Source organism: Chenopodium album, chromosome 23, assembly GCF_948465745.1.
Source record: "Chenopodium album chromosome 23, dcCheAlbu1.1, whole genome shotgun sequence".
Taxonomy (NCBI): domain Eukaryota; kingdom Viridiplantae; phylum Streptophyta; class Magnoliopsida; order Caryophyllales; family Amaranthaceae; genus Chenopodium; species Chenopodium album.
The window spans coordinates 25346485-25418573 of NC_137856.1; the positions used below are offsets into that span (position 1 = coordinate 25346485).

At 35.8% G+C, this 72089-nt stretch overlaps 3 protein-coding genes across 3 annotated transcripts in view; all 3 read right to left on the bottom strand.

Moving 5' to 3' along the window:
• Positions 1-1856, bottom strand: part of LOC145606837 (signal peptidase complex subunit 3B-like) — a 5395-nt gene extending 3539 nt beyond the window's left edge. The window contains exons 1-4 of the mRNA XM_081662680.1: positions 1502-1856; positions 1334-1381; positions 560-622; positions 171-224 (exon numbers count right to left, since the gene is read on the bottom strand). Of these exons, the coding sequence (XP_081518806.1) occupies positions 171-224; positions 560-622; positions 1334-1381; positions 1502-1627 (291 nt within the window). The 5' untranslated portion in view covers positions 1628-1856. The remainder of the gene's footprint in view (positions 1-170; positions 225-559; positions 623-1333; positions 1382-1501) is intronic.
• Positions 1857-11964: 10108 nt separating this feature from the next.
• LOC145606635 (putative aquaporin NIP7-1) lies at positions 11965-13725 on the bottom strand. Its single transcript, XM_081662443.1, has 5 exons — positions 13546-13725; positions 13207-13431; positions 12419-12616; positions 12275-12336; positions 11965-12163 (listed from the first exon to the last, which is right to left on the bottom strand). The coding sequence occupies exons 1-5, from the start codon at positions 13723-13725 to the stop codon at positions 11965-11967; spliced, it is 864 nt and encodes a 287-aa protein (XP_081518569.1).
• A 925-nt stretch (positions 13726-14650) lies between these two features.
• Positions 14651-55251, bottom strand: LOC145607192 (serine carboxypeptidase-like 10). The gene is made up of 16 exons (XM_081662929.1): positions 55230-55251; positions 55084-55170; positions 53102-53184; positions 52682-52804; positions 51293-51395; positions 47593-47630; positions 46845-46946; positions 46451-46537; positions 45746-45811; positions 38873-38944; positions 38639-38757; positions 15768-15881; positions 15597-15651; positions 15455-15516; positions 14816-14868; positions 14651-14727 (listed from the first exon to the last, which is right to left on the bottom strand). The coding sequence occupies exons 1-16, from the start codon at positions 55249-55251 to the stop codon at positions 14651-14653; spliced, it is 1263 nt and encodes a 420-aa protein (XP_081519055.1).
• Between the last annotated feature and the right edge of the window lie 16838 nt (positions 55252-72089).

Here is a 72089-nt window from a genome sequence, read left to right on the forward strand (position 1 = left end):
TCTATCCTAAGGTAAGCAGGTACAAAATGTTAGGCAAGTGATTTCAAATTAAATTTTTTTTAGACCGCAGCAGTTCGGTAGTTTTGCATTTGACGAACACCAGAAATAGGATATAAAACAGACACACAAACAAACACATGCAAGATAACAGTGTCCAATCACCCAATTACCTGATTCAGTACATGTTTTTTGGTTTCATACTCAGCAGCAACAAATGCAAACACCTGCAACAAAAATAACAGAAGAGCTTAGTCAATAACTATAATTTAGCCCTAAGAAAGAGGTTATGCTAGAGTAATTATGCAAGCAGGTTCTAACACAATAAAAGAGAACCAAGCACCTAGTTCAAGTTGACCTTTATCGACTTAATGCCAAAGAAAAGCAAGAATTACATAAAAACGGTAAATCCTACAATTAGCTGCCACAGTTTTTTTTAATGCTAATCTCTTATGAACGAGATTGGAGGAGACAGGTAGGAACACAAACAACGGAAAAACTCAACAAAAGCATGACAAGAGAAACATTAAAACTAGGATTGCATGAAAGTATCATGATGAACCTGCTTTGTATTCCATGTAAACAATGACTGGAGATCAGCTGAAATATTTAGCACCATGGCAACCTGGAAAAACAAAACATTAGAACAATTCCAATTCGAAAGGATAATAATATGTCTCAATTGGTAGAAGCTGCACCCGGTTGTTTACACCTTTACACACAACTGGTTAAATTAACAATGTACTGAGGTTTTATTACGCAATAATGTGCTTCTTTTCAAAATTTTATGTGCTTTTATAATGATTATTATGCATCATATACTATAATTCGTTGCCAATTGTTGTCTATGTCGTTTTATTTAATATCAATGTTCTTCTATAATAATGTGTGTGCTTTCATTTTGATGTTATGTGCTTTTGTTTAATACGTTTGTGCCTTTTTTACAAGAAAATACTAAGATTAACCCGGTTGCATGAAGAACTACATGTAACCGGGTGTATGTCTAATTTGCGCGTCTCAATTGTCTAGCTTCAAATTAAAAAGCTTAAAATTGACCCTCAAATAAAAGATAAAATTGGATTTGATTAAGAAAAAAAAAAAAACATGAATTGGTGCATTCTTATACATCACATTCTCAGACATTAATATATGTCTTCAGCTGGAAATAAACACACAAAAAATTATTAAATCCATCCTTTCCTGATTTTTCCCAGTTCAATTGCTAGTGTATACATATTTTTCAAAGTGGCATGCATTAATTAACAAATAAAAATTGATGAGACAAAAAAAATATAGAAACCCCATAAAAATTAAAAACCCAGAAATTGAAAATTACCTCATCATTGCCACTGGAGAGTTTCTGAAATCTATGAATGTTGACCACCTAAATTGAAACCAAAAAAACACCCAGATCAGAACAAATAGTAAAGAATAATTAAAAATAATTAGAAAAAAGGAAATTAGAAAAAATAAAAATTGAAAAGATGAAAATAAAGATTTGGACCTTAATGTCGGCAGTAGGAGAAGGGGAATTGAAATTGTCAGAAAAAGAAGCGACGCAGCACATAATTGCAAGAATTGTTACTGCTAGAGTTAGCAGTGCATTAGCTCTGTACCCAAAAGAATGCATCTTTGATGTTTGATTTTGAGTTTTTTCTCTCTTGGATCCCTAAATTGAACTGAAGTTGGGATCCAATTGAGAGAGAAGATTGTGAAAATTGACTTTTCAGAAAAAGAAATTGTGATTTCTGGGAAAGTTTAATACGTAGTAGATGAAATTTGGGATTTTTTGTTCTACAGAAATTGGAGTTTGGACTAATAATCGAACCGGGAAATTGAGGGAAACTGTTTATGACGTGTTTCCTGTATTTTCATTGGTTGTATATTTTTATACTTCACTTTCCTTTTGCGGCCTATTGTAATACTCGTAGCCAATGTCTTATATGTGGCTGGCCACTATAAGCCCAATTCGCGCGGCCCAGCTTAGAAAATATAACGGACCCCGTTTTCCTAACCCGTTTTCTAATAATCCCGTTATCGATTTAAATAATAAAAAAAAACCGCCTTAACTTCCCTCCTTCTCTGTTAACTTCTCTTTTTCTTTCATCATATTTTCTCTCTCTTCGTTACTCTCTTTCTCTCTCTTCAAATTTTCTCTGCAATTCGAATTTCGTCTCCAAATTGTTACTTTCTTCCGTTCTCATCAAATTTCTTCTGCTTAATCTCCTCCATTGTTGCAAAATGGTTAAACTTAAGGTCGTTCTTCGTGGTGGCAAAAAAGGATCGTCTACTTGCGAAGCTTTTGATCGTTCAGGTACTTTTGCAATTCTAATTTTCGTTTTCTTCTTTTAATTTTGTTGCGATTTCGTTTCTTTTACTACTTTATACTTCAATTTCATGATAGTACCCTAATTTTTACTGTTCGTTGAGTATTTTTATTGTTCAATTTTGATGATCTAACCCTAATTTTTACTTTTCCTGTTTTTCTTGCTCAATTATCTGCTTGATGATGTCTTTTGATCTCATGTGTACTATAATATTAAAGAGTTACTTATTGCATAATAGAGTTTAACTTAATAAAGAATAAGATTACTTATGTGAACAGGGATTACTTATTTCGTTTTAGGAATTACTTATTGGATATTAAATAGTTACTTATTGCCTAATAGGGTTTACCTTAATATAGAATAGAATTACTTGAATTTTGATAAGTATCTTATGATATTACAGGGATTACTTATTGCGTATTAAGGATTACTTAATTGAGATTAAGGAGTTACTTATTATCTAATAGGGTTACTTATTGCATTTTTAGGGTAAGGATTACTTATTTAAATTTAGTGATTACCTTTTCACAGTAATAGGGTTACTTATTATATTACAGGATTACTTATTATAATAGAGAATAGAATTACTTGATTTTTGATAAGTTACTTACAGGGATTACTTATTGCGTATTAAGGATTACTTAATTGAGATTAAGGAGTTACTTATTATCTAAAAGGGTTACTTATTGCATTTTTAGGGTAAGGATTACTTATTTAAATTTAGAGATTACCTTTTCACAGTAATAGGGTTACTTATTATATTACAGGGATTACTTATTATAATAGAGAATAGAATTACTTGATTTTTGATAAGTTACCTACAGGGATTACTTATTGCGTATTAAGGATTACTTAATTCAGATTAAGGAGTTACTTATTATCTAATAGGGTTACTTATTGCATTTTAGGGTGTTACTCGTTATATAACACGGATTACTTATTTTAATATAGTGATTACCTTTTCACAGTAATAGGTTTACTTAATGCGTTTTAGGGTTTGTACAATAATAGTGTTATTTATTGCGTAATATTTGTTACTTACTGTATAATAAGGATTACCAGTATTAGGGATTACCATTAATAAAATTTGAGTAAGTTTTATTTGTTACCTTGTATTTCATCATTTTCTGGATTTTTTTCGATCTCTTCAATCTCCAGATTAAAAAATGAATCACCTATTTCTTCGATTTCCATTGATCCTTGTGATTCTGCTAAGTTTTGTAATTCGTCACTCATTGTAGCTGGTAATTTTTTTCCCAGATTATGAGAAGAATTTGGTGAAATCGAGAAGTTAAAGTTGCGGCTCTAGGGATTTGTGTAAATGTCGGCGCTTTTAAGAAGAAAGGACGCTGAGATCAGCGTGTTTTTTGGATCCCGTTATTTTTGGCAATTTGATGACGCGCGCGTGGAAGCTCCGTTATTTGGCTGAGCTGGACGCTGGCCACACGGTGTGGCCAGCTGCACAGAAGAGGCGCCGTACTCCGTATATGTTGATGCTCCATTTCCTTATTTGGAAATCTTTTATAAGACCATCTTCATTGGAGAGACTCAATTTTGAGTATTTAAATACAAAATGAGTTGTTTTTTACTTTTAATGGTAAGATCATACCCACTTCTCAATTTAGCAACTCATGTTAAGTCTCATTTTCCAATAATGAGACATCCTAAAGTATACAAATGTCACTTTCAATTTATGAACCATCGATTATTGTAAGATTAAAAAATAATAATAAAAAAAAAGTTAAAACTTAAAAAAATTACAAAATATTTTAGAATATTCAGAGAGAGAAGGAGAGAGAGTGTTTAATTGGAGTAAAAAGGGTGTGAAATTAGGCAAAAAAAAGGTGTAATTAGGAATTAAGGGGTCATGTGCATGGCACATGGGGTGAAACACGTGGTCAACGCCGGAGAATGGACAGTCAACGACGGAAAGTGGGTGTTAGCTGTCCTCAACAAAAAAAAATTTTAAACTGGTTTGCCTTGGCAAAAAAAATTTTAAAAGGTTTTTCTGAACAAAAAGGTCACTTTAAAAGGTCTTTCCTGACGAATTTTCCTTTTTCCTAAAACTCCGCGCATGGAGAAATGGAGCAAGCATTTAAAACTGAAAAGAGTACTAGATTAAGTTTCATGGCATGCACGGTTTTACAAAATTTCATAACGAATTATATTGTTAATTTAAAATCTACCAAAAATAATTCTTATATTTTTTAAATGAAATTGAAAAGGTTTGAATAATCTTAATTTATATTTAGAATTGAACCCCAAATCAAAAAGTAAAAGATATAAAATACTTCCACCGTTTTTTTTTATTATTGCACCATACAAGTTGGGCACAATAATTTTGGTAGTTGAAAAGGAAGAGAGAGAAAGGTAAAAATACAAAAGTGTCCATATGTGATGTAAACATACTAAAGAATAAGTGTGAGAAATAAGGGTATGTTGGGTATTTGCAGTGTGGACATATACTTCCTCTGTTTTCTTTTAGATGCAACACACCCTTTAGCGCGGTAATTAAGAAAGGTGGGGTTTACATGATATAATAAACTTTAAAGTAGGATGAGTGGTTGTTAGGAGTATAATTTAGTGGGCATGTGCTTTAATAAGGGATATAGTATAGTTTTTCCCTAAAGTAACTTTCCTTTTATAGTGTGTTGCAAGTATTGTGATATTTCCTTTTTAGGGATGTGTGACAAGTAAAAGAAAAACGGAGGAAGTATATTTTAATCCTAAAATGGAAATGATGCAATATTTGTAAAACTTCTTTAAAAGGCAAGTGGTGCAATATTAAAAGAACGGAGTTAGTAATATTTTTACAATAAAAGATATGGAAAATATGTGGATATTTTTTTAGGAAGTGAATACTACAATTATATGATTTGGTGGATATTTTTTTAAGGAAGTGAATCACAATTATATAAAAAAGTAAACTTTTTTTTTTTTAAGAAAGTGAATTTAAAAAAAATGGTTTTGAAGGGAAAAAACAACACCAAGAAGTGCACAAAGTTTTAGGAGAGTAATAAAATATTGTGAGTGAGTGAATACTTATTATAGTAAAAGTAAGATGCTGACCATGAAAAAGAAGATATGTGAGAGAAGATAGATAATTTAATTATTTAAGTGGGGACCATGAAAGAAAGAGAAATGATAAAATAATTTGAGTGGGGTTTAAAGTAAGAAAGAAAAATGATAAAATATATTATAAAGTTACCAAATATAGAAATGATGTATTTTTAAAAAAAAAAACACCCATAAAAGGAAAGTGATGCAAATTTTTTTTAAAAAAAAAAACGGAGGGAGTAGTAGATTAGATCCCGTGACAACAAAAAAAATAAATAAATTAGAGAGAATCATAACATTTATAATACACATAAAATAACATGATTTTTTTTTTTTTTTTTTTTTTTTTTTTTTTTTTTTTTTTTTTTTTTACCAAAGTTATACCTTAGAACAAAGTCATCTAGGTTACTGATACAACACTCTCCCTTTACTAATTTAATTAGTTGACAAACTTTGATCGACACATGGTCTGGGCAATAATAATGAATTACCTTATATAAAAGGTATAAAGATATGAATTTAAAAATATGGAATAATGTTAGATAAATATTGAAAAAAATATCTTTGTAGGTATAGTAAAAGATTATTTAAGAAGATTTGACAAAAAAAAATATCCAAAAAAAACATTTTGGAGGAAAAATACAGCACCAAGAAATGACACGTGTCATTCCTTATGTCTGTTTTAGTATTATGTTATTGAATTGATTATTGATTTGTTGTTGTTGTTGATAATGATGTGTAGAGGGCCCATTACAAGGGGTGGGTGATAGAGAATCAATCTCATGATATCATATAAATCGGGAGAGAAATTCTAATCACATGAGACATCCCTCAATTGATGTTTATAAAAACGGTAAAAATATGCATGGTTCATGGTAGAACGACTAAAACCGTTAATTTAGTAGCAGTTCTTTCATGAACAATGCATAATTTTTGCCATTTATTTCCAAGTTTGTCATTTGATTAAATTTTTATCAAAATGATCAACTAGGGTACCCTCATAAACCTATAGGTCACCAACTAAATGTTGTCATTAAAATTAAGGCGTATAAAATGTTGCCTACATTTTTATCATTAACTTAAGTTGTCTTTTTAAACAAATTTTCTTTTCTTGAAAGTGTGGGTGTTGTTTATCCTCGCGCAACGAACCCATTTCGTGACAAGGCTTGTACATTGCCCATAATTTAATTTAGGAAAAAGTTGTAAAAAACCAACTTTTATAACATCTTTTTTGTAAAAAAAAAAAAAAAACCTTAACCTAGTTTTTGGGGTTCGACTTTGGTTTTCAAGCATTGACTCGACCCTCACGTGGTCCGGTCAAAACCCCTCTTTCTTAATTTTCCCTCGGCCTTTTTCCTTACAATTGAGCTTTCTCTCTTCTCTATATATTCTTCCAATTAAGCCTTAATTAGACAATTACTCTCAATTGAAAAAGGAAACTCCATTGTTGACAGCAAATTGCTGCAATTAACCTAATTTCAAGGCTAGTAAGTTGTCTTGATTAATGAAAGGAAATTTTGATTTTTAACACCACAAAAAAGCGAAAAAATGGTTTTTAACACTACAAAAAAAAAAATATTTTAACCACAAAAGTTTTAAAAAATGAAAGGAATGGTGTCCTTCGAACAAGTGTATTACTCCGACAGAGGGTTCGAAACTATTAGAAAGCTAATTATTCAATGAGGTCAAGTGATCGGAATGCCTGGGTGAAGGTCGCTTCCGATCAGTCATATTGATGTATAATTAATATTACATCTTAATCTTGACTGAACCCTTCGGGTCACACCCAAGCAACTAACGAACCGAAGCGACAAATTAGTTCGGAAGTAATTAATGAGTCGCCAGAGAAATTAATATTTAGACGTCAGATATTCGAGCTTTGAGCGTCGAAACCAAGCGTCGGAAGTCCAGTCGAAAATGATAAAAGACGAGACGAGAAAAAAATACTAATAAATCAACATAATGACCAAAATACCCCTAGCATTGGAAAACTGAGTGCTAGGGGCATGGCCAAGCTAGCAGCCCGCACTAAGTGCGGGGCTTGCTAGCAAGCTGCGACTAGCAGCCAGCACCTACTGCATGGTGTGCTAGCAATCTAGCATGCTGCTGCAGCTAGCAGCCCGCACACTGTGCGCGGCATGCTAGCAACAACCCTTGGCAGCAGCAGCCCGCACGCAAGTGCTAGGCCTGCTGGCCGAGGGAGCTAGCAGCAGCCTCGCAAGCAGCCCGCACTCTTGGTGCGAGGCCTGCTGGGCCGAGACATAGGATAGCAGCGCTGCTAGCCCACCTTGGGTTCCTTGGTGCCCAAGTGTACGTGGGGCTGCCACGTGGCGCGAAGCGATTGGGCTTGGGGGTGTAGTGTTGGCCGGTTTTGGGAGAGGGAGTGGGGAGCAAGTCATGGTCCCCCCTTCTCCAAATGGTCCTCACCTACCCTCTCATTTGAGCTTGCTACTTGTTGATATATTAGTAGCTTGATTATTAATTTTATTTTAGATTTAAAATAAAATGAAAAAAAAAAAATCAAATTGTCCCACATTAATGGGAGAGCTTTTCTCACTCTTGATTTTCCTTATAATACCCAAGTTGGGGTATTGGGAAAAGCACTTGAGTAAGTGTTGAAAAAGGCATCACCATTGTGAAAACCTTTGAACACATTAATTACTAGGGTTTAGGTCGGGCTTAGCTAACTCCTAAGCATTGGACCGTTGTCGGTGCTCGAGTTGTGGGTGGACTTCGTTGGAGGTCTTCGTGTTAGCGAGACTTGAGATTTTGAAGTAAGAACTCCTCTTCATGGGCGAAGCACGCATCAAAGGTATAATTTCTTTATTAATCTTGTTCTTTAAGTTAATTATGCTTTATGGTTATAATTATTATAAGTGTGATCTTGGCTCGGGTTTTCATACGCGGTGAGTCGGACTCATCAAACCCTACAAAAAATTGGCTTTTACCACCACTTAACGGCTGCCATCCAAAATTCCGTTAAGTGGGGTCCAATTGTGCCATGTGTCGACATATTATTAGTTTATATAAAAAAAAGAAAATAAAAAAATAAAAAAACCAAAAGCCTTAAACTAACCCAGTCAACCCAGCCCCACCGCTGGAAGCACAACGCCACCTCTGCCTCACCATTAACCTCCCGTTCTCAGTCCAAAGCCACCGGGAAACCCCCTCCTTCCCTTTCCCCTACCCCAAAACCGACAATCACATCCCCAACGACCACAATCTAAGGTCGCTCGATTTTCAAACAACCAAAAAACGACCCTAACATGGCCACTTACGGGCGAAATCAGCCAATTTCGGCCCTTGATAAGCTAATTTCGACCCTTAACCGGCCATTTCGACCCTTGATCGGCCAAATTCGACCACTGGCGGCCGTTTTCGATCTCCGATTTCAAGGTGTTAGAAAATCAGCAGCAGTTTAAGGTGGTATTTGGGGAGGGCTGTCGATTTTGGGCCAGGGGAAAGGGAGGGAGGGGATTTAATGGTGTCTGGGGCTGGGTGAGTGAATTGAATTGCGGTGAGTGAATTGCGGCGGCAGCTTGCTGGAGGTGTGGCTAACGGTGGAGGTGGGGTGGCTGGGGTAGTTTAAGGGTTTTTTTTTTTTTTTTTTTAAAAAAAAATAAATTATTTTAGACCAATAATATGCTAACACGTAGGCATTGTGGCCCCACTAACGGTTTTCATCCCTAAATCAGTTAAGTAGTGGTAAAAGCCAATTTTTTAAATTTTTTGTGGTGTTTATTTTATTTTTATTTTTTTTAGTGTTAAAAACCATTTTTTCGTTTTTTTTGTAGTGTTTTAAAATCAAAATTTCCTTAATGAAATTGTTTATTAAATTTGTTGGGTTTTCAAAATTTCATAAATTAGGGTTTGTAATTGAAAATTTAGGTTAGAATTTTGGGTATGCCCACCAATGTGTTTAGGAAGAAATTAGCAGTAATTTCGAGGGGCCAATGTGTTTAGTATGCCCACCAATGTGTTCTTTGATTATTTTTTTTTATTTTTTTATAATTATGTGCTTGCAATATTGGGCTTCAATGGAGGAAGGGAGTGAGGAGGGTGGGGTTTTTGGGTGGATGGCCTGGGGATGAATTAACAGGCTGAAATTTTCATCGGAGTAGATTTATTAGGTGAGATGGTGTTGTTGAGGGTGGCAGTGAGGTGGTGCCGTGGTGGTGGTGGTGAGGTGGTGTTGGTGCGGGTGGCAGTGAGGTGGTGGTGGCAATGAGGTGGTGTTGGTGAGGGAAAGGGGAAAAATTATAAAGGAAGGTAGTTTTATGAGATCACGTGATCCACATGTGCAAAGTCAACAATGGAAAACCAAGTCAAACACCGAAAATTGGATTAAGGTGTTATTTCGCAAAAAAAAAAAAAAAAAAAAAGTTGGTTTTAAGTGTGCTTTCACAAGAAAATTTGTATAAGGTGTTTTTTCCACAAAAAAGGTGTTATAAAACGTGTTGTTTTGCAATTTTTCCTCTAATTTGATATTCACACACAATAATGCATATTGAAACTGATATCAACTATTGTGAGAGATGATTTTGGGACAGACATCTCTAAGCAATAAAGAGGAGTATTTTTGGGGAAATTTTGAGCATAGTGTCTTGACGAAAGTAGCTGAAGGGTGTCATCTCCAAGATGTGTACCTGCAAAAGAAAAAGGAGTTGATCCTCGGAAAGCCCTTCAATGCTTAGGTGCCAAGTTTGAAATGTAGTAATTTCCTGAGAGAAAAAATCGGGAGAGAGATAGAGATAAGAAAGTTACCTATACTGATCACTAGTTAAGTTTTTATAATCGTACTTAACTAAAAGTGATAAAATTATACTTCATGAACGAAAAGAAACAGGGATGAAACTATAATCGTGTAATTATGAGATGATTTAGAGATAATGAATTTGGTTGTAATAAGCTTGCTTGATCCTTAAGAAGAGTATTTTTGTCATTGGGGGTGTTTGGAAACCAGCTTTTCAGCTGGCTTTTGGTTTCTTCAAGTTGGTCAAACAGCCAAAAAAACATGTTTGGTTAGTGGCTTCTTCAACTAGCTGAAAAGCTGGCTTTTAAGCCAAAAGCCAAAAGCTAGTTGGAGCAGCTTTTGGCTTATGGCTTTTGGCTTGTTGACATAATTAACTTTTGATTAATAATAATTAATAATTAAAAATTAATAATTAATAAATTCATAATTAATAAATTCATAATTAATAAATTGATAATTAATAATTAATAATTAATAATTAATAATTAATAATTAATAATTAATAATTAATAATTAATAATTAATAATTAGTAATTAATAATAGTAATTAATAATTAATAATTAATAATAGTAATTAGTAATTAGGAATTAGTAATTAGTAATTAATAATTAGTAATTAGTAATTAGTAATTAGTAATTAGTAATTAGTAATTAATAATTAGTAATTAATAATTAATAATTAATAATTAATAATTAATAATTAATAATTAATAATTAATAATTAATAATTAATAATTAATAATTAATAATTAATAATTAATAATTAATAATTAATAATTAATAATTAATAATTAATAATTAATAATTAATAATTAATAATTAATAATTAATAATTAATAATTAATAATTAATAATTAATAATTAATAATTAATAATTAATAATTAATAATTAATAATTAATAATTAATATGTTTTTTGAAACATAAATTATTAGTATTTAATAATTAGTTTTTAATAATTACTATTTATTAATTATTATCATTGAATAATTAGTTTTTAATAATTAGTATTAAAATGGAGTAATATACAATTATTAGTAATTTCTAACCAATAATTAATTAATTTAAATTATAATTAATTATTATTAAATTATTGTAACCTTATTGTAAATAATTAATAATTAATTTACAATTATAATTACCAGTAATTTATTATTTTAATTAACATTAAAGTACTATATTAGTTCATTAGTGTTAATATAGTTTAACAACAGCTAGCACCCAATAGCCAATTTACCAAACACTACAACTCTAGTCAAACAGCCAACTCAAAAGCCAATCTAAACAGCCAGTCAAACCAGCCAACTAAAACAGCCGACAGCGAACAGCCAACAGCCAATTGCCAAACAGGGCCATTGTGTCGATAATTGGGCTTAAAACCTAAGTTAAGTCCATACATATGTAATCTAAGAAGGTGTCATTTGAACTAAACACGCATCAACGAAAGAATAGCTTGCTAATATCTTTATTAAGGCTTTAGGTAGATGATAATTATAATATTGATACAAATTTAACAAGTTACGAATTTGTGACTTTCACGCTCCAACTTAAGGGAGGGTGTTAGTAGGTTTATTGCACATTAGTTGTGGGCTGTAATATAACACTTACAACCTCAATTTTTCATTCATGTTTCTCTATTGTTAATACAATCCTGAGCTGCAATAAGTCAGCTTTGGAGGTGAATCATAGTCTTCTCCTGCTACTGATTTCACTAGCAACACCCTAACATGTCACTAACCCAACAACTTTTCCAGCAATTGTCTCTCACAACTAATCAAGAACATAAAAAGATGTAATAATATCCTCTAAAAAGAAAGGTAAACTTAAAAATCTATGGCAAAACACTCCTTGCACCAGATAAATTATGACTTTGAGGCTGATGATGAAGACACAAAGCATGAACCATTAAAACTCCAAGAATTGCACCAGCAACCGGGGCAATGAAATAAATCCATATTTGATCAAGTTTCCAAGCAAGAATTGCTGGTCCTATTGATCTTGCTGGGTTCAATGATCCTCCAGAAAGCGGCCTGCTCAAGGTCAATAAAAATTTGTCTTTGATCAAAATGAAATGTAGCGTGACAAATAATTTTGGACATAAATTAAGCGTGTAAGTTGGGTTAGACCGAGGAGACACGTACCCAGTAATTAAGACTGCAAGTGCAATGGCTATGCCCATTACAAAACCAGCTAGATTACCAACCTGTGAAATGACACATTGGCTCATTAAGCCATGAATTGTATGTTTAATAGGTTCAGAAAGGGCAGCTCTGGTCTTTACTTACAGATTTTGCATCTCTTGCTAGTGATGCAGCAAGGAATGTAACGATAAAGGTGGCAATGAATTCAGCTACGAAGGCTGCAAAAGCGTGATCTTTTAGAGGTACTGTCATAATAACTTCTGGATTAACTTTGAAGACAAGCTGCCCAACATACGTTGCCAATAAGGACCCCAACAATTGTGCGATCACATAAAAAGGTACCTATATGCATTACAAACTTTGTGTTATGAATTGTCGTACAATGACAGCTGAGATTCCATAAGATTATTTATAGGTTAAGGTCCAAGCACAAGACAAAATCAGAAATTAGCTTCAGACAGTAGAAGTCGATCAAAGAGAATATGAAAACTTCGCCTTGCACGAGTTTATTTGTTAGATTGTTACATGTAATGTGTTAGTTAGCATTCTGTTAAAATCAATTACATAGGGTTGCAACAAGCTCAATTTTTAGTAATATCAGATTGAAGAAAGACGGAATATCGAATATGTTAATAATATAAATATAAGTGCACTTCTAATTTTCGAAATCGTGTAGCTGATATATAGGACTATGCTTCAATCTTATTAACAAGGCAAAATTAAACCACTGGCCAAATTTCAACAGTTTATCAGTCTTAAGACTGTAGGAGTAGGATGATTTCTTGCTTTTATACATGGTAAAATTCAATGTCTCACAAGATTATATTAAGATTTCGAATGTCTGGATGGTGGCATAGACCAACCGAATGTTATACTTTCTGATGTCATTTCTGAATAACAAAGAAATGGAAGTAAAACACATTCACACGTACCTTTTTCCATGGAAAATGACCGAAAACAGCAAAGGCAATTGTGACAGCAGGATTGACATGAGCACCTGAGGTTTCCCCCAAAGTGAAAATAATTACAACTATGGCTGTACCAGCTGTAGTTGCATACTCCAAAAGACCCACTTGATTCCCTAACAATTGCATACTCCCCATTATCCCACTTATGCTGAACATCAATATGAATGTTCCGAGACCTTCTGCTAATGCCTGCAGCATACATGTAAGAAATGATCATGTATCATGCATACAGAAGAGGCACATTTTATGTCTGAAATTGTAGAATGAAATAAGACCATTAGACTCTACATAATGTAGACATACAATGCGAGCTGGGTTCAGATTTAATCCCCTAGGTAAGAAGCACAAGCTGGTAAACTTCCAATAATCAGTTCCAGTCATTGATTCAGTTGTAGCTCCCATCTGCTGATCATCCGGCAATTGCCCACTCGTTGATTCCCTTGTTCTTAAATGATCAATTGAAGATGGATTTTCTCTGAACATCTGCTTCTCTTTTTGATGTTCAAGAGGAGTTCAAAAGCTACAAGAATGTTAGTTAACGGGTTAGATGGACCTCTGTATCATAAAGGCCCTAATAAGGTATAAAGAAGGTTGAAGGAACATCATCAAAGCTCTGCAGAAATTATATGTGTTTAGCTTATATAGAAGTACATATACAGGTAATAAACTAAGTATTTTATTCTAATATATCTACAAGAATAGTTAGTTTGTCACACATATTTTGCTGTCCTCCAAGAATGCTACTATCAGAAATTCTGGTAGGTAATATGATGGTGTAAATATCATCAGAAGTTGTTTGCCCAAACGGCAATGCAAAGATAGCATGTATTACTATTATTCCAAAGTGCAAGGAGCCACTACACAAGTTTAGATCTACAACAATCTTTCTTATAGTTTGGTAAACCAATTTTCCTTTTGTATTCCTTTATAGTTTAGTTTATTCCCTCTTCTGTCGATCTTTCCATTATCTGTTGCGGTTTTCAGTTGTCGTATGCATCAACACCTATTTCATTTTTAGGTGACAAATTGTTGACAATGACATTAAATACGTGCAAGATTCTCATAGTATTCACGAAGACATTACTACTGAGCTGCCAAATTAGGTCAGTTTAGGAAGCTAAGGGTGCTCTTTGAACCCAGTGAACATGACTCATCTCCTCTACTTAGGCAGATATTGCTTACCAATTCAAGTCTTTTATCTGTATGAATGTATTTCTCTGTTCCTCAAGGCATTGTCGAGTAAGGTCCAACACCGTACCATGTAAGGTGTTGGGAATTGGATAGGAGAGTCGGAATTTATGTTTGTGAGATGTTAATTGTGAGTAGCATTGGTGGTCTCAGGAGCTGATGAGTAATAGTAATATTTGTCAGCTCACTATATCACACGATCCTTTCTGTTCAATCATATTTATGGGTGACCCATGCCCTTGTTAGTAATCTCAATAAAAAACCAAGACAAAGGCAAACCCGAGTTCTTACCACTGCCTGCAATCACAGAATCAAAACTATGCTGTATACACTAAGCAAAAGCCAATCACCTCAGCTGCTAGTCTCAAACTACTCAGCATCTTACCCTTTCTCGAGCGACAAATAACTATGCAGCCTATATGAAGGATATCCACCTGCCTATTTCAGAGAAACACTATAACTTGAAAACCTCCTAACAATCTTACACAGTAATGTGCTTTGTATCAGCTTGCCCTGTTTGATATGCATGAGGCGTACCAAAGCATGTTTGGATGAAAGAATTAAAGTAGAAGGAAGCTGCAGATGAGGGTAAGGTCCATTTTGCCTTTTTTTTTAGATATAAGATAGCAAATGAAAGGTATGAGAATGAGAAGGATCCATTTTCTTTCCTCAAAGAACCATAATTTTTTCAATGTTTGGAAAAACTCCAAAGGCCTTGCCGATTCACATCCAAATTACAAAAAAAAAAAAGGATCCCTCACCCTCCTCTACCTTATTAACACATAAATGCTCCTTATATATACATGGAATAGTGACCTATGTCCAGCAATTAGCACTGTCTCTGGTGTTCGAGATCAATTAGCACTGTCTCTGGTGTTCGAGATCTCATGCATCATACACATAGACTATAGAAGAATGTTTTACAACAGACTATTTTAAGAAGTGAACCTCACAAGTTGACATATAGCACAAGCCTCAGGGTTGTCCCGGTACCCTTTCGTACTATAGAGGATGCATTTCAAACCATTTCTTGACCATCGCAAAGCATTCTGGGCGCTTATACTCAGGAGAAGTATGCCCTGCCCCCTGCAAGTTACACAATACATGCTTGGCCATGTTACTCTTTCAAACCAAATGATATACATGCTTGAAAATAAGTGTTTTACCTTTACAGTAGCATATGTTAAATTATATTTGTCATTTGAATACTTTGTAGTATACCTGCACATTCAACTCAATATTTGAGAGGATAGGAAGGATTTAACATATATTTGACCATTAAACAACTAAAAACTAGTTTAGTATGCAGTTGATTTCATTTAAGGATTTAGCCTCACCCAGCAACTTGACCATTGAAAAACCATGGCCTCCAAGCTTCAGTAATTGGGACATTTAGCATCTCAATCCATTTCAAAGTTGACACAAATGGTACAATCATGTCTTGGTCACCACTGCCATTAAAAAGAAACTGCAGATCAGATGTCACTACTACCATTAAAAATAATTATACAGACAATCTTATGTTGGCGTTAATTCTAAGACTTCTAACTCCCAAGTCTGCTTCAAAAAATGATCAGTTTCTTATCCATGTAATTTGGGGCATAATCAACGTCATAAGTTGTGTCACGGCTAAATCAATACTCCCTCCGTCCCTATATTACATTCCTATTTCTAACATTTATTCCTCACATAATAGAGAGTAGGAGTGTAATTTAGGGATGGAGGGAGTTTTTATTTGTTGTTATTACCAAAATTGCTTCCTCAATCTAAGCCTTGTTCATTGCCCCTAATTGCCCTCTATTGTTTCCTTACCAATTTTGTTATCCCCAAATAAGGCTAATTGATAGCTTTCAATTTTCTGATTGCTCCTGTATGAATTTATTTATATACATGATTTTTATTCCAAGGGAGAGAGAACTGAAACATGAGCTCTCCAAAAATACATAAATTTATAAAATATCTTCACTTCGTTTTTGAGCAATGTTCAATGGTGTTCGCAATCTTATTATAACCGAAGAATAGAGTCGTGTATCCTAGGAGGTTGATTGCTAAGAGTTCGTGGGTTTGACAAAGCTTAATAAAAATTATTTGCTATTAGTCATATTTCCTACAGCTTAATCCATGACAATTAAAGTTGACTCAAGATCTAGTGGCGAGTGTTTGCTATAAGTACACTTGTATTGTTTTGATTTCACTACTTCCATCATGATATAATCACGATACGTGTGCTACTCACTGTTGTTCTTGATTCAAAAGAATCAAAACTAAGGACTTGTTCTCTTCTCCTTAAACAAGTAGATCTCTTCTTATTTTTTTTAAGGTCTGATCTGAATTTTTATATCTAGTCTAGTCTAATCTGATCTAATTTAACAAATTGACTAAACTTTGACCGCATTTTAATACTAATCTATAACGAAAATAATTATCAAAATGGATCCTGTTAGATTCGTCTCATCATGAACTTTTCAAATATGCAATTTTATAATTTTTTTTAAAACGCAATTAACGAGATTTAACGATAAATAAATGATAATCAAAAGTTATAATGTGAATTCATTAAGGAATAAGTAATAATTATATGAAATAAGTTGAAAAGAACAAGTTCGAAGACTGTCTAGAACGCAAATAAAAGAGCGACAGGATAGATACCCAGCACGCAAGTCACTTATTGGGCAATAGAGTACACCATCATAGGTTATGTAACCAAGGAGTGCTCCCTTAGAAAGGTTTAAATACCCACATCATTTTTTGATGTGGGAGGATTCATTAATAACATATATCTAGATGTTATCTAGATGTTATCCAAAGTGAACAAGTGTTTTGTGTTTGAACTACATTTTCTTTGCTTTTAAATTGCACGTTCTTTATATTTTTGGAGTTTATGGCCCTTTGTTTTAACTTTTATTTTCTCTTGAGATTTACGAATTTAAGCGCATTTGTCAAGCCCATATGGTAACTTTGCCTGTGAATGCCACAATCAATGTCGGTCTCGAGCCTGAAAAAAGGAGGAGAGTTGCGGTTGGTATGTGGCGCCGACGTAAAACATAGTCTCGTTTTATAAACATGAATCGAAATTTGGATATCGTGTAGGCGTAACCTACTTTTAGCAGGTGTAGAGAATATATGCAAGGGTTGCTAGGTCGTCATCTAGAAGTGACTCGCCATCCCAGCAACCGCCGATGGTCAAAGTAGGGGAACCCGCATGACGAACAAATGCAGGTAAATATAGTCTATGGAAATAGTCGGCGAAGCTCGGACTCGGCCAACCACCTAGCCGTACCAAAGTCGACACGACACGACACGACACGACCCGGGTGCAGACACGAAATTTGGGTTGGACCCTTGGGTGAAAAAGTGGACTCGTCAATCATGAACCCTAGGTCTAAAATTGAAGGACAGATTCACCAAACGAGTCTAAATCTTAGGGTTTTGATCGAAAGTAAAAAAGGAGCACTCTGACACCATGAAGTTGCCACCCTTGCCGGATTTCTTTGCCAGCGATGGGAAACTGGTTCACTGAGTCTTCGACCATTCAAACTTGGACATTTACATCACAAACTACTAATTATAATAAGCTAAAGATTGAACTAAGGAAACAAATTTTCCTTAAAAAAAAAAAAAAAAAAAAAAAAAAGGAAACAAGAATGATATGCCTTAACTTTTTATGAATAAACAATGCATAACAACCTTCATCAATGCTAAGAGTAGTTTAGACCGCGATCTTGGGAGTTGGGACTCAAGTTCTCGATCTAGGTACCGAATCAAAGAGGATCCTTGCCACTCATTCAAAACCTCACTTTTGGGAACAATGTGGGATCAATTACTACCTTTGGGGAATCAAATTCCTTTGATATGGGGGCGACATCTTCTTACCACAATCCTAGACTTTAGGTCTCGTACATTCGGTAACGTTACTCTCACACTAGCCTAAACTAGCCAATTCTATGTCCAACATCAAGGGCATCTAAACCATGGTCAAAATTTAATTACCAAAAGAAAGCAAATATCCATCACATGCACTTCAATGCACTTCAATGTCCAACCAAGGGCATCTAAACCATGGTCAAAATTTAACTTTTTTTTTTTATATTTTTTTATTTTTTTCTTTTAGAGGAAATTATAAACAAGAATAGAAGGGAAGGAGTTACCATTAACCTTGATGTAGTAGTATCTTTGATATGTACAAGATGATAAAAAAATAGTGATTAGTAGCAAAACAAGTAAAGACTATCATGGGTAGATCATGCACATAAGAGTCAAACAATCATTCAACAATTCATTGATAAACTATCACTTGCAAAACTAAGGCAATTATATCACATGCATACTTAAATTCATTTAACCATCAAAGACACTAATTAAACCATCAAGTCAAATGACTACATGCAAAAGCAATATATACAGAGTCTATTTTAATTAAAAGAAACTTCTTTTTTTCTTTCTTTTTTTTTTTTCCTTTTAAAAAAAAATGGAAAGAGGAGAAAATGAACTAACTTAAGAATTATGATTAAGGGAGGAGAAACTATCTAAAGAAGATTAGGAGAGGAGAGGAGAGGAGAGGAAGAGAGGAGAATCTAACTAAAGATTTTGGATTAAGGACTTTGTATTTTAGGGAAGGATATGAAGCTCATCAACAAACATCATCATCAATGGGGAAGCACATAAACCAAACCAAGCTCATTAAAATGCAAACATTCAATCATTAATTAACCAACCCAAGATAAGAGGAGCATAATCAAATTAAGCACAAAACAAACAACATCAAATCCCAACTCTATACAAGGCCTAAATGCTCCCCCAAGCTAGACATTTAATTACCGTTTCAATGAAAGAAAATAGGCAATTAGATAACCTCCCCCAAGCTTGGGATTGGCACCGTTCTCAGTGTCCCAAGGATTAAAAAGGGGCAATGAAACGATAACTAGAATGTCTAGATCATCTAATCTTGTCGGCTCCTCCGGTAAATAATAATAGTTGTAGTTAATTGCATGCAATAGAAAATCTTTTATTACGAATCTAAATAAAGTCAACATCACTGGGAGCGGTCGGGGCGTCTAAATAGGAGGTAGATAATAGTTAGGACAAGTCCCGCAATGCTTTAAGGGATGATCAAGTACCTCCGTAGATGAACTATCACCACCACGGGGATGTAGTAATGGCTAGGGTCACCCCTATATTCACTACCCCCGGGTTGTGTGTAGTCATAAGGGGGATAGGAGCGAAGCTCTCCAATCGAACTACGCGGGCCTTGCCAATAAGGGTAGGTAGGTTGGCCATTGGACCAACCTGCAATTGGCCCTTATTGAACGATGAACGAGACAGTTGGGATAGTTGAGGTAAGGGAGAAAGTCTCCCATCTCAACTTGATGTTGATAGTTTCTCTCCGCTACAAAACTTTGATACTCATTTTGTTCTAGAATTCTTTGGTTGGTTAAATTTAATTAGTTTAAAGCATTTTCGACATTAAAGAGGGAAGAGAACGAGGAAGAACCATCTACCCTAGATTAGGGAATGGAGGATGTACTCATACGACGAGGTATAAGTACATCCTCATCATTGTCGCCCATAGTCCCATACCTCATGGGAGTTGATCATGAGGCACTTGCCACGTGCCCCCCCACTGAGTTAGCGACCACCGCATTTGGGAGTGTGCAATAATGCTTCCCATTGACTTTCCAACTAGAGCGAAGAGCATGACCCGGAATTTCATTAAGGAACCTTATATCATAAAGCCCCTTAAAATCAAGCAAGTTAAAACCATGGACCGAGGTCATTTGCTCTACAAAAGACCCAAACCCTAGCTTCCTCGCAATAATTGAAATCATTCCCCCACACCTAATCTCACCACTCATCTCTCCATTTACCCTCAATTCTGTGCATCTTTTAATTAACATGTATCCCATGTTCACGTTCCCTTCTACATTTAGTTCGAACCTTGTAGCTATAAAGAGGCATTTGATCTCCTTTTTTGTTAGTTTTCCCAAGTCTTGCTTAAAGAAACAAGCATAACTCATGATTCTCATGAAGATTCGAAGGACAGGGTGAATGATGTGGCTCGCATGGCTAGACCGGGTCGTGAAGTTTGGATAACCCACAATGGTGTTTATCATAGCTTGAGAAGTAAGTACCATTGGGGTCATAGATTTGGTTAAGGGTGGGCCATTCAAAAATTTCGTTCAATCTCGTTAAGGTTAGGGTCTTCTCGACATTGAACATCCTAAACTTTATCTCACACTCTAATGGCTCACCCTCTAAGTTAATGTGCTTCATAGAGACCGATGACAGAAACTCAACCTATTCTTTAAGAAGTTTAGCCAACCGAAGTTGTCAGCTACTGTTCTAATTCCTTTAGCGACCCCTAAAAGTTGCATTGACTGATGTTTAGGATGAAGTTCATTGTGCTTGAGAAATTGTGTGTTGGGATATATTGTTAGTTGTGTTATTATATATTGTGAAAACGGGTACTTAAATTTTTAAAGGGGGTTTGAAATTAAGGGTGTGTGTGATGTTGTTTGTTGTGTAGTGATCTTCTTGAACAACCTTTCCTCAAATAAAAATGAAGAACTTCATTGGAGGAATTAAGAAGAGAAAGACAAGCGAACTTCAACCATCCTCATCTCCTTCACAACCAGAAAGCCCTAACCCACCACCAACATTAAAAGTCAATGACAAATGTAAAAAGGCATACAATGACCTTTCGAAGCGAAAAAATATCCCAACCCGCTTCTATCATCAAGAGTCAATGCAACTTTTAAGGGTCGATGAAGGAATTAGAAGAATAGTCGACAACTTCGGTTGGCTAAACTTCTTAAAGAATAGGAAAGAAACTTATTTTTCCCTAACCCTTGAGTTCCTCTCATCGGTCTCTATGAAGCACATTAACTTAGAGGGTGAGCCATTAGAGTGTGAGATAAAGTTTAGGATGTTCAATGTCGAGAAGACCCTAACCTTAACGATATTGAACGAAGTTTTTGAATGGCCCACCCTTAACAAATCTATGACCCCAATGGTACTTACTTCTCAATCTATGAGGAGCAAGTTTGGTGGAACGGCATTGAGGGTTATACCAACTTCACGACCCGGTCTAGCCATGCTAGCCACATCATTCACCCCGTCCTTCGAATCTTCATGAGAATCATGAGCTATGCTTGTTTCTCTAACCAAGACTAGGGGAAACTAACTAAAGAGGAGATCAAATGCCTCTTTATAGCTACAAGGTTCAAAATAAATGTGGAAGGGAACTTGAATATGAGATACATGTTCATTAAAAGATCCACAGAAATGAGGGTAAATGGAGAGATGAGTGGTGAGATTAGATGTGGGGGAATGATTTTAATTATTGCGAGGAAGCTACGGTTTGGGTCTTTTCAGACCAAATGACCCCCGTCAATGGTTCTAACTTTGCTTGATCTTAAGGGACTTTATGATATGAAGTTCCGTGATGAAATTTCGAGTCGAGCTCTTCACTTTAGTTAGAAAGTCAGTGGGAAGCATTATTGCATGCTCCCAAATGCGGCGATATGGGCGACAATGACGAGGATGTACCTATACCTTGTTGTATAAGTACATCCTCCATTCCCTGATCTAGAGTAGATGGTTCTTCCTCGTCCTCTTCCCTCTTTGATGTTGAAAATGCTTTCAACCAATTAAATTTAACCAACCAAAGAACTCTAGAATAAAATGAGTATCAAAGTTTTGTAGCGAGAGAAACTATCAATCTAACATCAAGTTGAGAGGGGAGACTTTCTCCCTCACCTTAACTATCCCAATCGTCCTGTTTAACAAGAGCCGATTACGGGTTGGTCTAATGGCCAACCCACCTACCCTTATTGGCAAGGCCCGCGTAGTTCAATTGGGGAGCTTCGCTCTTAACCCCCTTATGACTACACACAACCCGGGGGTAGTCATTATAGGGGTGACCCTAGCTATTACTACGTCCCCGAGGTTAGTGGTGATAGTTCATCTACGGAGGTACTTGATCCTCTCTTAAGGGGGCATTACGGGTTTCCACCCGGCTATGATGGTGGTTGGGGTGAGCAAGGTGTGCCAGATCTTGGCCACTACCACACTTGTCCTAACTACGATCTACCTCCTTGTGTAGACCCTCCGGCTGCTCCTAGTGATGTAGATATTAACTACAACTATCATTATTCATCGTGGCTCCGACAAGATTAAATGATCTAGACATTCTAGTTATCGTTTCATTGCCCCCTTATAATCCTTGGGAAACCGAGGACGTGCCAATAACAATCTTTGGGGACGTTATTTCATTGCCTATTTAGTTTCATTGAAACGGTAACTAAATGTCTAGCTTGGGGGTACATTTAGGCCTTGTATAGAGTTAGGGATTTGATGTTGTTCCGCTTATCTTGGTTGGTTAATTAATGGTTCAATATTTGCATTTTTATGAACTTGGTTTAATTTATGTGTTTCACCATTGATGATGATGTTTGTTGATGAGTTTAAACTTTGTATTTGGGACGCGGTAAGATTGGTTGAATAGACCAAAGTTGAGTATATTCGGGGAGGTTAGCTAGGCCTTGGCTAGTCATGACCGTGGCTGATTTTAGGTATACATCTCATGCTCGAGTTTTAATGCTTAAGGATTTTTTATCTTTACATGTGCTTTTCTTTGAGCGAACTAATCTATTAGTCTCTTTTGCGGCAAGTTTGGCTAGCTTGGGGGAATTTGATAAGTATTTTATTTGTCCACTTATCATGGAATTTTAAACACGATTTTGTACCCTTTCCCCTACTTCAATCCCTTTCTCTAACCCCTTTTTGTGCAAGATTGTAGCTTTTGGTATTTCTACTCCTCTTTTGTGTGTGCCTACGGTTTATAGGTACAAAGGCGAGATGAAAATTTAGCTTAGGCTCAAAGGCGCATTTAAGGGTGCCCACCAAGCTTAGGAGTGGGCATGGACCCTAGGAGGAGCGGGCTCTCCTAATCCCAACCCTACAATCTCCCTTGGACCTGTTTTTAGTGGAGCGGGCGCGCAACCTTCAAGGAGTGGGCGCTCCTAGATGAGTGCAAGAGATAATCCTAGACCTGAGGTTCGTTTTACCTATGCTAGGAGGAGAGCCAAGAATAACAGTGCTGCGGAAGTATGAAGTTGAGCTGGACGAAGTTAGTTATGCTGGAGGGCAGAAGAGTAATTCAGATTATAGTTTGTTTCCCTGTGTTAGCTGTAATAATTGAGTTTATTAGGCTAATTTTGATTATAAATATGGTTAAGGGGTTAGGGGTAAGGTATCGGGAGAGAGCCTTCCTCTCGAAAGAGGGCATTTGTGTTGTATTCTTTTATGAAATTGCAATACAAAATATCTAGGTGGCTAATATCTTCTTTGATTGCTTGAATTATACTCTGTTTTCATACAAAATTCTAGCAAATTTGGTATCAAAGCAGTGACGATTCTTGCCGGAGAAGACGATGGCTCGCCTTAATCATGGTCAGCGTTTGGACTTGCTGGAGCGGGAAATTGCAGACTGCCCTCGCGCGTTGCTCGTGAAATTTCCACAGCCATGGTGGCTTTTGAGTCGAAGATGGCTGATCAGATTGCTGCTAGTCAGGATAAAATCCGATCGGAGGTGCGCGCCACCGTGACTTGTGCAGCGAACTCTGGAGAACCTCTCAGTTATCACTGGGAAAACCCTTTCTCTTCGCAACCTCGCGGGGATCAGGGAGATGGAGGTTTTCAGGCGAGTCAATCTAATTGGAAGTTGAGGAAACTTGACTTACCAATTTTTTATGGAGTGCATCCGGATGGGTGGATTCTTAGGGCTGAACGTTTCTTTCATTTCTATCGATTGACGGAGGAGGATCAGCTGGAGGCGGCGATCGTCGCTCTAGATGGCGATGCTCTGCTTCGGTACCAATGGGAGCACCGGAGGCACACCGTGTCAAGCTGGGACACCCTGAAGAAACTCCTCCTCCGCCGCTTCAGAACCACCGCCACGGGGTCACTTCATGAGCAGTGGCTCGCACATCAGCAAACCGGCTCGGTGGCTGAGTATTGTCGCCGTTTCATCGAGCTGCTTGTTCCCATTGATGGAGTTCCAGAAGAGATTGCTAAAGGGCAATATATCAATGGACTTAAGGAGGAGACCCGGGTTGAAGTTCGGATCCAAAACCCACCCACGTTGGATCTAACCATGGATCTCTCCATGCGGATCGAAGAAAAATTAAAACTAAGCCCAAAACCCAGAGCCCAAAACCCGACCCCAAACACGTGGAGAACCCACTACCCAAACACACGATCCAACCTAAACACCTCACCCACCACGAACCAAAACACTAGCTTAAACACAAACCCACAACCCATCGCCACCATCCAACCTTATCCCAACCGCAACCCCACTTCAAGACCCACCGGAGAATTGCGCCGGTTGACTAAGAAGGAGCTCCAGCAAAAACGAGAGCAAGGGCTCTGTTTTCGCTGCGATGGCAAGTGGGATCTGAACCACCGCTGCCCACGCCGCGGCTTGAGCGTGCTATTGACGGTGGAGGACGACGACGGCGAGGACTCCGGTGAGTTTTCTATGGCCGAAACTCTTCTTGATGAGCCTATTACACCGCCCTTACTCTCGGAACCACCGCCGAGTCCTGAAACGCGAGTCACCTTGAGTTCGGTGATGGGGTTAACCAGCCCGAAAACCATGAGGTTGGCCGGAACTGTTAATGGTTGCTCCGTGGTGGTGATGATTGACCCCGGAGCAACACATCATTTCATATCCTCCACTGCCGCGTCGCACTTGCAGATTAAACCGATTTATGCTAAGAATTTTGGGGTAACTTTGGGAACAGGGGAGTTTGTAAGGGTGTTGTGCTGGACCTCCAGGGGGTGACAATAGTGGAGGATTTCCTCGTGTTACCTCTGGGAAACTCGGACATTATTTTGGGAATAAAGTGGCTGGAAAAATTGGGAAACACCACCACGAATTGGAAAACTCATACTCTTAAGTTCCAATTGGGTGGTAATACAGTGACCTTGAAGGGGGAACCTCAGCTTGGTAGAACGGGAATTTCTCTAAAAGCCATGCTCAAGAATTTACAGAAAGAAGGGCAGGGGTTCATACTTGAGTTCAATCGAATGGAGTGGGTGGAGGATGATGCTTAACCTTCACTACCAGCAACGTTTCAGCCCTTGGTGAAGGAGTTTCAGCAAGTTTTCAATATGCCACAAGGGTTGCCCCCGCAACGACAAATTGAGCATGCTATTGTTCTCCGCAATGGTGCTAACCCCATCAGCATTAGACCCTACAGATACCCTCAATCACAGAAAGATGAAATTGAAAAATTGGTTTCTGATATGCTGAGTGCTGGAATTATTCAATCTTCATTAAGTGCTTATTCGAGTCCTGTGCTTTTGGTGAGAAAAAAAGACGGTTCCTGGAGGTTCTGTGTTGATTACAGAGCTCTTAATAAGGAGATAATACCAGATAAATTTCCAATTCCCGTAATCGATGAATTACTTGATTAATTGGGTGGTGCGGCCATTTTTACAAAACTTGACCTGAAATCTGGTTATCACCAGATACGAGTGAAGGCAGAAGACGTGCATAAGACTGCTTTCCGCACGCATGATGGCCATTACGAGTTTTTGGTTCTACCCTTTGGGCTAACCAACACTCCAGCTACGTTCCAGTCACTTATGAACGAAATATTCAAGCCGTTCCTTCGCAATTTTGTCCTCGTTTTCTTCGATGACATCTTAGTGTACAGCCCTTGTGAAGGATCCCACTTGGACCACCTGAGACAAGTGCTAGAAACCTTGGCCACACATCAATTGTATGCTAACTACAAGAAGTGTGAGATTGGCAAAACACGAGTGGCATATCTTGGGCATGTAATTTCTGCTGCAGGGGTTGAGGTGGATGCCACTAAAATTCAAGCTATGGTGGATTGGCCTCCACCCTCGAACCTGAGAGAGCTTAGGGGTTTTCTTGGTCTCACGGGCTATTATCGGAAATTCATTCAAGGTTATGCCCTTATAGCTCGACCTCTCACTGACCAACTTCGCAAGGATAGTTTCGGGTGGACAGAAGAAGCAACTATAGCCTTCAATTCTCTCAAGAAAGCTATGGTCAATGCACCTATCCTTGCTGCCCCTGATTTTTCTCTCCCTTTTGTGCTGGAAACTGATGCATCAGGACACGGTTTGGGTGCTGTACTCCTTCAGGCTGGCCATCCGATAGCTTATTTCAGCAAGATTATAGGTGTACGTAGCAGGAACAAGCATATATATGAAAAAGAGTTGATGGCGATTGTCCTTGCCATTGAAAAGTGGAGGCATTACTTGCTTGGTCGCCACTTTGTGGTGAGGACTAACCAAAGGAGTCTCAAATTTCTCCTAGAACAAAGAGAAGTGGGTCAGGCATATCAGAAATGGGTTAGCAAACTTTTGGGTTACTCATTCGAAATTCACTATAAGTCGGGCCTTACAAATAAATGGGCAGATGCTTTGTCTCATCAATTTTCACCAGAGGTGGAGTGCTTGACCTTGGTGACTTCGTGTGGTCTTCGTTGGGATTATGTGCAATCTTTTAATCAGAAGGCGGTCCTTCAGAGATTGATCATCTCTCAAATTCAGGCTGGTGAGTCGGTTCCCAAATGGTTTTCTTTGGATAATGGGGTAGTGAAGTATAAAGGCAGGTTGGTGATCCCTAAGCATTGTGAACTTACCAGCAAATTGCTTCGAGAGTACCATGATTCAGTCATTGGGGGATACGCGGGTGACTTAAAGACTTACCAGAGACTAGCTGGGGAATGGTTTTGGTTTGGTATGAGGAAGGATGTCCGGGTTTATGTGCAACATTGTCATGTGTGTCAGCTGAACAAAACTTCAACGCTCACTCCCTTGGGTCTTCTTCAACCTTTGCCTATTCCGGAGAGATTGTGGGAGGATATATCCATGGATTTCGTTGAAGGTCTTCCCAAGTCGTTGGGGTGGGATACCATACTAGTCGTGGTGGATAGGCCGACTAAGTACGGGCATTTTATTCCACTCAAGCACCCTTTCACTACTCAGAGCGTAGACGAAACCTTTGTCAAGGAGGTGGTATGACTTCATGGCATTCCTAGCTCTATTGTCTCGGATAGGGACAAAGTTTTCTTGAGTGTTTTTTGGAAGGAAATCTTTCGATTGCAAGGCACTCAACTCTTGCGCAGCACGGCTTATCACCCGCATGCATACAGACGGGAAAACTGAAGTGGTTAACAAGGGTGTGGAAGCCTATCTGAGATGCTTTGTCAATGGCAAGCCCCACAGTTGGGCAAAATGGCTTTCGTGGGCAGAATATTGGTACAACACGTCCTTTCACGCCGCCACCAATTGCTCTCCTTTCATGGCACTCTATAGACGTGATCCACCCCACTTGGTTAGGTTCTCTGCTAGGAGCACCTCTGTTTCTTCTGTTGAAGAGCAGCTGCAAGAGAGATGCCATGCTTGATGAACTCAAGTACCACTTGGTACAAGCTCAAGTTTATATGAGATTTCATGAGAATAAGGGCAGAAGGGAGGGCTCTTTTCTTGTTAGGGACTTGGTCTATTTAAAGCTTCAGCCTTATAGACAGAAGTTCTTGGTGCGCAGGTCGAATGACAAGCTATCTCCGAGGTTTTATGGGCCATTTCCTGTGGTTCAGCGCATTGGGAGTGTAGCTTACAAGTTACAGTTGCCTCCTCATGCTAAGATCCATCCTGTCTTTCACATTTCTCAGTTGAAGAGGGCCCTTGGACCACATCAAACTCCATCCCAGCTTCCTGCTCACTTCTCAGCTCACATGATCTTGGAGGTAGAACCTGAGGCTGTGCTCAGGGTGAGAAATTCTCAGACTGCCATGGAAGTTCTTATACATTAGAAGGGCTTGCAGGATTTCGAAGCTACTTGGGAATTCTTTGATGAAGTCAATCTAAGGTTTCCTTCCTTCCACCTTGAGGACAAGGTGAATCTTTGGGTGGGAGGTATTGCAAGAGATAATCCGTTTTACCTATGCTAGGAGGAGAGCCAAGAATAACAGTGCTGCGAAAGTATGAAGCTGAGTTGGTCGAAGTTAGTTATGCTGGAGGGCAGAAGAGTAATTCAGATTATAGTTTGTTATTTTGATTCCCTGTGTTAGCTGTAATAATTGAGTTTGTTAGGCTAATTTTGATTATAAATATGATTAAGGGGTTAGGGGGAAGGTATCCAGAAAATATTGTTGAGTTGTTTGGGAGAGAGCCTTCCTCTCGAAAGAGGGCATTTGTGTTGTATTCTTTTCTGGAATTGCAATACAAAATATTTGGGTGGCTAATATCTTCTTTGATTGCTTGAATTATACTCTGTTTTCATACAAAATTCTAGCAATGAGCTCCAACAATCTGCCTTGTCTGTGCACCTAAGACCGGGCACGCAAGAAAGCCAGGAGCGAGCATTCCTATAAGAGGAGCGGGCGCTCCTATATTTTGGAGCAGGCGATTCTGGAAGCCAATTTTGACAGATTCTACGATGTAATTTTTGGGTGTAATAATACGACCCTTAGCTTAAGTTTTTGGGAGCTTCTTCCCTTTAGTCTTCTTAGGCCCTTAGTTTCTTGGCACTCTCATTAATAAGCTTAGATCTTCTCAAAACTCAATCATTTGCAAGAATTAATTGAAGTTTGTTCTCTTGAATTCAACACTTTCTCAACTTTGAAGCTTCATTAGTAATCTTTTTCCTCTATCTCTTTGTTCTTTAATTTCTGTTTTTATTTAATTTGAATTGTCAATTTATCTCTTAACCTTGATTATTTGTTGTTGCATGCTCAATCTACTTTGTTCTTACTACTTTCTTCAACTTGTTAGATTAATGTTGAACTTAGATATTGTTGTTAGAATGTTCTTCACCGTGTTTAGTGAGTAGTTAATTAGCTAGGGGTTGGGTGCCACCCAAGCCATGGGTTGATTGATATTTGTGATTGCATGTTCATTTTGGGTTGATGATTGATTATTAAAGAACTGGTTAATTACATGTGTAATTGGATGGCCACTTATTGCTCATGTATTCACTTCTATGCTTGCATTGAAAGATGAGGTTTATTTGTGAGCCTTTTCTGGTATGATTATGCTAAATTCCTCTTGATTACGGTTCGTTGTTTGGATGACGTAGTAGTCTTAATTGCAATAATTAGGTGAGAAATCTCAATTACTTGTGCCTTAATGCTTTCTTGGACCGAACGAAAGACAACCCGGAGTTAGTAGTCTACTTTCTATCGTTAAGACTTGGTTTGCCTATCTTGTTAGTTGAGTTTGGTTTAGGAATGCTTAGTGTTGTGGCTTCGAAAGAAGGCAATGTTGAGTGCCCTTTCTATCATCCAATTTGTGATCATGCTTGCCTATTGTTTTGATCCATTGGTTTGGTTGGCGTCGATTCCCATTTCCCCCCTAGTGTTTGTCTCCATAGTAGTTATTTAATCAAAACCCCTTATTTGGGACCGAACTAGCTTACAACCGTTTCATACTCTTAATGTTCTTTACCCATTCCCTGTGGATACAATCCTTTACTTGCCCTAAACTTGTCTTAGGTTGGTTTAGGTAGAAATAATGTTTGGCTTGAGGGTGATTGTCCGACGACCGATTCATCCCTCTACCACCTGCAGGCGAAGGAAAGGTAAGACTCGAAAAATTCGATGGTGCAGATTTCGGGTTTTAGAAGATGCAGATCGAAGATTATTTATGCCTGAAAAAGCTTTATGAACCTCTCTCGAGGGTATGAATGATGAAGATAGGTTTCTTCCACATAGACAAGCCCATAGAGTTTGTTGGCTAACATTATCACGCAATGTTGCTTTTAATATAGCAAAGGAAAATACCACGACATGTTTGATGAAAGCTCTCTCTAGTATGTATGAGAAGCCATTGGCTTCTAATAAAGTTCATTTAATGAGGCGGTTATTCAATTTGCGGATGATAGACGGGGGGTTAGTAGCTCAACATCTTAATGAACTCAATTCAATCACAACCCAATTGGTTCGGTCAAAATACATTTTGAGGATGAAGTTCGAGCATTGATACTTTTGTCTTCATTACCACATAGCTGGAATGCTACAGTCACAGCTATGAGTAGCTCTTTAGGAAGCAATAAATTGAAATTTGACGATGTTCGTGACCTGGTTTAGAGAGATAAATGGGTGAATCATCAACCTCTTTAGTTTTACACATACAGAGTCAAGAGGAAGAAGATCAACCAAAAGAAACGAACGTGGAAGATCAAGCTATCGAGGTAAATCAGTGCAAGAGAGCACCGAAAAACAAAGAAGTAAAGGCGAAGGCAAATGTTACTTCTACCATAGAAGGAGATGATGCACTGATATGCTCTTTAGAGAGCAAGGAAGAATCTTGGGTGTTAGATTCTAGAGCATCATTCCACGCTACTCTCTAAGAAAGAATTCTTTGAGATGTATGTCCCTGAAAATCCTTAGAAAAGTATACCTTGTAGATGACCAACCTTTTGATATTGTTGGTAAAGGTGTAGTTAAGATTAAGTTAAATGGGTCAATTCAGCTAGGAGCTACATAAGAAAGAACTTGATTTCAATTGGGCAATTGGCCACTGAAGGCTACTGTACAAATTTCCAAGATGACAATTGGAAGATTTCAAAGGGAGCAATGACATTTGCTCATGGTAAAAACAATGGTACTCTTTACATGATATCAGGGGCATGTTGTTCAATTTCAGTGGCAGTAGGAAATGAAAATTCCAAATTGTGAGAAAGGGATGAAGCTAATGTATTCTAAAGGGAAATTCCCCGGTCATGAATCAATTGATATGGATATGTGTAGGGGTGTCAATTCGGTTAAACAGTTCGGGTTTGGGTTGGGTTTATCAGTTTTGGGTTATAACGGGTCGGTTTATAACGGATTGAAATAATAAGCGGGTCGGTTTGGGTCGGTTTTGAAAATTATCGGGTCAGTTCGGTTTGGTTTTTTTAATTGCAGTTTCTATTCGGATCGGGTCCTTATCGGGTCGGGTTCTAGTCGGATCGGGTCATAATCAATTTGGGTTGAAGTGGGTCGGTTTGAAAACGGGTTTAGCCCATTTAATGTGGGTTTCGGTTAAAAACAGTTCGGGTCTTAATCAGGACGGGTCGTAATTGGTTCGGGTCATAATCAGTTTGGGTTTAACTGGGTCGGTTCGAAAATGGGTTTCGGTTCAAAATAGATCGGGTGAAATCGGGTCCAACCATTATTGTTCCGGTTATATTCGGTTTAGATTGAACTTGGTTGGTTTGAAAACGAGTTTACCCAATTTGAAACGGGTTTCTAATCAAAATCATATCGGGTTAAAATTGAGTCGGATGATTATCGAGTCGAATTAGTCAGATAATGGGTAGGAACGAGTCATGTTATAATCAAGTCAAGTCATAAATAAGTTGGGTTTATCGAGTAGTGTGTTGAAACGGATTAGATCATAAACATATTGGGTAACAGGTTGTAAATGACTCAGTCATAACGGGTTACGGGTTTTAAACGGTTTGGTCATAACGGGCTACGAGTCGTAAACGGTTCGGTTACTACGGGTTACGGATTATAACCGATTCGGTCACAACGGGTTACGGGTTGGAACGATTTAGGTTTATCGGATTTTTATCGGGTTTTAACGGTTTTCGGTTTAAAACGGGTCGGGTTACTATCGGGTTTAAACGTAATCGATTTGGGTTGCTTTCAGTTTCAGGTTGTAACGGTTTGGCTTGATAACGGGTTGAGTTAGTAACGGTTTGCCCAAATTCGGTTTAGTTCAGTTTCGGTTTGGAAAAAATTGGGTCGGGTCAGTTTTCGGTTTCCAAAAAACGGGTTTTAAACAGTTCAGTTCCTTTTCGGATCGGTTCGAAACAGTCGGGTTTAACGGTTCGGGTCAGAAACTGACAGCTCTAGATATGTGTGAAGAATGCAACTTGGAAAGCAAAAGAGGGTAAGCTTTCAAACTAGTGGTAGAACCCAAAGAAGGAAAATTTGGAGCTTGTTCACTTTGGGACCAACAACTACTTCATCCATTGGTGGAAAACACTACTTTGTCACTTTCATTGATGATCACTCCCGGAAGGTATGGGTTTACTTCCTAAAACAAAATCCGCAGTGTTTGAAGATTTCAAGCGATGGAAAGCTATATGGTGGAAAATGAAACAGAAGATTAAAAAGTTCAAAACCGACAATGGTGGTGAATATGAACACACTACATTTAAGAAGTTTTGTTATGAGCATGGAATCTAGATGGAGAGAACAATGCCGGGTACACCACAACACATGGTGTAGCTGAGCGTATGAACCGAACATTGACAAAAAGAGCCATAAGCACTCGTATACATTGAGGTTTACCGAAGCACTTCTGGAAGAAGTAGTCAACACAACAGCTTACTTGGTTAACCGAGGACCATCGACTACATTAGACTACAAAAAAAGATATAAATTTGTCTCACTTAAAGGTTTTTGGTTGTGTAGCATATGTGCATATTAGTGATCAAGGCAAGAATAAGCTTGATCCTAAATCTAAGAAATGTACTTTCATTGGCTATGGTAGGGATGAGTTTGGATACAGCATATGGGATGATAAAAATAAAAAGGTGATTCGTACTAGAGATGTGATTTTCAATGAAAGAGTCATGTACAAGGATATACACAAAATTGAAACTAGTGACTAGTGCAGAGTGGGCCAATGTTTGTAGATGAAGATTACAACCCCGATAGTACGGTGAAAGACTCGCTTGTAAGAGAACCTCAACAAGAAGAATCTGTTAGACAGATTTGTACACTATTGAACAGATTCGTACACCACAGTCCAGCATGCCACAACCTTCTATTCCAGCATCAATATTGAGAAGGACTACTCGTCCATATGTACCAAACAGAAAGTACGTGAATGATCTGTTATTTTGACTGATGAAGAGGAACCTGAATGCTATAATGAAGCATGTCAGGTAAGTTTGATAACTTTATGCACATGCTGACCACGTAAGAGATATTGTAATATCATTCTACTACTTATATCGATGATGTTCAAATATGGATGATATAAGATGGCTAAAGGAACAATTGTCAAAGGAATTTGACATGAAGGACTTGGGTCCAGAAAAAAAAGATTATTCTTGGAATGCAAATTACAAAGGATAAGCATAACGGTACTTTGCAATTATCTCAATCATAATACATGAAACGTGTTTTACAAAGTTTTAATATGAGTGATACGAAGCCAGTTAGTACACCCTTGGCAAGTCACTTGTCTAAGGATCAATCTCCTTAAACGGAGGAAGATAAAATTAGGAGTTTGATGTACGCAATGGTTTGTAGAAGGCCGGAAATTGGACATGCAATGGGAGTTGTTAGCAAAAAGTTCATTGGGAAGCAGTGAAGTGGATTTTGAGGTATCTACGAGGTACTACAGAGAAGTGCTTTGGTAAAGGTGATTTAACAGTATAAGGTTATGGTTATATCGATGCAGACTTTGGAGCTGGTTATATATTCACGGTTGGAAATACAACAGTTAGTTAGATGTCGCAACTACAGAAGATTGTTGCTCTATCCACTACAAAGGTTAAATATGTACGGTAACTAAAGCTAGTAAGGAGATGATATGGCTTCAAGGTTGTTAACTGAGTTGCGATTCAAGCAAGAGAATGATGTATTGTATAGTGACGGTCAAAGTGCTGCACTTGGCAAAAAATTCAGCATTTCATTCTAGAACTAAACATATCGGGCTTCGATATCATTTCATAAGAACTCTATTAGAAGATGAAGTGTTGAAACTCAATAACTATTGACAAACTGAAGTTGTGTTCAACTTTAGTTGGCCTACATGAGTAACATAAGATAAATTTGTACCGCATAGAATAAGGTGTGAAGACATAAATAAAAGTCTTCAAGTGGGAGATTGTTAAGATCACCACAATTTAAAATTGGAAAACAAATATAAGACAAATATATGTTATATTGTAAATCGATCCCCACATTCTTATTCAAATGGTGACACGCCTTATAAGGTGTGGTCAGGGGAACATGCAAATTACAAGAGGCTTAGAGTATTCGGATGCACGGCTTATTATCATGTTAAGGATAACAAGCTTGATGAGAGAGCTAAGAAAACAATCGTTTTAGGGTATCCAAAAGGGGTTCAGGTTATCGTCTTTGGAGTATAGAGGATTCTAAATTTGTAATTAACGGGGATGAGACCTTTGATGAAAGACCTATGGTAGCTTTATCGAAAGCTATGGTGCCTAATGATGGTGATGTTAATAACTACAATTAGTGTTACTTAAGATGAGGAGGAAAATGGGCTTGATCATGAGAAGATTCAACCGGTTAATGCACATTTACTACAGCAGCAGCAGCATGATTCTTTGGCATCCACTAAGCCAAAGAGGAATTATAAATTAGTTCAGAAGTTTGGCTTACGGGCAGGTAAACTTGGTACAAGTTATCGAAGACAAGGATAGCGAGAGTTAGTTGGTTTTAATGGAAGAATAAATGCAATATCTTCATAAAAACAAGACATGGGAGGTAGTCCCATTGCCCGTGGGAAAGACTGCTATAGGTTGTAAGTGGGTGTATAAAAGAAAAGAGGATCCTTCTAAGTTAGATAAAATAAGGTATAAGTCTAGGTTAGTGGCCAAGGGATTTGCACATAATGAAGGTGTTGTTTACAATGTGATTTTTTCTTCGGTGGTAAAACATATTTCTATTCAGGTGATGTTGAGTCATGTAGCTGGAACACCTTGTGAAGACAACCTTCTTACACGGTGACTTGGATAAGGAAATCTATATGTATCAAAGGGTAAAGGTACGTCGCTTGAGGAAATCACTTTATAGATTGAAGCAATCTCCTCAATAATGGTCCAAGCAATTTGATTCTTTTATGTTAAAACAAGGATTTTCTAGAAGTATTAACGACTGTTGTGTACACATTCGCAAACTTTGTGGAGGTGATTATATTTATCTTCTATTGTATGTAAACAACATGCTTATTACTTTAAAAAGCACGGTGGAGATAGATAAGTTGAAATTTAAACTTAGTAAAGAGTTCGAAACAAAAGACTTGGGCACTGGAAAGAAAATATTGGGTATGGAGATAAGAAGAGAGATCAAACCGGAAATTGTTCTTGAGCCACAAAGGCTACATTGAGCGGGTTATTGAAAGTTTTGGGATAAAAGGTGCCAAGTCAATGGTGACTGTGCAGGCTCTACATTTTAGGTGGTAAACAATCTCCCACTACAATGGAAGATAAGGTATACATGGATAATTTACCTTATGCTAGTGAAGTTAGCATTTTAATGTACGCCATGGTGTGTACACTTTCAGTAATTTCATAGCGAACCCACATAAATCACATTGGGAAGTAGTGAAATGGATTTCACGATACTTAAAAGGTACCATTGACACGAGTTTATGCTTTGGTGGAGATACATGTCAAATAAGAAGCTTTGTTGACCCGAATTATGCTGGAGATTTAGATAGACGATGATTTACAAGTGGTTATGTGTTTAAAATATATGGTGCTCTGTTAGTTGGTGATCAATGTTACTAGGGGTGTTCAAAAAAACCCGACCCGATTGTCCCGACCCGATTTCCCGATGACCCGGTAAATACCCGATGGGAAATTTGGGGAAAAAGGCTTTTTTTTCGGGACGGGTATCCGACCCGGGAAAAATGCATGTTATCCGAGTCTGGACATGGGCCGCGCTATATGCTAAACGGGTACCCGCTGACCCGGTAAGGTTTTTTTTTTTTTTAAATATATATACAGCTTGCTAGGGTTTTTTCATTTCACTTACCTAGCACTCTAGCAGCCACCTTCTCTCTCCTACATTTCCCCCCTATCTCTCTCCTCCATCTTCTATGTCCTATATCTATTTCTCTCTCTTCGTCCCCCTTCATCTCTATCCCTCTCCTGTCTCTCTTTCTCCGTTCCCATCTCTCTCCGTCACCCTTTCTTCGTCCAGCAAATCGAAGCAACAACCCCAACAAGCCTTTCTTCGTCCAGCAAATCGAAGCAACAACCCCAACAACACCAATTCATAGCAAATCGAAGCAACTTTGTGGTAGGTGTGGTGATGTGCTTGCTTCGGTAAGGTGGGTGGTCAATGGTCATGACTTCTCATGCTCAGATCTACAAAATTGCAAGTTTCCAATATATTAATGGAGTATACTTGTTAATTAGGGAAGAATATGTTTACCCAATTTAATCTGGGTTTAAGTGTTTTACAATTCAATTAGTAGTAAATTAATTTTCCTTGTGTTTGGATTAATTTTTTACTTTTTATGATATGTAAATACAATTATTTGATTACAGAATTAAGGATGAAGATTATTATTGTCTTTGATATGTTTTGCTACTAAATTATTTTCATTTCATGATTTTTTTTATATAAAAAAAAATAATAATAAGATATCTGGGTACCCTATGTCCCGACCCGAATATCTCGGGTACCCGGGTTCCCGAATATCTCGGGTACCCGGAACCCGGGTACCCGAGATATTCGGGTCGGGACATGGGACAAATTAATAAGTACCCGAAACTCCGGGTACCCGAGTTTTCGGGTACCCCGGGTTCGGGTACCCGGATTTGAACACCCCTAAATGTTACAGGCTACAATGGCTCTATCTATAACAGAAGCCTAGTATATTGATACGGTAATTGAATTCCGTTTTTATGTTCATCCGGTGCATGGTGAGTATTGTGCACCCGAGCACACAAAACAATACTCTGCATGTTTAAAAATAAATGCCCCATTTTGATTAGGCAAATATAAGCCCGCAAAACTTTGACCAATAATATCTTTCATTACAAACTATAAAAAGTTGATATTTAGAAACTATACATTGAAATGAATACGACAAGTACCCACATGACTGTACATTTTTCTTATATATTAATAATTAAGATTAGTAAAAAATTACGTGAATGGTACAAAAGGCCAAATTGGGGCATTTATTTTGAAACGGAGAGAGTAATTGTTTTGCTAGTTTATTTTAACTATGACTATGATGGAATAAGGACTTTATTATCCCTCTTATAAGTTTTACTTCCTCCGTATTTTTAATTGCACCATTCGGGAAAGAATTCATAGTGAAAATTTGTTACTTTAATTCCCTTAACCTAACTTTGGTCTCATTTTTTTTTAGCCAACGTTGTCTTAACAAGTGATAATGATGGTTTTAATATTGTTCAAACTACGAAATCCATGTGTTCCCAACAAATTATTAAGCTATAATAGGATTTGCTTTTTAAAGCGTGAGACAAGAGGAGTCCATTTTTGTTCGTAAATATGTCATTAGAGATTTGGGGCACAAATATGGTTAAGCTAATATGCAAGAAAATATGAATCCGTTCCACATAAGCACTTGAATATTTACCACAATTCCAACGAACAAATTGATAGGGATTTTTTTTTTTAGGACTAATTGATAATTGTTGAAAAAGAAACACGATATTATCGAGAAAAAAAAAATCTCAATAAAAACATGAGACTTATAAGAGCTTTACGTGGAAAACCCACCTCTGAACCCCTAAAGGGAAAATCCATGATCCTTAATTATCTCTTATGACATAAAACTTCATCATCAATATGTTTGGGAGTACAATGACAACCACTAAAATTTCAATATTAGACAACACTTATTAACCTCAACAATAGTTTTATTTTTCCCTACATAGACAAAATACAAATTAGTTATTCTCATTTACAACCCTCGGCAAAGTTGGACTGATAGTCCACCTTAAACACAAAAAACCCCTTCGAGAGTTTCTTTCTTATTCTTTTTGTTCTTTTTATTCACAACTATAATAACTACTTCCTCCATTCTTTTATTATTGCACCACTTGTCTTTTTAGAAAGTTTTACAAACATTTCACCATTTCCTCTTTAGGAAAAAAATTATGTGTGTTCACACTACAAATATCCAACATACCCTTACTTTTTCACACTTACTTTTTAGTTTATCAATATGTCACATGGGCAAATTTGTATTTATACCTTTCTCTCTTTTACTTTTTTCCACTACCTAAATATTTGTACCCAACCCCCATGGTGCAATAATAAAAAAACAGAGGAAGCATTTAAAATGGAATTGATTAATTGGGATTTGGGGAGATTATTCCCAAAAAAAAAAAAAAAAAAAAAATTGACATAAAATAGCTCACTTAGCAAAAAGCTGCAAGTCCTATGTAAATAAAAAAAGTGTAACAATGAGAGTAGTTTATTACCTGAAGATTAGGGCACGAATGTGTTCTTGAGTAAAATTTTGATGGTAATCAACGGTGCTGCCAACATTTTTTGTATATGCTGTAGTATAATTACATCTGACCCAAGGACCTTTAGTACCCTAAACATGTAAATACTAAAATTTATCAAATCAGATTACAAGAAAGCATAAGAAATTGGCTACTAAGACTATCTATAACTTGTAATTAACCTATTTGACTTTGTACTTTGTATACCTTTTGAATGTGAAGCGCTGCTCGAACTTGTATGTCATCAGCCCAATAGCTTAAGAGCTGGTACATGCTTGACTACAATAACAAGAGGCAAGAAATAGTATTAAAGATCCTTTGCCTCATACAAGAAACTCATGAATGTCAATTGGCAAATGAGCTGTTTGGACTAGTATATGGCTAAGATAAGAACTATTTTTCATTGCTTTGTGGTTAGTTTAAGTCTTAATGGCTTTGAAAAATGAAAAAAAGAACAATGATAAGGTTTTTTACTTGATTTTGATTTAAAACTTGTAATGCAGGTTACATAACCATGATCTGATCTTAGATTGTCATGATCCCAAGTAAAAGTCAACTTTTATTAACTATGTATGAATTTGGAGCTTAATCAGTGAGGACTTGAGCGTTACTCCCTCCGTTTCAGAAATAAATGGCCCATTTTAACTTTTACACTATTCACATACACCACTTGACCTTTGCACCAAAAAAAAAAACATACACCACTTGACCTTCATTTAAGCATTGCGCAACATATCAAATAGTCATGTGGTATTTGTTAGAATTGTCTCAATGTAATTTCCAAATATAAACTTTTTGTTATTATGTTTATTGGTATTTAAAGACAATAAGGGTCAACCCCAAAATGATTTGGGATCGGCACATTAATCTTTATATGGAGCCGTACAATATAAAGAAAGGGACAATAACAAAATAATCAATTGAAAGAGTTTGAAAAAAGGTGAGTAAAGTCTGAAAAGAAAGAGCATCTACAATATAAATCAAAACTAGCAACTACGACAATTGAAATCAATAATATTTAAATTAGGCAAAACCACGATCGTTATAGATTAGACCTGACATTAATGAATATCCTCTTTAACTTCGCTTTTTTAATATAGTCTTCCATGAGGGGGTCTTTTGATTTATTGTAGTTTTAAAATCGAACAAAATTTGATGCAATTCATCACAGGTATAAAATTGACATCTATTGCATCATTGCACAAATCCTCATAAAAAACCAATGTTTCTTACAGAACCAAAACACATAGCCCCCAAAATCTCACAATAAGAGAAATAAAACCTAATATACAAATAGGTTTAACATAAAAATTAAAAAAAAAAAAATTAATAAATAAAAATTTAAAAAAAAAATTTAAAAATAAAAATAAAATAAAAAAAACTCTTTAATGGAGAGGATGGAGGTTTATTATGAGCATGATTTAAAAACTAGTAAAACATTGGTGCTAGGTTGACGGTAACCCCAACAAATCCTTTTAGGGTTTTGAAGGAGCTAGGAAGAAAGACAAGAGAAAGGAGGAGAAAATAACATTGATCTTAGTTTACATTAATTCTCATTTCAAGGATCTCCTATCATAACCAACTGAGTTCATTTGAAATTTGATTTTGAAGATGAAGTTCGAGCTGATACTTTTGAGCTTCATTACCGAATGCAACCGTCATTGCAAAGAAGGAAGTTAAAATTTGACAACGCTCATGATCTAGTTCTTAGTTCTTAGTGAAGAGAGTCGGATGAATCATCCTTCAATTTTACATACATGTCAAGAGGAAGAAATTCAATTAAAAGAAACGAACGTGGAATTTCAATTGCAGTTGCACTAGGAAATGAAATTTCCAAATTGTGACCTAAGACTTGGCTACTAGAGTGAAAAAGGGATAAAACTAATGCATTCTAAAGGGAAACTCCTAGGTTTAGAATCAGTTGATATGGACATGTGTGACGAATGCATACTTAGAAAGCAGAATTAGTGGAAACCAAAGAAGAAAAAGTTCACTTAGATGTTTGGGGACCAACAACTACTTCATACATCGGAAAACACTACTTTTTTCACTTAAACTGATAATCACTCCCGAAAGGTATGTGTTTATTTCTTAAAACAAAAATCCGAAGTGTTTGAAGCTTTCAAGCGATGGAAGAAACATGAACCAGGTCCAAAAATTAAAAAGTACAAAATCGCATAATACACCACATTTAAGAAGTTTTGCTATAAGCATGGTATCAAGATGGAGAGAACCGCCTCGGGTAGTCAATACTCCTAAACATAATGGTAACTGAGCGCATGAATACAAACCGAACGTTGACAGAAAGAGGCGGAAGCATTCGTACGCAGTCATGTTTATAGAAGGCAATCAACATGGAAGCTTCCTCGAATAATCAAGGGCAACCTACTTCATTAGAATACAAAATACCAAAGGAGGTATGGAGCAGAAAAGAGATTAAAGTGTCTCACTCAAAGGAATCTAAGAAATGTACTTTCATGTGCTATGGCATGGATGAATTCGGTTACCACATCGAGGATGATGAATATAAAAAGGTGATCTCGTATTAGAGAAAGAGTCATGTAGAAGGATAGACACAAAACTGAAGCCACCGAGTGCAGACTTTGCATAGTGGGCCCATGTTTGTATATGAAGATTATGTCTTGAAAGACTCAACAACAAGAATTCATTGGATAAATCAGTTGGTACAGTCCAACATGCCACAACCTTGTAGTTGAACTACTCGTCCACATATGCCAACCAAAATATACGTGAATCATCTTAGCCTCTTAGGGAAAATTGAATGCTATTATAGCAGAATGAAGCATGTGAAGCATGTGAAGCATGTCAGACCAGGATGCTAGCAAGTGGGAGCTCGAAATGAAAGTTGAAATGAAATCTTTGATATCAAACCAGAATTAACCGAGTTACCCAAGGGTAAAAAGGCACTTCACAACAAATGGGTATATCGAGTGAAAAAGGAGAACGATTGTTCCAAGAGATACAAAGCTATAATAAACTAACCTAAGGAGGGGTAGTTGGGTAGTAATTACTTTACTAGATTAATAGTCCTTACTATAAATAGAGAGGCATGGGAAAGAAAAGGGTAGGTAGAGGTTTGGAATTTAGAGTGAATCCTTTTGAGAGTTGTGACCTCACGTCACTATTTGAGAGTTATGACCTAAAGTCAATAATAGAGATTGCCATCCTAAATTTTCTAGCTTGTACAAATCATTGCACTTGATTTGAGCTTTTGCCTCCGTATTTTGTGTTAATGGTGTGTGTGATAGTCTAGCAAGCATGACTTATCACAAAAGCTCGATAAGCAGTTAAACAGTTAAAGGGTTCCAAGATATAAGGGAGTTGACTACGATGAGATCTTCATCTTAGCAATTAAATGTGAAGAATGCATTTTTTCATGGAAATTTGGATGAAGAAATGTACATGCATCAACCACAAGGTTTCTTAGAAAATGGGAAAGAAAATATGGTGTTGTATGGCCTAAATCAGGCCCCAAAACAATAGTACAAAAGACTAATAGCTTTATGACCAAGGAAAATTTCCAAAAGTGTAATGGCTACATTAAGAGATACCAATCCAATTATATTATTCTACTACTTTATGTCGGTGATATGAGCAGGTTAGAATATGGAGGATATAAGAAGGTTAAAGCAGCAATTGTCAAAGGAGTTTGACATGAAGGACTTGGTTCCAACAGAAAGATTCTTGAAATCCAAATTACTAGAGAAAAACATAAAAATACTCCCTCCGTTTTTAAATACTTGCTCCATTTCTCCATGCGCGAGTTTTAGGAGAAATTTGAGAAAATATTAAAATATGGAGATAGTGGGGTTAGTAAAAGGTAAATTGGAGGAGAATGAATCTAAAAGTAATAAAATTGGGTCCACTAGTTGAGAAAAATGACTTCAATATTATAAAAGCTTTCCAAATAAGGAATTAGAGCAAATATTTAAAATTGGCCGCAAAAGGAAAGTGGAGCAAGTATTTAAAAACGGAGGAAGTACTTTACAACTATCTCAATCAAATGCATCAAACGTGTTTTACAGAGATTTAATATGAGTGATGCCAACTAGTATACCCTTAGCAAGTCACTTTTGATTATCCAATGGTCAATCTCCTCGGAGGAGGAAGACAGAGATTATATGGCTATAATTCCTTACGCCTCTGGCATTTGAAGTTTAATTTACGCAATGGTTTGTACAAGACTAGATATTAGATATGCAGTGGGTGTTGTTTGCAAGTTTAGGAAAAGTTCATTGGAAGCAGTGAAGTGGATTTTGAGTAGAGTTGTTCATGGGTAGGGACCGCCCGCTAAGCCCACCCAACCCGGCCCGCAAAAAGGGCGGGCTTGGACAACCTTTTTGAAAAAAAATTGGATATTTGGGCGGGCTAGGCCTGTCAACATAAATGGGCGGGTATGGACAAGAAATATGTATCGCGGGCTAGTCCGCCCGGCCCGTTTATTATTATTAATAATAATAATAATAATAATAATAATAATAATAACATTCTTATCTGAATAATTTCATTTAGTTAGTTAGTTAGTTATGACATTCTTTGTGTATTTTTGAAAATAAATACAAAGAGACTATTGAACTATAAGCTTTTATTAGTTACAATTATTCATTTTAATTTTATATTTTATCATTAAAACTTATTAAATAAGTTTTATCTTACATATATTTATAACATATGTCATAATTTCAACCTTTGTTTTTAATTTCTATTACCACTTGTGAACAAAAAATTATAAGACAAATATACCAAAATAATTTTAGCACAAGTAAATAATAAAAAGATTAGTTAGTGTTATAAAAAATAAAACAAAAATTAAGGCCCGTTAGCCCACGGCCAAGCCCGGCCCGTTTAACAAGCGGGCATGGACAAAGTATCAAGCCTGCATAAAAGGGTTCGGGTTTGCTACATAAAACCTGTTGGACAAAAAAAAAGCATAGGCCCAGCCCGCTACCCGTCCAAGCCTTTTTGATGTATCTTTGATAGAGATGTGTTTGTATTTTGGTAAAAGTGACTTTGAACTTGTAATTGCCGTAAAAGCACCACGGGTTATATATTCATGGTTGGAATACAACGATCGGTTGGATGTCACAATTACGGAAGATTGTTCCTCTATCCACTATGTGACAATAATGGAAGCTAATAAACAGTTGGGATTCAGGGAGAATAATGTTTTATATAGTGAAAGTCAAAGCACAAAACATTTGGCAAAGAAATCAGCATTTCACTCTAAAACTAAGCATATCGAACTTTGACATCATTTCATAAGATATCTATTAGAAGATGAAGTATTAAAGGTGGAGAAAATTCAAGGAACTAAGAATACGACATACATTTACAAAGAAGACGACTATTGACAAGTTGTGTTCAACTTTAGTTGGCCTACATTACATACGAGAAAGTTGTGCTGCATGGAGTAAGGTATGACACTAGATTAAAATCAATCTTCAAGAAGGAATAAAGACCATTCTTTGTTTTAGTAAAAGAAAATTATATGATTTATATCATCCTTTGTAAGATTTATAATGAATTGGAGGAAAGCTAATAATATGGGGTAAGTTATTACTTAAAGGAAAATTTGATTTAAATAATCCAACCTTTAACCAATTTATTTTTATTAATCCAACCTTTTGATTATTCTACAAAAATCCAAGCTTTACGCCCCATCTTTTTCTATTAGGCCAAACCGGTCACCAACCTACAACAATAGGTTACCTTGCCACGTGTCATTTTTTTATTTGTCTATTTTTTTTTTCAACCTTTTTTTATTTTCCCTTCCCCTTCCTTCATTTCCTCCATAACTCCCGACCACCAACACCACAGCAGCCAACCTCCCTCAAACCACCACTGGAAGACTCACCACCAGCAATAACGCCTCTATTCCATCACCCTTTCTTCCCTAATTCCTCACCGTCAACCTCCAGTTGCCCACATTTCCCTTTATCTAACCCAAGAAACTCAGAAAAACACTCACCTCCGTCGAAATCCACCCACCTGCGCGAAACCCAGTCGAAACTCGAAACTTAGAAAACACTCACGTCCGTCGAAACGAAACCCAGAAAACCCACCCGCCCACTCTCGAAATTCAAAACCGCTGAAACCCGCCGCCAATTGAGGAGCATCTCTCCAACTATAAGGCAGCCATTAAAATTAAGGCTACCCGTTTCAGCAACGTTCAAACAATGGTGAAGATCGAAAATGTGGGTGGATCTCTGTTTATTATTATCCTGGTCAAATTAATTTCTCAAATATATAAATTGGGGATTGAAAAAGATTAAGGGGGAGAAGAAAAGAGGGGGATGAGAGAGAAAGAGAAAGTGAGTAACTAATTAACTATGGGTTGGTGGAAGAGTGTCGGTTTAGTTTTGTGAGGAAAATGAAAGAAGAGATGGTGACGGGTGGGGAGGGGAGGGGAGGGGGGAGGGCGGCAGAGGGTTTGGAGGGGGAGGGGTGGCAGGGGAAGGAGGAGAGAGAAAGGGGTTTTTTAATTTAATTTTTCCTTTATTTTTTTAGTTACATATGAAGAAAAAAAAAACCCCTTACCTGCTATACAGGTAACTGGTCATTTTAGCCTAATAGAAAAGGATAGGATGTAAAGTTGGGATTATTGTAGAATAATTAAAAGGTTGGATTAATAAAATTAAATCTGTTAAAGGTTGGATTATTTAAATCAAATATTCCTTACTTAAATTCACCCATTAGTTTAGGAAAAACAAAAGCATATATACATGATATGGATCATTGTAATAGTATCCAAAAAAAGTCACAAAAAGTGTAAAAGCTTAGAGGGAAAAGCTGTAAAAGAATTATATAGAGAAAAATTGGGGAAAGAATTATACTGAGAAGTTAAGGATCATTGTAATAGTATCCCACTAATCTGATTCTAAAGAAAGTTGCATAATATTCCTTGGCTATATCAACATAAGAAGATTGATTGCTTTAGTGCTATACTGCTATATATGATTTTCACATACTTAACTTAGGGGACCAAAATATTTTTGGATGGGAAATATTTTAGACTACCAAAGAAAAAGCAAATATATACCAGTCATGCTTTGAAGATACCTGACACGTTTGATTGGAAACGCAACGAGGCTGTAAGACATGATTAGTATACACTGGATCAAGATTCTGCATAGAAACAATCGGCTCATATTAGAACAATTAAACAGTATAAAACTACTAAGGCATGATGATAATGACTTCTTTAATACATTCAAATCCATCCACATCAAAGATAAAAAAATTAAAATTAATGTGCAGATTGTAGTTTTGAGTTATAGGTCATGGCTCACTAAACATACACCTAAGAGATGTATTATACTATTATTAAAACAAGTTTAGCCCCAAGTCTTAAGACTTGGATGTAACATCATTTTTGGTGGTCCCCATTGAAAATGATGTCATCAAATTCTTGTTAAGACTCACTAAGACTTGTCCAAATTTATCACTTTAGCCCTAAGACTCAAATATATGACACATTTTTTTTAATCTCTTTATATTTTCTATATAATAACAACATTAATGAACAAAGCTTGGGGTGGGTCCCAATCTCAAGTCTAAGTTGAGTCCTAGAATTTCAAGACTCAACGAGATTTAAGTAGAAAAATGGGGGAAGTCTTAAACATAAGTCTTAAGACTCAAGATCATGATGTCATCCCATGAGGCTAAACTTGCTGTTAGATCACATTCGTTAACCAATCAAGTCAGTTCATAATCTCCCTTGTGCAGATTTTATGTTCTTCACAAGTAAAAACTATCAAAACTCACATTTGATATAGCTTGAAGATTCCGTGTGCAATTAATTCCATCTAAAATCACATCCTCGTAATTACCATAGCAACTTGCTTTTGTTGACTGCAAAATGAGAGTTAAACAATAAGTGGGAGATCCACATCAACGAAGTTTAAAGTTAAAACTTTTGCATAGAAAGAATTAAATTACCTAGTCTAACTATAACACTAATCAATGATAATTAGAGAAGAAAATGGTTTTGAAATTTAAATTTAAATTGACGAGCAGATATATTATTAAGATACAGGCTGCTCTTTCTTGTACGCATGTAGTGACGAGCATCCAAAGTAATGGTATTTCTTTCGTGGTTTTCTCATGAAACCTAAAATATATTATCCACCATCCATAGTTATGTAAGTTAGAACGTTACCGCATAGAGTTCATCAGATAAGAGAGATACACGGTGAGCAAAGTCATATCTAGATTTCGTTGAATCCTCCTTCCACGTTGATGGATTTCCAAGAATATATCCCTACAGAAAAAATTGTAATGAAAGCTTAAGGTTCCATTAAAAAGGACTTATGCTACACCCCCCAATTTTTTTAAGCGAAAATTTCCTTAATCGGCCATTTAAAAAAAATGTTTCACTTCTTTTTTTTTTTGAAAATTACTACAATTCTACAATATAATATTATCACTCTCTTGTCATGGTCCATCCCCACTTATACCTACTACTTCCATCCATTTCGTAATAATTGCAACACTAAGTGTTGCACAAAGTTTTAAGAAAACTATAAGGTGGGGACCATTTATAATATAAAATATAGTTAGTGGAGATATATTTATTTGATAGTAGGAGAGTGAAATAAAAAAATAGTGTATGTGGGATTCGTAGGAGAGAAATAATGAAGTAGTAGTGGACTTTTACCAAATAAGAAATTGTTGCAATTATTATTAAATAGATCTAAAAGGATAGTGTTGCGATTTATCTCACATTTCTTACCTCATCCTTTACGTAATTAATACCCCAAATACACCCATATGCCTCTAATTATTTAAAGGTAAATTCAATTATCTAAAACTATGTGTCAATTAAAATGTAAAATTAAAAAACGAAGGTAGTAATAAGCAACATAAACAAGGTAGCTATTCACATGAGGATACCTTCTCACAATTACCTGGAGATTCAAAATAGGTTGAATTCCAACTTTATTCCCTATGCACCATGGATAATTCAACAAGTCAAAGGATGAAGGTTAGAAAAATTAAGACATTTACTAAAATTGCTAGGAAGTAAAGACTTGCATAGTTGCATTCTCATAAGGATTTAAAAGCAGATAAACGGAGATAAGATCACCGTGTACACAAATCTCGAATACAAAGTAAACTAGATAATAAACTAAGTAACAAACAGCCTCCATTATCAATTGTATGACCGTCAAACGAAAGAGAAAGAGGCAATCACTTGATTTCGTTATATGGATAGAATCATATATTTACTGACAATAGTATTGAGTTATTGGGAAATATAAATACTGCTTTTATTAAATCAATATATGGAATAGATTCACATTGGGAAACCTTGTTCTTAGTAAAGGCACTACATTTTAATCATGCCTTGGCCTCAAAGAAACAATATCCTGATGGCAAGGAAAGTTGTTAGATTTCTTAATTCAATTTGAGTGTAATGTTTTAATTTGATGCTATGTAGGGCTCTACTACTTTTTTAAAGTCAAACATACAAAGATTCACTAAAAACGTGTTCAATTAAAATAATTAGATCCACTCACAAAGAATTTATATCCCAAAACCAAGTTGTTTTATTCCTACAAGGGCCTATATGTAGTTAGACTATATTTCGACATAGGCTTGATTTAACCCAAGAAGATTTATCATAATATCAAATGATAAAGAAACGTCTAGAATGTCGGTCCTAAACTTAATCTCATACATTAGTTTGGGTTTAAACTGTAAAGCAACTATTGAGCATGAAACTAATGTTGGTGACATAATAGAACTCTTCTTGCAAAATGTACAATTTATTAAGGAGATGTTTGGAAGGATAAAGGAAAAAGAAGGTTCAAGATGAAATTCCAGTTAATAAGTTACACTGATTTAGAGACCAATCCAACCGGACTTTTTTGGTATGCGCCTAAGCCTGAATTTCTTAAGGTATTTGGTTCAAATTCTACAAGTTGGATAAAAGTATGAAGCAAGTATATGGAATTTGCGACTCTTGGAGAATTTTGAAATTGCTACACACCTACTTGCATACCTACTAGCATTCCTGAAGACGAAAGATTAGAATTAGCTTCACAGCACATGTTTGACAAGGCTAAAAGTTGGGTTAATAAGCTCACTTTATGATTGAATTGTATGCAAAGTTTAAGGATGACACTGGGGCAATACTAGGGCTGGCAAAAACTGACCCGACCTGAAAACCTGACCAGAAAAAAGCGGGTTAGGGTTGAGATTTTCGACTTGAAAACTTAAATGGGTCGACACAAACCCGAACCCGAAATTAAATGGGTCAGGTTAAGGTTGAAAATCTCAACCCGAAAACGACCCACTTAACTCGAAATAAATTTCAGGGGTCAACCCGAACCCGACCTGATAACCTGAAATATTTTAAGTGAAAAAAAAAAAAAGAAAACATAAAAAGCTTTAAAACTCTAAATAAGTAAATAAGCCCAGCCGAAATTCCTTAGAGGCTTCTTAATGTAAAATGAAAACCCTAAACCCCTCTCATCCTACACCCATTTCTAAAGCCGTTTTCACTACTTTTTCCCACTTCTCTCTCTTCTCTCTCCTCAAAAACCCTAAATCTCTTCACGGCTTCACAATTGTTGATTTCGACTACAATTCTTATCTTCTCACTCTCATACGGTATTTTTCTTGTTTATTGTTCTTAATTTGTGAGTTTATACGAATTGATTTTGTTATTTTACAAGTATATACAAATTGATTTATGCGAATTTATGTTGGTTTATGTAATTATATGAATTGATTTATGGATCTATACGAATTCATGCTAGTTTATGTAATTATATGAATTGATTTATGCAAATTTATGCGAATTTATGCTGATTTATGTAATTATACGAATTGATTTATGGATTTTTGCGAACTCATGCTACTATGCTAGTTTATGTAATTTTATGATTGATTTATGCAAATTTATGCGAATTTATGTTGGTTTATGTAATTATACGAATTGATTTATGGATCTATACGAATTTATGCTAGTTTATATAATTATACGAATTTATCATGCTAATTAATATTAATAGTTGTTTTATTTATACGGTTTTACATACTGAAATTATGTTCTTAATTATTGTTTGTGTTATTTTTAATGGCAGCAAGTTGCGGCCACTCAAATCTTTCAGAGAGGAGAAGATTCATTCCACTATGGAGGGTGGGCATAGCAAAGAGATTTGAAGATTTTATTTAAATCACTATAGTTTTTGAAATTCAATTTGTAATTTGTTAAGTAGACTGCTTGGTTTGTAATCTATTAAGTAGTTTTGTTTGACAAATTTGTTTGGGTTTGAATCGCTGTTTGCTTCAGAATATAAAATGGAATTAAATGAACTGCAAAAAAAAAAAAAAAAAAAAAAAAAAAAAAAAAAACCTTTTAAATGAATAAAATCAGATTGGCTGGGTACCCAACCCTAATAAATCAACCTTTTTTAAGACCTAAAAAAGTTTTGGGTCAAATCAGGTCATTTTCGGGTTGACCCGAACACAAACCCGACCTGATTGCCAGCCCTAGGCAATACACCGCATATATCGTTGATAAGCTTAACAAATTTACAAATCTGAAACTATTAAGGTTTATTCAGCTGGTTTCATGAACTTAGGCCCCGTTCATTTTTCTTAAAAAAATAATATTAAGTAAAAATAATTTCAGTTCAGTAAAAATATCAGTAAAAATAAAATTCAATTCAATAATAATAAGTTCCGTTCAGTAAAATTCAGTAACTACAAAGAAAAATATAATAGAAACGAATAAAAATAATTTCAGTTAAGCAAAAATAATTTTAATTCAGTAAAATTAATTCAATTCAGTAAATTTTATTTATGTTCAGCGAAAATAATTTCAGTTCAACAAAAATAAGGTTAAGTCTGCCTGATTCATACCTTCGCGAAAGTTTGTGCAAAATCATGAGTTTGTGAGGACATTCAAGCTTAAGCCTACTTCAAGTCTTCAAGAATAATTTGTGAGGTGTTTGTGAGGACATTCAAGCCTACTTCAAGTCTTCAAGAATAATTTGTGAGGTTTTTGTGAGGACAATCAGGCCTATTTAGTAGAAAAGAGTGTCTTATATCAAAGTTAACAAGCCTTCAATATAATGTTTATCACTGAAACTAAAAGTATCTGTCTCTTTACTCAAAATTCAGAACTATCCTTTGTTCCTGTACAAAAAATGAACCCAGATGTTAAAAACACTAAAAATGCTGAGATTCCTAATGCAAGTTTTATAAATAGTTAAATTCTGCCCTTTTCATGATCGTCAAATCAGATATCATCAAGCTTTCTCTATTTCGGTCATTCCCTCTAGGATTTATATTCTTATTCACCTCTTCGGTCCTTCCTATACTACTTCTGCTTTTGTTCTTGAACCCCACTGTTAGACTGATTTCATTAGCTCCATAAAAGTTATTGCTCCACCAATTCCTCTTAATGTTTGATGGCTTAATCTTATCATAAAAATGGCTGCACTAAATGACAAATTTTATTTATTATTTTATTTTGGCTACACGAAGAAATTAGCTAGGGTATTTGAGTTCCTAAAGTAAAAGTGGAATTTTTTACTCTACAATATAACAGTATTAGTGTAAAAAATAAGAATCTTTGCCAAATTTGACGGTTACCATTAAATATCTCTTGGACAATAATAGGGACAGTCTTGCCGCAATAGGATTCCCCGGAAACATAAAGCGGATTACTAATGAATCCATCATAATCCACTAGCCACTATATGCAAGAAAATACATATAAAAGAGATTAAACAAGAACAAGTAATACATACTGTTTAGTTTTAACAGTATTTGTAGCCATATACTCCTGTCATCAAATAATCAAAAGAATTGAGAAATTTGCAGGATAATAACATGAAGTTATTCATCAAACAATCAATACATATAATGAATGCCTTAGAGTTGTCTAAATAAACAAGACTTCCTCTCCAATTAAATAAGGATATTTATCCCTATATTGAAGTTATACTCAATAAACTTAAGGAGATTGATATTATTTATCATACGGTCATACCTATAGCTCTAGCATGGACCATATTGTATTCAAAACTTAAAAGTAAGTTTTGATTGGATATTACCTATTTTGGTAATTGTGTTGTATAAGTGAAGGCGTGAAGCAGAAACAAGAATAGAAAGAGAGAACTTATATTGAAAAATTCTTCCCTACCAAACTAACGAAAACAAACAAATTTGCAAGCTGAAAAATTTATTACAGCTGAAATATTGATACGAGCTGAAATGTTATTCCAACTCCCAAGTGTGTTTCTCTTATAAGACATGCAACTATAAAAGGCTCTAATCAATATTCTTGGTGAAAAGGAATCAACTATTGACCTGTTCAGTAAGCATGTAATTGAAAAAAAAAAAGGGGGGGGGGGGGGGGGGGGGGGGGGGAAGCACCTATGTGCATCGGCTTATCTAAATGGAGCAGTCTCAAAAGTTTGGTTCTTTTATATGCTTTCGTCCTTTTACTGGTAGACTACAAATTGGCCTTTTAATGTTCTTTTGTTGATGATTATTTTCTTTGCTAATGCGAAAGAGCATTGCAAGAAATTTAGAATAGCCCTATGCCGTTCTGTATTCGTATTCTATCTATTTATGCTATCTTTGATACTATTTTCTGTAGCAATTATTTCCCAATTTTTCCCGCTAGAAAGCTTCCAAAGTGCCTATATATAATGATAATTAGGTAAAAAAGATTTAATCTTGAAAATTTAGGAAGTGAATGATTAGTTTGAAAATTCCTGAAGTAAGCATCTAGTATGAGACTGTTGACCTGGAGCGAATGATGCACAACAATACTTTGTCACATGAACTTGTATAAATCTAGATTCACCAGCTTAGTGATGCTGTATTAAACATAACTGGTTGCCTACAATACTTTCTACTTTGTTATAGAGCAAGGAAAATGCATTTGGCAAACAGGCAATAGCGCTTCAATTGAGAGTCTGTGTCATTCAAACTTGCAGTTAAACATGTAGATACATTCCAGCTTTTCCTTACCTTTCTCAAAAATTGATGTACATGCCTTGATGACAAAAAATCATCAGAGTAGTAACCTTTTGGATTTGTTGCATAAGAGAATCCCGCACCAACAGGTGAATCCAAAAAAATTATATTAGCTACCTGAAGATCAAACAGAAAAGATACATTATACAATAGTCGCTACTCAACTGACTGCCAATTCTAGATGAACTTTCATTGCCATTGCCTTCATTAGAGCTACTAGATCTAAATCCGAGAAAAATGAGCTATTTTGACATGAAAAATTATAAAGATTATAAAGAAAAAGAAAAGAAAAGAAAAACTCAAAGCCTTAATATAAGAAAAAATCAAAGCCTTAATATAAGAAAAAATCAAAGCCTTAATCAAAGATTAGAAAAAACTATAAAGATTATAAACTATAGAAAATATTTATTGTACCTTCGTCCAAGAAAACGGATTTAATTGATATGTTGGTGCTTTCGAGTGCCAATTGCAAGCTGAAGTATTGAAAATCAAAGGTCCTGCAAAGTAACTTCAATTTTCATTAGAAACAAATATAGTCAAGTAGGCTCAATTACACTAACTATGGATTGGATGCACAAAATGCATTGCTAAATGCTAGACATGACATAAATGATGACGGAGACTCTAACTATGAAAGTCATGCATTGCACCTAAGAGTGTAGTTCGTGGTGCACCTATTTAAGCTTGCATGGCAATCAAGTCATTTAGATACGAGTAGAGTGGAGGCAAGACATGACATAAATTCAGATGAGGTCAATTTGGTCAATTTAATCATCAAAATATATACATTAACAAAGTGTTAGTCCCAAATTATTTTGGGGTCGGCTAACATGAATCGTCATAAGGAACCATCTGAAAAGGAAACAAAGCATGGCAAAATAATCTAATCAATAAAAGTTGGAAAATAAGTGTGTAAAGTGAAAAACATAAAGAGTATACACAAGTAAAATTTACAAGAATTTTAAAAGAGTAGTAAGGGGATAAAAAGGAGAGGAAAAACATGTGAGTAAAAATATAAAAGTCTGAGAAACATTGGTAATGGAAATAAGGTAAAGTTTACAAAGCACAAATTGAGTGTATATATATAGAGAATCATGACACATCCTCAACACAAATTTTCTCCCTCCACTCCGCTCTATCCAATATCATATTTTCCTCAATCCCCAAAACCACTCACATTACTCACAATCACCCCTCTTCCAAGGTTTTTCCCTACCCCTCGCAACCCAAGGCCACTCTTCAAGCCTCCTCCTTACCAATGCCTCTTTTACATGGCCAAACCATTTTAGGTGATTCTCCCTCATCTTGTATTCAATGGGTGTAACCCCTGCTTTTTTCCTAATTATCTGATTCCTCAATCAATCCTTTCTTTGTATGGCAACATAACAATTGTAACATATGCATCTCTACCATATTCATCGCATGTGACAATGCTTCTTAGCCAACTAAATTAGGTAATTTAAAGGGTAGGAAAATCTTTGAGAGCTTCTCAAAAGGAAATGGGCCAAAAAAGGACCTAGAAGTAGTAATATTCCAATAGTTAGAGCTTAGAGGGAATAAATTGCAATTTGAACAACCTCCTCTGGGGTGGCAAGGATCAAGTTGGATAGATTGTAGCTCAAGCCACCTCCATCCCCACCCAACTCATTCTACATCGACATCTAATCCACCCTTCATCCGCAAGTTAGAGGATCAGATAGTAAATAGGTTGTTATATTCACTAATCTATAATATTTATCAAATTGTATTATAAATATGATATAATATCAATTTCTTACACTACCTCCACTACGTATTATATGCAACTTTGGAATATTTTATATCTTACAAATATTTACACCAAATTTGCATATAATACGAAGCAGAGGTAGTATAATGTTAGGCTGGAAGAACACATCATAAGCGTATAAGACTAGTTTATTAGTTATAATGAATAAACTATGACAAAATTTATAACTTAGTTTAATAGATAGCACAAGTCACAAGTCTTGGAGCTAGTATACAAAAGTTCAAATTAAGTACTTCAGTATTACATAACCCCACTTCTTCCGTTCTCTTTTACCCAAAACCGCTCATTTTATGGTAGGACAGATAGAGGTGTTACCTAAGTAACCACACACGTCCAAACTTACGTCTAATTATTTTCTAGATTATGTTATATACATCCGGGTGTACCGTACACCCGGGTAATTTGCTCATTAATTTTTACTCATTTATTTAAATGAGTAAAAAAATTATGTTCACTAAATAAGCAAAAATTAAGAGTAAATTACCCGGGTGTACGATACAACCGGGTATACAGAACAAGCTCTCTAAAACTTGTGCAAAATAGTTACATGGCAAGTAAATTGAAAGAAATGGAGTGATAAACAATGGAAAGTAAATAACGAACATACCAACTTCTAAGATAACTCCGGAAAGACCAGAACAACCAGGACCTCCGGTGAGCCACAGAATTAGCGGATCATTTTCAGGATCTTTTTCTGATTTAACAAAGTAATAAAATAATTGCACTTGTTCATTTTCTCCTACCCCAACATACCTGCATGCAATTCAACCTTCATGTCAAATTCATAAGTTGTAGAATAAATTAACTTAAATAATAAAACAAATTTGAAATTCGACAAGATGAATTACCCAGTTTCAAGGTGAAATGGGAGAATGCCTCGAAATCCTGGTATAGATTTAATGATATTGGATGAAGCAGCTTGGATAATTTGTGTAAATGGAAGAAAAAATAAAATTTGGAGTATAAATATTTTAATTAAGTTTCCCATTAAGGGGATTTTTACGATGCAGATGAAGATTTTGGGAAGTGGGAAGTGGGAACTGGGGAAGTGAGAGTAGACGAGTAGTCCTACACATAATGAGAAAAAATAGCACCGGCAAACGACGCATAGGAAATTAGGAACACCAACGGGTGTTTTACATTTGCATGCTCCTTATATACTTATATTTACGAGATGTAGTTGTGTTTTGATACGTATTACACATCACGCTTGTCAACGCATGTTTTTAACGATTGATATTTCTAATTATCAATATTGTAAAATTATCTAAAGTGAATATTAATAAAAATATACATTGAAGCGATTCAACCAAGTGTGTTGTGTGAATATTGTAAAAGTCAAACGGTGTCAACTCAAAAAAACAAAGGATGTACTCCCTCCGTCCCTAAATGATAGTCCATCATGGGCAAAAATCACGGGAATTAAGAAACTTAAATAAAAGTAGTAAAATTACATTGGAAATATAAATTTACATTGGGTATGTAAAATAGTAGAGAGAGAAAGTAATAAAAGTACATTGAAAAACAAAATTTACATGAGAAAGTTAAATTTGCACAAATATTGTTGTAATTGGAGGAAATTTTGATTAAAAAAAATTGATATTAATGGTACTTGAAAAAAGCAAATGGGGCATCAATTTGGGACTTAAAATAGGCCATAAGGGACTATCATTTGGGGGCGGAGGGAGTATATATTTTTCTCCTTTTATGGTCCCTACCCAATCTCACTACTACCGTACTAATTTTATTACTGTATTTCTTTCCTATCACATTCATTACTTTTTACAGAAATAAACTATTAATTTATCTGTCTTTCTTTTACAATTTTTTTAATAATTCAATAATCTCACTTACCTTTTATTATATTTAAGTTAATTAAATTGCCTAAACATATGTGTTAGTGTAACACTTATTAAAATACTAGGTTAGATCCCGTGTCATGCACGGTAATCTATAACTATATATTTTTTTGATGGAAATATATGATTATATAAAATTATAAAGTTATAAATTATTGATTAATATCAGGAAATTTTGTTTTTTACCACCTCACAAAAACACGAAAATCTCTTTAACCACCTCCCAAAAAAAGTATTTTACTTTACCACCTCATAAAAAACACGAAAATAGGTTTTACCACCACTTAACTGATTTCGTTTAGGAATCCGTTAAGTGGGCCCATAAAGCCACATGTCGTGTTATCATTGGCCAAAAAAAGAAAAAAATTAAAAAAAAAAGATAAAAAATTATATATATAAAAAAAAGAAAAACCTAAAACTACCCAGCCACCACCACAGCGCCACCACCCCCTTCCCCCCAACTCACCACAGCCCTCCCCGAAACCACCACTCGCGTCGCACCACCAGCCCCAACCCACCTGAACCTTCCCCCTCCCTTTCCCGCAACCGCGTCGCCCCCAAAAACCACCTAACCCGAAACCCTAGATCCCCACCACGGCCACGAATCTGGCCACAAATGGCCGAAATCGGCCGGTTTTGGGGCTCAGTGGCCTTGATCGGCCAATTTCGGCCTTTTAAGGCCAAATTCGTGGTCGTTTTAGGGGGGACGAGTTTTGGGTTTGGTGGTTTTTGGAGGCGATACGGTTGTGGGGAAGCTAAGGGAGGGGGAGGATTCAGGTAGGTTGGGGCTGGTGGTGCGACGTGGGTGGTGGTTTCGGGGAGGGGTGCGGTGAGTTGGGGGGAAGGCGGCGGTGGCGCGGGGGTGGTGCTGCGGTGGTGGCTGGAGTAGTTTTAAGATTTTTTGTTTTTTTTTAATTTCTCTTTTTTATTTTTTGAACAAATAAAATGCTGACACGTGTTATTGTGGGCCACACTTAAAGGAATTTTTGGATGGAAACAGTTAAGTGGTGGTAAAACCTATTTTCGTGTTTTTTATGAGGTGATAAAGTAAAATATTTTATTTGGGAGGTGGTAAAAGAGATTTTCGTGTTTTTTGTGAGATGGTAAAAAACAAAGTTTCCTAAGTATTATAATATTAAATTAGTCAAGTAATAATAAAAGTATATGATACGGAGTACGTTGATTTGGTATTTGTATTTTTTAATTATAGCTTCTAATACACAATTTTATAACAAATTAAAAGTAGGCAAAAAATCTGAGCAATATTTTTTTTTAGGTAACAAATTATTTTAAGAATTAGATTTTTTTTGATTTATAGTTGTCCATTTTTTTTAAGAAAGATTTATAATACTATTTACTTTAAATGTAATGATTACTATGTATTTATAAGGAATATGTATAAAAAATAATAATAATTTTGTAAGTGATTTGTTTCCTAAGTTAATAAATTCTATTTTTTAAAAAAAAATTATCTAAGGACACACCAGGAGATGACACGTGTCATTGCTGGTGTGTCTTTTAGTATATATTTATTGATTGATTATTGATTTTTGATGGAGGGAGTATATGTTTTCGTAAGTTCAAATCCTACCCATTTTCTATTTTCATCGGTTTTTATTATTTTTACACTTCGTCCATTCCCTTAATATTGCAATATGGGGAGATGGTCGGATTTTAAGAAGAGGGGAGATATAGAGAGGAATAAAAATAGAGACTCATGTGATGGAAATATAGAAAGAGAGAAAAACATGTGCAAACAGAAAGATATTGTAATATTTGTGAAACTTCTTTAAATGGTAATTGTTGTAGTATATGTGGATCGAAGGAAGTATTATTTATAAACTAGCATCTATCATCGTTTTTAGTAACAAGTACTATTTATAAACTTGCATCTATAATCCTTATAATAGCCCCAACTTTGCCTAATATATTTTCCATAATCTCAACTTTTGATGAACTAACCTTGAAAGCAATCTTGATCTACAAATATCTCAACTTTCATCCCCGTTTTCTACTAACAATCTCATACTAGTCAACGAAAATCATCAACTTATTATTATAGGTTACTTGACACGTGTCGACATATGAAAGTTCAAAAAAAAATTACAAAAAAAAAAAACCCCCTCATACCCAACAGCTACTCTATTACCTTGCCTCAACCTGGACAACCACCCCTCCCCCCGACCCACCACATAAACCACATTCACAACCACTTGACCGGAATAGACCCCCCTCCCGTGCCACCTTCGAAATCGCCCCACCCTCCAAAACCATACTAAACCCCCACCCTAGAAACCCACCCCCACTCCCCCCCTTCTCCCCTCGAACCTTTCCCTACTCCTCAAAACCGGTGTTTTGGTGGTGGAGGACCGCTAGATTCCTTAGGGTGGGGAAGGGAGAGAGAGAGATAACAAGAAAGAGGAAGGGGGTGGTTTCTGGTTGGGTTGGGGAGTGGGGAGCAAGGATAGAGATACGACTAGGAAGGGAATAGTTTTTTCGGTGGGCTGGAAAGGGGTTTTTGTTAGTCTTTTTTCAGATTTTTTTTTTTTTTCATTTTTCGGACCAATAAATGTGCAATACGCATATTTAAAAAAAAAAACTAACCTTTTAAGTAGGTTGTCAGTTTTTTAGACCGAAGAATTCAAAAGAGAACGTAGGTGAAAGTTGAGATTATTATAGATTAATCAAAAGTTGAAATTATTCAAAAGAAATTGAACAAATTTGAAATTATTGATATTAACTTTTCCTATAACTTAATTAATACTTTCTTAATTGATGCAACAAACTAAATAAAAACTGACACAACTAAAAAAAACAGAGGAAGTATATTGTTAAGTAGGTGTCAATATTTTCAGGAAGAATGCTACATTGCCCAAAATTTATGTTAGCCATGACTCATTAGATAGTATCATAATTAATAATTCATACATTATTCGATTCTTTAATTATCTACAAAAATAACACTAGTAGTATAAATACAAAGTATTGCATTACATATGTATTAATTTTCTTATGCTTAAGTATAGATACATGTTAATCAATGAGCAATCTTGTATATTAAGTGAGTCATTAATAAATAAAAATATCTAAGTTAATGTAGGCTTTGTAGGAAGTGCGCCTACCTTTATCACATGTGAATGTGTTTGACAATCGAGGAAAATGTGAAATTGATGTTTAATCAAAAGGGACAAGAAGCAGTCGCCAATAAGTTTTTAAACCATTCCAAAAATTTAATAAAAGGGACAAAGCCAGCCACAATTTTTAATCCATGAAGCTAATTTGCACCTCATTCATAATCCATGAGATGACTAACTCCAAAATGATCCTAAAACACAACTAGATATTCGGGTATGAAGGTAAAAAATCGAGTTAGGAAATCAGTTCCGCCGTATTGGCCTTTACTTGGTTTTATAGTGAAATGTATTGTTTGCTACTTAAAAAAAATTCTTCCTCTGTTTCGTAATAATTGCAACACTTTCCTTTTATGTCTGTTTCATAATAATTGCAACAATTCCTTAGTTGGTTTGGATTCACTATTATTTTATTAGTTATCTCTCCTACTAACCTCACTTTCACAAATATTTTATTATTTCTCTCTACTACTAACCTCACTTACACACTACTTTATTTTTTTTTTCTCTCTGTTTCTCTCATATTTAATTACTATACTACTAGATATATTATGAAAATTTGTCCAACTTGCATTATTTTATTGAAGCCTACAAGCTTACTCTATATTTTTCTTAAACAATATGCACTTCCTATAGTAACGATTATTACGAAATGGAGGGAGTACAAACAATTATTCAATTTGCTCTAAATTAGATTATGCTAGAGCGGTTAGATATTAATCCACATGTAATTGCTAATATTGTGACCACTTAATTAAGCAACATAATTAATGGGATCCTAAATAATAGGTTGTCCATAATTACCTTATTAGGTGAGATTCAAACAACGATCTTGATTAACATGAAATATAATATTGTGTTGAAACAAATAAAGCTTTAACTTCATATAAAGCACGAACAATACAACACGGGACAAATAAATTTTTGAAGCAATCTATAGCGTGATACTTGCAATGATAAAAATAATTGTAACATGTTAATTTAGTAATCAAAGCAACAAAAACAATTAGAGTAAATAAAACCTAAGCTAAGAGATTGAAGAGAATTAAATACCCAATTCGAACGTGCAACTTTGAATAATACTATATGCATCAATAAATTGTTAGTAAAATCAATAAACCGGAAGAATTAAATTAAAGAGATAGAAATATTGATGTCACCCTTGGATGCGATTTTACCTTCACACCTTGTTTAAAAAGTAGAATATTCGTTTTTTTTTTTTTTTTTTTTTTTTTTTTTTTTTTTTTTTTTTTTGAATTACTTGAATAAGATTAGAAATAAAGTTAAGAATAATTAAATTGCACGTTAAAGCTCTACATCTAAGGCCTTGTTTGGTTGGCTAATATTTTGTGGGAAGTCAAAATTCCCATGAATTTCATTTTCACCCTCTTGTTTGGTTGACACAAAAAAGTGAAAATGGGGCAATGAAAATTCATGGGAATTTTGACTTCTCACAAAACATGAAAATTCACTTACCTTACCCCCCACCCCCCCCCCCCCCCCCGGTAAGTTGAAATTCCCATGGGAATTTACTTCCTTCATTCTTAACCAAACAAATTTGTTGAATTCCCATGATTTTGACGATGGAATTTATTTCCCACAAATTGAAATTTCGTGGGAATTTACACTTCCCTAATGAACCAAACGACCCCTAAGTCTTTAGAATCATATGGGTTTGAAAGTTAATCTGATCAGTGAGCGAGGTGTCAAACTTGTGTCCCAAATGTCCAAATATCAGATAGTAGGGGTATTTATATACTTCAAATTGGGAGAATATTAATTAATTTAGAGAGATTAGGTGGAATTTTTCAAGCACATACGCCATGCGGGTCAATTGTTTTACGAATTTTGTTTTTATCATAACTTTTATTCTAAACTTGGATTGAAGATTATGATACTCCCTTCGTCCCATGTAACTCGCAACGTTTTAACTTTTTAGACTATTCACACATCTTACTTTGACCATCTTCTTTAGCTATTATTTAAAAGTCAAGGTAATCATGTAGGATGTTATTGGGATCTATTTAATTAATGTATAGTTTCTTAATATAAACTTTGTATACTCCCTTCGTATTTTTGTAAGTGTTACACTTTGACCGGCACATAGTTTTAGGCAATTTAATTGACTTAAATAAAATAAGAGGTAAGTGGCGTAGTTGGAGTATTGAAAAATTGTAAAACAAAGATAGTGAGGTTAATAATTATTGAAAAGTAATGAATGTGAGAGGAAAAATATAATAAAAAAAAAGTAGTACGGGGTTTGGGTGGGGACTATGAGAGGAGAGAGATATAATATTTTAATGTAGCTTTTTGCCAAAAAAGGAAGTGTAACACTTATTAAAATACGACCGGATTTGGTAAGTATAACACTTATTAAAACATAGAGGGAGTAGCTTTTCTAATATATAAAAAAAAAGATATTGATGGTCAAACATATGCATCGGCAAGTGTGTCTAGTCAAATTAAAATGTTGCAAGTAGACTGGAACAGAGGGAGTATACCGTTAGAAAGATGAAGAAATAAATTTTCAATGCAACAAAATTATTATCAGAGTAATATCATTTGTATAATTTATAATAGTGCAAAAGTGTCGTTTTTAGCCTAAGTTTGTTCTTTTATTCATATCTCCTTCATTATAAATCAGAATTGGCTTATGTTATATCATTAGAATACAAATTTCACGGGATTTCCAACCATGTAGGACTTGCATAAAATTTTTGAATCAAGAAAATCATATTTTCTCGAATTCTATCTGTGCATCTGAAAGGGGAAATCGGGTTAAGGTTTAATTTGTGGATTTTGGGCTAAAAAAAAGGCTATGGGCTATTGAAAATGACTAATGATGATGGACTAAAGTTAAAGGACTATTCAAGTAATTTTTTGATCCGAAATAGACTAAATTTAGCAATGGAGGTTGTTTCATCACCAGACTTTATTTAAGGAGACATTTTTAGGTGTATATAGGCATGTTTAATAATGTGCGAGCAAAATTGAGTCATGGATAATATGGTCAAGAACAGGTCGATTTAAAGCAGGCCAGGTAAATCGAGTTACAAATTGTAATCAAATGTGCCACATTGGTTATTGTGATTGGTTACATATTGTATTTGGGTCTTAAAATATTGTGTTTAAATGATTTAGGTCAACGTCGGCTTGGGTGAAGTTGGTTACAGATCACCACCTCTCATAGGCATTACCAGGGAATTACCTAGTCGTAGTACAAGCGGATTTCAAGTAGCTAGTTTCACATTTTCACAGGCCACTTTAATTATTTTGCCATTCCCTAATGCCACTATAGAATGTAAAAAAAGAATAAAGTTGATGTTTTAGATCGAGCTTTTTTGTTTTTGTTTTAAAAATTGGAAATTTTGTCAGAAAAAACCATTTATAACAACTTTTTTGTTGGGAAAACCTTATTAAATTTTTTTGGCAAGGAGAAACTAGATTATAAAATATTTTTGTTGAACACAACCAAGGGTCACAATCCGGCATTGATTGGTCCTTTTCCGGCATTGACTCCGCATGTGCCGGTCACATGACCTATTTTTTTTTACTAGTCCCACCTAATTTCTTCTAATTCCCCCCCCCCTAATTTGCCTCTTAATCTTTTGTTTTAATTTTTCTTATAATTTCCCTCCTTTTCCTCTCCTCTCCTCTCTCATCTAAAGAGGTAATTAATCCTCTGCGCTGCTACGTTCTACCATATCGCGTCGCCACTCTTGAAGCTGGAAATTAATCAATGAGTTTAATTTCCACCCACACAAAACAGCAAGTTTAGTTAATATAATGCTTTGAATTTAATTGAGGTGGGTTTCGTATTTTGGGTAATTTTTTTCTGAAATTTTTAAAATTTGCTCTGCATTGGTGAAGACCAAAGTAAGGAAGGAGGCAAGTGTTGGAGTTGCGTTGTGTTTGAATGGAGCCATGAATACTGCATTATTGAGATTGATAAGAGCAATTAATGCAAAATAAAAAAGGGACAAAAAAACCCCTAATTTTTCACATACCTGCAAATATGATGAACTAGGCAATAATTAAACACCTCTGTTACTATATCCTTGGTCGAATTTATTATCCAAACACTATTGTTGCGATTAATTCAAGAAACCATGACAATTCAAGCAGAGAGGATAGACGAGGAGAAAGGAGAGAGGAGAGAGGAGGGAAATTCTAAGAAGGGGGAAATTAAAACGAAAGATTAAGAGGAAAATTAGGGGGGAATTAGAAGAAATTAGGTAGGATTAGTAAAAAAATAGGTCATGTGACCGGCACATGTAGAGTGACCAGTCAGCACCGGATTATGACCCTTGGTTGTCTTCAACAAAAATATTTTACAATATGGTTTTTTCCTTGCCAAAAAAATTTTATAAGGTTTTTTCCCAACAAAAAAGGTGTTATAAATGGTTTTTTCTGACAAAATTTCCTTAAAAATTTTTAAAGGGATGGTGTTTCAAATAGAGCTTCTTATTCTTAAATGGCACCATATAAAACTCCTTTTTTTTTTTTAGAGGAAAATTTATCAGGAAACTACCCACTCAATAGATTATTTTGTCACAACTAGTCACTTAAAATTTTTATAAAAAATATTGCCCTTAAATTTAAAAAGATTGAGTGGCACTACCTATTTTTGATTTCTGGCAACCAAATCCAAACCGATATTATATTTTTCCCTTCAAAACTTAAGCCTAAGCCTTGTACGAGTATATAACAACCAACCCCAAAATTACAACTAATCAACCTAAAAAACACAAAATTTTCAAAATTTTGCCAATTGAAGAATGGTAAAGTAAATGTGGCTTTGATTAAGAGATATGTAATGTTTGAAAATTGATGTTCAAATAATCACTTCTTTTTTATTTTTTATTTATTTGTTTTTTTGGAAATATTCAAATAATCACTTCTTTGGCTTCTTAATTAGGTGATTCATCATTTCGTGCTTAAGTTATGGATGAAAAAAACAAAAACAAGCTCTACTCGCCCGATTTTGTTGTTAGAAGACAAAAATGGATAGTGCTAGTCAAACTTTTTAAATTTAGAAGGTAATGTTCTTTTATAAATATTTTAAGCGAATAGTTGTTGACAAAATGACTTATTAAGTGGGTAGTTCTTGATAATTTTTCCCCTTTTAAAAAAAATTAACAAAGTAGGATAGAGATACAAAAGTAAAAAATACAAAAAATAAAAAATAAAAAAAAATAAAAAATAATACGTAACAAATTAAATTAGCATAAAAATTAGGAACCAAAAAAGTTTGTAAGAATCGCAAATTTAACACGGCATGAAAATCCTAATGACAAGGGAATAAACGCGTCGTCAATTGTCTATCCCTAGATCAAATACAATTTATACAACCTAAACAAACCTAATACGAGTATAAGGCAAGCATAGGGGTCGAACCACAGAGAACGGTTAAACACCACCAAATGTTATCAATAATTAAGCTAGTCCGGAATAGGAGATAAATAAACTAAAGTCTAAATATGCTAAAACAAGAAATAAAGCATTAAGGGAAATGGTTTAAGTATAGCATTCACTTGAACATAAACAAAAGCATAGAAGTTGAATTAATTATGAACTAAACATGCTCAAATATCGAAATAAAGGATCCAATCTAGCCGCCTTCCGGGGTCAATTGGCTTCTCCTAACATAGCCTCTATGTTTCCACATTAGAACCATATACTAGGAGGTACTATTAAATAACAATCGATAACAATGAACCTTAACTAAGTCAACTTCCGTTCCTTGTTAGCAAAGATTCACATTTAATCAACCAACAATGTGCACTTGCAAGAAGATTAAAGAATATCAAGCATATAAAGACTTTAATCACAAATAAATCAACTCTAAACCTAGAGCATGCTCAAGATCCAACTACACCACAACCATCCCCTTAATGGGGAAATTACTCACTAATCATGATAATAACAAGATTAATCAACAAATAATCAAGAATCAACATGATCAACAAGCAATACCAACAACAAAAATAATAATCAAAATAAAGCAATAAAAATAGAGGAGAGAGAGTTAGAGATTCTCATTGATTGAAGATGTGAATTTATAGAAAAGATGATCAATTTCTTCTTCAAAATCCAAGTCCAACAATGGTGAGACCCTCACTTTCTCTCTCTAAACTACCCTAATTCTAAGCTAACCCTAGAGAGAGAAGCTCTCCTAAAACTAATTAGAGAGTAGAATAATGGATAAAAAATGTTTCTTCTAATTACCCCAAAAATGGGTATTTATACTAAGCTAAGAAAAGAAAAGAAAATAATGAGAAATAAAATAAAAAGAGGAAAATAAAAATAAAGAAAGGAAGGAAATTAAAAGAAATTAAAATAATAAAACCCACAAATCCCACCCAAAATCGACAGACCCCCAAACTCTCTCCTCTTCGAAATTTGGCTGCTCTGAACATACATCGCCACCATCTCTCCATCATCTCGTGGCTGCTCTTCACCATCCAGCTTCACGTAACAATCATCAACGGCTCAAATCAGCATCATCATCATCTAGCATCAAATCTTGGCCCTCCGATTCTCATTAAAAATCACGTGAAAAGCTCGTGATTAACCCACAATTGCGCGCCCGCACAGAAGACGCGCACAGGTCGCGCAAAGCTTTTGCTTACAATCTGTTTCGTGAACTTCAATTACGTGCGCCTTCTGACAGGGCTGCGCGACCGCGAGTAGCTCCTATCGAATTGGGGCTAAATTCGGGTAATTAATTGCCAATTGCGAGGCTGCAAATTCCAATTGATGGGCGATTATTGCGAGGTGAGAACAGGGGAAGGTTGAGAAGGCGCTGGTGGCTGCTGTAATTGGAAATGTTGGTGAGTGTGGGGTTGATGTGCGTGGCTGGGATTGGTGGAGGTAAGGGAGGCTGCGTGGTGGTTAATTGGAGGTGGTAAGGGAGTTGCGGTGGGGTAAGGGAGTGAGTGGTGCTGCTGGTTGTTTTGTGGTGGCTCGTGAGAGTGTTGGGGTTTGCTGCTGTTGGGTGGCTGGTGTAGTGGGTTTTGGTGGTCTGTTATGGCGCAATTGCTGCACCAATTAAGGGGTGAGTGCGCTGATTGTTACGGGGTGATTGGCGGCTGCTGTGGTTGGTTGTGGTGGCGAAGAGGTGGTTGCCGTGAGTGTTTGTGTTATTGGCGTTGGCTGATGGTGTTGTGGTTGGGATGAAGCAGTGAGCAGTAAGGGAAGGTGAGAGGTGGAGTAGGGGAGTTGTTCTTGTTGTGGTTGCAGTTGTTGTTGGGGTTGTGGGGTTTGGCAGGTTGTGTGTGTGGTGGAGGATAAGGGAAAGGTGGGGTGATGGATAAGAGGGCAGCAAGAAGGTTGGCTCAAATTCTTGTGCCTCGAACCCCGGCCCGGACTTTGAATTCAAACCTCGGACAAGAATAACTTGACACTCGAACCTCAATCCGAACGCAAACCTACACACCCAAAGAAAACCGAGGAGAGGATCGGGACATAAAATAAAATAAATAAAAAAGAAAATAGAAAAATGACGAAATAAAATAAAACCAAGACAAATAAAATAAAATAAATAAAATAGAAATAAATAAAATAAAATAGGAAAATAGACTAAAACTAATTAAATAAAGAAAATAAAATAAAACACACCAAAATTACCAAAATAAAGTAGAAACTTTATTAAAGAGAAAACAAGAGAATAAAAGGAAAAATAAGGGAAAATAAACACGAAAATAACCTAAACACTACCCCTAGGGGTGACATAAATATCACTTATCAAATTCCCCCAAGCTAAACCTTTGCTCGTCCTCGAGCAAAGCTAAGGCAAAAGAGAACAAGATCGAATTATTGAAAGCAAAAGAAACAAAATAGAAACAAGGAGAAAGAATGTACACTAACTAACTGTCGTAGGAATCACGGTTGTTTTTAGCTACAACAAGCCCTTAAAACCCCAAAGTCGCCTATGAGGATGAGTGAGGTCTCGTGAGGGTTTCCCAAGAGCTTAACCCACAACTCTTGACAAAAACCAAGGCAAGGCAACAAAAACCAAAGGTAAAGAAAAAGAAACACTAAAAGAAAAAGCAAAACACAAGCTCATATACGGACAAGAGATAAGGACAAGTACTAATGAATGCAAACCTTTCTAAGTGGACAAATGTATGCACGTTCCAAGATGTCAATGGTTGATTGAAACATAACACATGCTAAGCATAGAGAACTACTTAGGACTCAATCCACCCTAGCCCCAACCAATCGGGCCACGTTCTCTCCACTAGCTTCAAATCAACCCTTAAGCTAGCTTCTCAAGATTCCACGAAGGAACCGGAAAAATATAAAGAAATGAGAAAGTTGAGAAGGTAATCCCGACGTCTCAACTATGCATACTCTTTCCATAGGTTTGAAGTCTATCTCCCTCCACCGTTCTTTTGACCTAACCCACTAGAGTCTAAGGGTCTTTTTATTGGTTGTAACGTAAGGCTAAGGGTTAAGGCGGGGTAAAAATTTGAAATTTGGTGATATTTCCTAAGTGAAGCAAAAAGTGCGGCCGACTCACAAAAATTACTCAAGAATTCACTAAATATCAAGCAAAAATACCACTAATGCCATTCCCCCAAGCTTACTCAACACAAACACACAATATTCCCCCCAAGCTTGAACAAAGCATTGTCCTCAATGCTTAAACTAAGGAAGAAAATGAAACCAATAACTAAAATATTTTTGTTGTTTTTTTTTTTCCTTTTTTTTTAATTCAAATATTTTTTTACTTTATTCATTGTCCTTGCCTTTTTCAAATTATGGACGGCTTTTTCTTGAAACTTCATTTGATTTTCATGAATTGCATCATTCATCACAAGCTCAACTCTAACCAAATCTCAAAGTGCTTCTTGTTTATGATCAACATTCTCAAAACTCAAACCTCACATGCCAATGCTTCACTAACTATAAGGGTTGGTTAACATAGGCCACTAGGTTTGTAATGCGGTTTAAACAAAAGCGGGAAACATAAGGCTCAAATTGGTTAGCAAGTAGGTTTATGCAAAATAGAAAATCAAATTTGTAACAAAATAAAAAGAAGATAAAGAAAAATGAGAAAGAAGTGCCCTTTTCCTCCCCTAGAGTGCTTCGGTCACGATCTTGGGAGTTATAAATCAAAACAAGGATCAAGACATGCATAGCTAAGGATCCAAATGCGCCACACAACAAAGTGATGAAGGCTAGAACAATGTTACCTCACACGGGATTATAACTAAGCAAAAACAAACTAAGGGTGCCAAATCCACTATAGAGAGCAACACCATCTTACCACATACCCGTGAACTAGGGCTTCATGGCGCCCTAAAAGTTCTTAACCCGGCTACCTTAGCATGTAATATCCTAGAGTCAACCAATGACACTCTCAAACCGTGCACACATTAACCACTTAGGAAGAAAGACATTCAAGAGTAAACAAATCCAAAAGATATAATGTCCAAAATAAGTACAAACAAAACACATTTTGCTAAACTTGCCTTGAAGTAAACAAAAATCTTTTTGGATTTTCCAAAAGCATGAAAAACATGGAAATGCATATACTCAAGTGCATGACATGTATGAATCAACATCCCACCAAACATGATAGAATACCCTCCCCCAAGATTGAATGAAACCAAGCTCTCAAATCATAAACGATGAAACCAAGGAGGGGAAATCAAGGAAAAATTAATCCAACATTACCAACACATGATCTTCATGTCACAATAAGTAAGAGAGAGAGGGAAAAGAAGGATATTACCTGATATGGGATAAATGCAAAATCACACAAAAACCCAAAATAACCTCATATGAGCCACAATCTCTACAAATAAGGCTTGAATTCCACATGATATGTAAGTTGAGGCACATTTCCTTGATTCTTGATCATCACCAATGCGCAAGAGTATATCAAGTTGTGTACCTAACAAGGAACACAAACACGTCCATGAGAGAAAATCTAATCTAAAAAGAAAAGAAAATGAAAGCAATAAAACAAGGGTTACTTCCCGCAAAGGCTTGTTTAACGTCCAAGCAAGACCGCTCTAGGAAATAATAATTCAACGCACGCAAGAGCTTGTGAAATGCACTACTACACATTTCATGGGGGTGTAAATAGGCAAATGACGGAATAAGAACGTGCAATAAAATTATTGCACGTAAGTGAAGAGGGAGATGCCAAAAGAAAGAAGAAGAAGGATCGAAAGGAAACTCAAGAAAGTAAGAAGTAGAAGAAAGAAAAGAAGAATGGAAAGAAAAGGTAAAAGGCAAATCCTCATCACAAATTTTTTTGTTGGCAAAATTCCTCTTATCCTCAACAATGATGGAAGGAGGGACATGAAAATCATCCATAGAGGGCGGCTCCCCAATAGGCTCTTTGAGATAGGAAGGGAGAGAAATAGGGTAAGAAAGGATGTGGTCAAACCTTAGAGAAAAAGGGGTATGAGAAACGGAAAAAGGGGTAGCTACTCCCTCACCACAAGGCCTCACATCGCTAATGAGGGCATGAAAATCAATCATATAGAGTCCTCAAACGAAGGGCACTCACGATCTATACCTCCCTCAAGCTCAAAAACTCCAAGGGAATCAACCTTATCCTCCTTTTCACCACAATAGACAACTTTTCCTTCAACTATCTCAAAACCCAAGGTCCCAAAATCATGCATGAATGGAGGTAGATTCATCTCAAACTCATCTAAGGCCCAAGAAGCGTTCTCGATGAAATCATCCAATAATCTATAAGTCCTCATATGACTCTCGAAAAATATGTGGGACATTGCCTCAAAAGAGTCTATATACTCGTAGATTGAAGGGTCACAAACATACACTTGAGACTCATCAAGATGGGAAAGAGGTTTAGGATTTTCAAAATCAACACTCTCTTCATTCTCTACTCCTTCACCATCACTCAAATGCTCTCTAATGGGATCCTCACCTATATGGGGAAGAGAAGAAGAAGGAAGGGCGTTTTCTTGAGAGTTGGCTAATTGGAGAATTTGGCTCTCAAGCATCTTCATTCTAGCTTCCACCTCCCTATTCTCAACTTCCCTCTCCCTATTCTCAACTTCCCTCATCTCGTTATACCTCTCCATCATCTCCATTATCTTCATTATCTTCTCTTCCTTCAAATTTTCCATAGAATTACCCTCATAAAAGGATTCATTAGGAGCATAAGGGAAATCATTTGGAGCCATGTAAGAACAAGAAGATGAGGAGGGAGGATCATTCACATTATATACATGAGCATCATCATATTGGGGAAAGGGGGCATAATCAAGCAAATGAGATTCATCATCAACAATAGGAGAAAAAGAGTTGAAATCACTTGTACTAGGTTCACATATAGGATCACAAGACAAATCATGGGGATTCATGCCACCAGTAAAACTATTATCACATTGAGAATCAAAATTAGCAACATTACATGCCCTATTGCGTACATCCTTAGCGAACCGTACAAAAAAGCTCCAAGCACTATGAACCGTTAATGCTTGAAATTCACCATTAAACCTACTTTCAACTTCATATCTCGTTTGTTCATTCAAGCCATAATAACAAATCTCACAAGCTTCACAAGGATTACAACCATTATAGTTCAAAAACTCTACAAGTCTATGGAAATAGACATAAAAAGGCTCACTATCATATTGAGGAAAAGAAAAACGTGCCATTTTTCAACAACAAAAACAAAACAAAGAGAACAAAAATAAATCAAAGTAAAAATATATACAATGGACTAGTCTCAATAAGATAACACAACGGTAATGGAAGCCGTTCCCCGGCAACGGCGCCAATTTGACAAGGGAATAAACGCGTCGTCAATTGTCTATCCCTAGATCAAATACAATTTATACAACCTAAACAAACCTAATACGAGTATAAGGCAAGCATAGGGGTCGAACCACAGAGAACGGTTAAACACCACCCAAATGTTATCAACAATTAAGCTAGTCCGGAATAGGAGATAAATAAACTAAAGTCTAAATATGCTAAAACAAGAAATAAAACATTAAGGGAAATGGTTTAAGTATAGCATTCACTTGAACATAAACAAAAGCATAGAAGTTGAATTAATTATGAACTAAACATGCTCAAATATCGAAATAAAGGATCCAATCTAGCCGCCTTCCGGGGTCAATTGGCTTCTCCTAACATAGCCTCTATGTTTCCACATTAGAACCATATACTAGGAGGTACTATTAAATAACAATCGATAACAATGAACCTTAACTAAGTCAACTTCCGTTCCTTGTTAGCAAAGATTCACATTTAATCAACCAACAATGTGCACTTGCAAGAAGATTAAAGAATATCAAGCATATAAAGACTTTAATCACAAATAAATCAACTCTAAACCTAGAGCATGCTCAAGATCTAACTACACCACAACCATCCCCTTAATGGGGAAATTACTCACTAATCATGATAATAACAAGATTAATCAACAAATAATCAAGAATCAACATGATCAACAAGCAATACCAACAACAAAAATAATAATCAAAATAAAGCAATAAAAATAGAGGAGAGAGAGTAAGAGATTCTCATTGATTGAAGATGTGAATCTATAGAAAAGATGATCAATTTGTTCTTCAAAATCCAAGTCCAACAATGGTGAAACCCTCACTTTCTCTCTCTAAAAT

Excerpts from the sequence above, each read along its gene's own strand:
- LOC145606635 (XM_081662443.1), bottom strand. The coding sequence starts at position 13,725 with ATGTTCAGAGAAAATCCATCTTCAATTGATCATTTAAGAACAAGGGAA. Across the intron at positions 13,432-13,545 it reads ATCTGAACCCAGCTCGCATT|GCATTAGCAGAAGGTCTCGG; the intron begins GTATGTCTACAT and ends TGTATGCTGCAG. Across the intron at positions 12,164-12,274 it reads CTTGCAGTCTTAATTACTGG|GCCGCTTTCTGGAGGATCAT; the intron begins GTACGTGTCTCC and ends GACCTTGAGCAG.
- LOC145607192 (XM_081662929.1), bottom strand. The coding sequence starts at position 55,251 with ATGAAGGTTGAATTGCATGCAG. Across the intron at positions 47,631-51,292 it reads TGTCCAAGAGATATTTAATG|GGAATAAAGTTGGAATTCAA; the intron begins GTAACCGTCAAA and ends CATGGTGCATAG. Across the intron at positions 15,517-15,596 it reads TAACATATGCTACTGTAAAG|GGGGCAGGGCATACTTCTCC; the intron begins GTAAAACACTTA and ends TGTAACTTGCAG.